This window comes from Pinus tabuliformis, chromosome 8 (genome assembly GCF_031772625.1).
Source record: "Pinus tabuliformis cultivar Carrire ecotype Pingquan chromosome 8, CPIR1, whole genome shotgun sequence".
Lineage (NCBI taxonomy): Eukaryota > Viridiplantae > Streptophyta > Pinopsida > Pinales > Pinaceae > Pinus > Pinus tabuliformis.
The window spans coordinates 383,315,318-383,387,406 of record NC_142294.1 but is presented as its reverse complement, the minus strand read 5'-3'; the positions used below and the strand labels follow the sequence as shown (position 1 = coordinate 383,387,406).

The 72,089-nt window shown below is 39.4% G+C and overlaps 2 pseudogenes; both read right to left on the bottom strand.

Moving 5' to 3' along the window:
- Positions 1 to 30,212: 30,212 nt before the first annotated feature.
- LOC149235705 (uncharacterized) lies at positions 30,213 to 31,451 on the bottom strand (annotated as a pseudogene).
- A 97-nt stretch (positions 31,452 to 31,548) lies between these two features.
- LOC149235704 (5'-adenylylsulfate reductase-like 5 pseudogene) lies at positions 31,549 to 32,206 on the bottom strand (annotated as a pseudogene).
- Between the last annotated feature and the right edge of the window lie 39,883 nt (positions 32,207 to 72,089).

The window sequence follows — 72,089 nt, the reverse complement described above, 5'->3', positions numbered from 1 at the left end:
GTACTCTCAGTTGTATAATTTTCCGAGTTGTACAGATGGTGCATGCAATTAGTTCAAGACCTATTTTTGGATTGTGCAGTTATGGAGTGAGTATTTCCCTTTAAATACGAGCTAATTCTCTTAGGAATCGTGCAAGGAATCAAAAGCTTGAAGGCTAGGAATTTGGCTAAGTATTGGCTAAAGGAAGTCACCATGTAGAGGATAAGAAATAATTGTGCAAGTTGAGCTCAAGGTTGAGTAGAGCATATTGTATTCATGTTGGGTCCCTATAATACTAGTGATTACCCCATTACTATTGTAGTTATACCCCTTATTTATATCGTTGTGCCCCTATTACCCCCATATTGTTATTTATGTGCCCCATAGAATCCCTCTATTGTTATTTTTGTGGCTTTATATTATTATTGTTAGGTCGGCTGGATTATATTGTGACTCCTTAGACTCCTATATATAGAAAGGAGGTTTTGTCATTTGTATCATCCAAGAATTGTTCATTTATGTAATGTAAAGGAGGTTGCCCCCTCGAAGAGGCTGAATTCTAAGGCGTTGATTTATCTTTTCTATCTTTTCTTGAGCTGGTTTCATAACATTTGGTAACAGAGCTTTAGATTCTAGGGTTTCGCTGCTCCAAACAAGTCATCGTGGAATTTTCGCTATAACTTTTTTTCTGTGACGTTTCAGAAGTCGCAAAAAAAACCCATTTGAGAAGAATTGGCACTGAACCTTGGGTCCGAATTTTAGAGCTTTTCGCATGATATTTTCGGAGATATGATCTGAGGAAGTTGGTCCTTTTTCAAACTCCTGAATTAGATTCAAAACAGGTGACCTGGGGAAAATCGTCATAACTTTCTCTCTGAGGATCGGATTGAAATTTCGTAAAAAGGTACAGAAAGAGGACAGACTGTAGTTTGTTGTATGCATGTTTCAGATCCAAAGGTCGAAACAGTGAATCGTGGCACGTCGTACAAGTTCGCTCTACTGAACTAGTCTATAAGCAAGTCACTGTGGGAGATTTCACATAACTCTTCCTTGGAGAATCCAATTTGGGTCCGACTCGTGGCATTGGAAAGAGGACACAGAGGGATACTATAGCTCACAAATTCAGAAGTAGATGATTGGAAAGTACAGAGATACATCAAAGGCAATATCGAGCTCCTACAAAGTGAAAAAAGGTGTGTAGATTTTCTTAAATTTTTGCTTAAGCTTGGTTTGAAAATTTATTTTGAAGGAATTCAAAGGGCATAGTAGAGCATTATTATCGGTAACTGATGCCCCGAGGAAAGAAAATGCAAACACCTAGTAAGGAACCTAAAATCTCTAGCATGACTCATGAAGAAGAGGAAGAAATGCAACATGATATATCAAAATTACAAGACCAAGTGCAACAACTGTCCCTTGCACAAAAAGGAACAGAATCTAAGATGGATGGTTTAAAGAAAGATGTAGAAGCTAAGATGGATGGTTTAAAGAAAGGTGTAGAAGCTAAGATGGACTGTTTAAAGAAAGGCGTAGAAGCTAATATGATTGACGTGGAAGCTATGATGGATGATTTGAAGATAGATTTGAAGACAGACATGGACGAATTGAAGATAAATATGAATAAGTTGCTACAAGAAATAGTCCCTAAGGGTGAAAGGGTACTAAAGGAAACTCATGATGAGAACAAAAGAAATGTTAATCATGATTCCATAGACTCTAATGTTGGATTGAAGACTCACCATGTTCCAAAAATCGATATGAGGAAGTTTGATGGCAAGGATCCCGCCACATGGATATTACAAATGGAGCAATTCTTCGATCTCAATAATGTGCAAAACACACAAAAGGTACGTATGGCAACTTTATATTTGGAACCAAATCAGTTTGTATGGTATCAATGGCTTTGTTCTCGTAAACAATTTATCACTTGGGCAATTTTTACGGAAGAATTGATAGCACATTATGAGGATACAAAAAGCAACACTTTTTTTAGCCAATTGATTAGTCTCAAACAAAAGGGTCCAATAATGGAGCACATTGAGGAGTTCCAAAAATTGAACATAAGGGTAAAAGATATTCCAGAGGAGCATAGGATTGATGTGTTCATAGGATCTTTAAAGGATAATATCCAACATGATGTGCGCCTTTGGGAACCTGATTCATTAGAGAAGGCATTCAGGTTAGCAAGAAAAATGGAAAGCAAAATTATGGCAACTAGGAAGCATACCATTCACAACTATAAAGACGGAAGTGTTGTTGCCCATAGTCTTCCACAACCTACAAGGTTGACACCACAACAATTGGAAGAAAAAAGATCAAAAGGGCTTTGTTACAATTGTGATAGCAAATACACAAAAGGTCATAAGTGTGCTGAGAAGAAATTATTCTACATAGATTGTGTAGAGGAAGAAGAAAAGGAGCAAGAAAGGTCAAAAGAAGAGGATATATTCCAGGAACAAAGCCTAGATGAAGAACAAATAAATCCGACCATATATTTTAATGCATTGGCAGGAATTACCACTCCTCAAACCATCAAGATAGAAGGACAAATCAAGAAGAAAAAGGTAATAGTGTTGATTGATTCAGGAAGCACCCACAATTTTATTCATTGTAGGGTAGCAAAAGAATTGAATTGCTTCCTATATCCAGCACCAGAGTGTCAAGTCATGATTGCAAATGGAGGAACAATAAATTGTTCTGGAAAGTGCCATAATATCAAGCTATCCATGGGAGAATATGTATTAACTAGCCCAATGCTTTCCATTCCAATGGGAGGTGCTAATGTTGTACTAGGAGTCCAATGGCTACAATCCTTGGGTACAATAGCTTTTAATTTTCAAGAACTTTTCATGAAATTTTCTGTGGAAGGAAAGGAAGTTGAATTAAGGGGTATTGCAGGGAAACCAGGAAAGATAATCAGCTCTAATGGCATGACAAAGCTTGTAAAAAAGGAGCAAAGAGGTTTAATTGCACAATTATGCTCGCTAGATGTTTCCACATTGGAATCATCTATTTCTCCAGATCTCCAAAAAGTCCTGGACAATCATTCCAAGGTATTTGAGACTCCTAAAGGTCTCCCACCTATGCATGATCATGATCATGCTATTCATCTGATTCCAGGAAGTGTTCCTCCAAACATCAGGCCGTACAGATATCCATATGTCCAAAAAAGTGAAATTGAACGTATGGTTGCAGAAATGCTAGAGGCTAGTATAATTCAACCGAGTCAAAGTTCTTTCTCAGCTCCAGTAGTATTGGTGCACAAGAAGGATGGATCATGGTGCATGTGTCCAGATTATAGGGAGCTCAACAAGCTCACTATTAAAGATAAGTTCCCCATTCCTGTCATTGATGAATTATTGGATGAATTGCATGGATCAATTTACTTCACCAAGTTGGATCTTCGTTCGGGATATCATCAAATCAGAATGAAGATTGAAGACATTTCGAAAATGGAATTTAGAACCTGTACCTGGAATCTGCTGCTATCCCTGTTTATCACTCGTTCCTCAAAATACGAGTCTTCTTTGAGCTCTTTTCACTGACTCGTAAAAAATGAAAAGTTTGCCGAGTTTTGGCCTTCCAGCTCGTTAAAAGGACCGGAAGAGCTATCCCTCCTCTAGATTTTAATCTTTTTGGACCTGAGGGATTATTGCACAAAAATATCGAGCGCTTGTCTGGTTCGGCTCGATAAAGATATCGAACATTCATCCCTTCTGTATTGTTTTATACTTTTTCAGACTTAAGGGATTAGATGACGAAAAAGGACCCTGGAGTCTACTTTATGTACCCTTTTCAGACTCTCTAAAAATGAAAAGGACCGAGTTGTCTTTGTCGCTGGGCTCGTTAAAAATGTTAGATAGCGACAAACTTGTCTTTAGACAAGAACGAGTTTCCCTATCGCTAGGCTCGTTAAAACATAGCGATGGGCTTGCCCGAAGGGCAGGTTATAGATCAAGCATATGTTATCCTCCTCAAGCTTGAAAAAAATAAAGAGGTACTGGTCAGAAATGACTGGGGAAAAATTGGGAAGAACCTCAAAGCTTAATGGTAGCAAGTCGCTCTTGAACATGACACTTTTGGCCTCCGTAAATATCGGGTTGAGTTATTATCATTCACCGGTCCCTTCACCATGGTCTCGCCATACCATCCATACATGGGGTAATGCTATCGATCCATCACATCAGTGTCGTTATATGTTCAAGAGATGTCATTCAGAAAGTGTCAACCGGGTCCCATCCACTACCATACATCGTCTTTCATCCTTCCATGACCGCCACCCTGAATCATATTTCACAGATCGTTTTCACCATCATCACTAGCTCTGTTCCATGTCACTGATGTGGGATTCATTAAGGCCCTCCTTTGACGGATCACTTCTTGTCGACATCAGCTCATTATCCAAGAAGTTGATCTAGGAACACCCCCTCAGTACTTTGAAGCTTGCTTGCCTCAATGGCAAGTTTCTCACTTCCGGCGATAGGTATACATTAATGACCTTCGACCGGGAGACTTTGCGTGGTGTTCGACGTCAGATCCTATATTCACGCCACGTGAATTGTGCTGCAGTACCTTGAGGGTCATCATCATTATCGGTGATTCCTCTCGCGCTTGTTAACAGTTTACATTATTGACTGGTAATCAAGCGATGTCTTTCCATGTTCGATTTCAAGAAATTCTCACATGGATCGACTTGTACTAGAGTGAAGATCGGACAAGCTTGAAGACCCCGGATCTAGTTTCATCCATCCGGGCTGCGATATATATTCAGGAGATAAAAACATAGACATGTGCAGTAGATGAGCATCCTACTAAAAGGATGATAATTAAAAGCAGAGAATTATCCGTCTCTTATCAGACGATCGTCTGTTTATGTACGGCAAATGTATTTATAAAGCTGATCATGGGAAATGCCCGCATCAGCTAGATCATGAAAAGAAAATATGAAAAGATAATGTATTGTATTGTATTTTGTTACAGGTCACCTCCCGGCGATTGAATGAACTTCGGATCCTCCTAATAAAGCATTTCACCCGATAAACGATCTCATACTTTAGGGGGCAACTGTTATAGACATTTTTGTGCCTTACAGCATAGAGCATGAAATGTCAATAATCTAAGGGATCCAAAGTCCCTAAACATGTTGTTCTTACCCTTAGAGGAACAAGGTCAGCAAACCACAGCACTGCAAATCAGTTCTCCACTGAAAAACACTCAAAAACAGGTCAGTTTTGGATCATTGCAGCTGCTCCACTAGGCATCTGCGCTGCATAGCAGGTACAACAAAGGCTACCTGCATTGCATAGCAAGTAGAACAAAGGCTACTTGCGTTGGGCGTACTTGGACATGTGGAGGAATCTTTTTCTCAAAGTGCCAGTGCCCAGGTAGCTTCTAAAAAGACACTTGATGATAAGATTCTCCTAATGATGAGTTAAGAGCTTCTAAAACTCCAAGTGGAAGACAGAAACTCCGAGTGAAGAACTGAAGAACAACTGGAGTTGAAGAGGACAACAAGTCACACATCAAGCTGACTTATCTTCACTCCAAAACTCTATATAAGGATCTCATCCCATGGGATCTAGAGGCCGAAATTTTGTGCAAAGAATTGCTGTTGGTTTACAGTTGTGAGCATTGGGTGATTGCTTGAGGGAGGTGAAGAAGAGATTTCTCTCAGTCGGGAAGGTGATGCTGGATTGGACCTCTCATGGTTGTATCACCGCCTGAACCTTACTTCCATATATTAATAAAGCATTTGAGGTTCTTCTATTCACATGTGTTTCAATGGTGTATTGTCTTACTTGCGTCTTTGATTTATGCTAATCCTTGAATCGATTATGAATGCATGCCTCTTGTAGTTTCCTTTTCTTGTCTTATTTGCAGGATCTCGTGTAGCTGGGCCCGTGAAAAGACTTGGATCTGGGAGCAAGCGGCAAACGAAGGAGATTGGATCGACCATTTGCGCAAGACATCGGTAAGTGGATCTCTTCCTTCTATCTCTTGCATGTCATAAAGAAGAAACTTTAGATAGCTTTGCTTTCAGCTGTTGCTAAGGAACTGTCACCCTTAGAGTGGGTTAGGGTCATTCCGAGTTGGATACTTTCCCCCACAATAGACTGGCGACTCCACTGGGGAGCGTGTCTTGTTGGTAGCTTGTGTTTCTTGCTATTTATTTCTTAAACAAAAGAGTACCGAATCGAACTGCATGCGAGTCCTTCGAATGCAAAGTAGACGGCAGCTACTCTAGCCCAGTGCTGGGCCTATTTATGATTTGAAGAGCAGATCCACAAGGACTCTTTTTAGCTCTTTTTGATAGTGTTCATCTTCCTTTAATCATCCTCTAGTGTATACTTGACTGACAGCCTCTAATTTGGCCAAAAACCGCTCATTTTTTAGCAAACTGTGACCCGGAATCTGAGAGAGACATGACTTGTCTCATCAGTGCAGCTGCCACAAAGGCTACCTGCACTGCAACGCAGGTCCTGAAGGGGCTACCTGCGCTGCATCTCAGATTGACAGTGCAGCACCTGCGCTGATCCAGTTTTGCCTTGTGCAACTGGGATTCCCCACTGTCTGTTGCCCAGTTTTCAGTATTGTTTTTGCAGCCTGTTGTCAACCTGTATACCCAGCTGAAACCACTTCTCTTTGCCTTCATTCTGCCTCAGTTGTATGAAGAAACCGTGATTGTTCTTATTGTATTTCTTGCTGTCATTCACAGTTTCCCATAGCGAAAGTGAACTAGTCTTGCTATGACCTCTTGAATCTAGACCTGTGAGAAAGTGTCGTTGTGATTCTAAGAGTTAGTTTATTGTTGTTCATAGCTGCTTGAGCATTTGCTTTCGTTATATGGTTCGAATTTCAGTATTTCTTGTGTTGAAACGAGTGAATCTTAAGGTGTTCTTTTGATTGTTGGACAAACACTTGTTGCTTTCGCTTGAAATTGAATTCGAAATTATACAACAGCTTTCTTTTTGTAATACATCAACATTAAGGAAGAAGAAAAGAAATACTTGCATTGTGCATGTGCATTTTGACAGTTTGCATGTCGATTTAGGAAAAAGTGCATCAGTGTGTGCTCTATGATCTGTTTGAAAAGATGATGTCTTTCTTTTCCTTCAGTAGTTAAGATTTTCATAAGTTGAAAGAATCAAAAAAGCTTGCTTATCATTCGTAGACTGCATTTAGGAGTTGTATCATACATCACGTGGTGATCCATAAAGGCAAACTGCTAAGCAAGATCAACCTAAAAAGAACTGAATTTATCTAACAACGCTTTGAAACATAACGAAACACAGTAGAGGTCTAGGTATAGACGTGAACCGGCGTCGTTAAACATAGTGACTGTCGATCTCTACGAAGGTGGGTGATTCCTCCTGAGAGACGATAGCACTAATACGGACTTGTGCCCCCGCGTACCGTCGCGTATATTGGGGGACCCCTATAGGAACAAAGCCTTTATCCATAGGAAGCCGTGTCGGCCGCCCTACTGATCGCGATGCAGTGAACACAGCATTCACGAAGATCGACCACTCGTACCGTAAAACGTATTCTGTGGTTTCGCGAAAGGTTTGGCACACCCTCTGCCTAGAACTCCAGAGTAGTTTCTTTTGGCCTTTTTCAAACTCTATAACTGAAAAAGTCCATCCGAGCATTTGTCACTTCGGGCTCATTAATACATCGAAGGAGACTAGAGTCATCTTTAGCTTTTTCTCGACTCTTAAAAAGTGAAAAAGAAAGTTGTGTCTAAAGCGTCATCATAATAAAATTCATTTTAAACGGAACATAATCACCTCCTATTCCTGCGTTGATCTTCGAAGTTAGTCTTTTGGCATCGTAAGTTCTTGTAGAATCGCTAAAATCTTTTGGATAGACTCAAAATGTCTGAACAACCGTCAACATCTAGGACTGTGTCGTTCGACACAGCAACAGCAGAGCCTCCTGCTGCCACTCCAACGATGTTTGCTGGTATACCATCTGTCCCGGCAAATTGCCAACAACAAGCCGGAGTCCCATCAGGGACAACAATATGGTTAGTTCCTATTTCTTCATCCGGATTATCATCTGGTACTTCTTATGTTGAAACTCAACAAATTGATCCAATGTGTCTTCAAAGGCCAATTTACCCTTTAAGTACTGGATTTCCACCATGTGGAGGGCAGTATGCTCTTTCATTGTTCCCTCCCGGAGAACAACCATGTGGGAGTTTACAACAAAGTTCAGGTCAAACTGGAATCACATCTAGCGGTTGGGTACCAATACTGCCTCAACAATCAGGAGTTGCATATTCAATGCAACCAGTACACCCTGTGTTGAATATTCCCACCACACCAGCTACGGCGAATGCATCGCAAGTACAAGCGCTACCTGTTGTAATACAACAACCTCTTGTCTCAGCGGCTCAATCACAATCTCAGGGTAGTGCCTCCTTATCTGGAGTGACTCAGGCTCGAACAAGTACTGTGACTCCTCATCTTGGTCAATCATCCAGTATTGGTCAACAGCAAATGGTCCAACAACCAGAGCTGGTTCAATCTCAACAACCGCCATTCCAACAATCATATCAAGGACCTGAGCAACAAGTCTTTGTAAGTAATGGGCAACCATGCTATAATGGTTATGCCCATCAACTTTGTCAAAGTTGTCAGCACTATGCTGGTCTGCAAAGACCCATTGCTCAGGCGATACCATCTTATCCTGGATATGCTTCGCCTAACCTGAACCAACAGTTGCCCTTTGTAGCAACTCTAGAATTGCCAGATCTAAACCGGCTGACGAATGATCCAATTGCTTATGCCCCTTGGTGGCCAGCGATTCCGCATAAACTTCCATCGGACATTCCTAAATTCAATGGAAATCCAGGTGAACACCCGTCGAATCACGTCATGACTTTTCATCTGTGGTGTTCATCGAACACTCTAAACGATGATTCGATAAGACTTCGCCTCTTCCAGAGGACATTGACAGGTCCAGCGGCTAAATGGTACATTGAATTGCCAAGAGCCTCTTTCGACAATTTCAGCTCCTTAGCCACGACTTTCTTAACCCATTTTCAATTACCGATAAGGTATGAAACGGGAACAGAACTCCTTACCAACTTCAAACAGACAACGGCCACTCACATATCTGATCATATACATGAGTGGCGACATCGTCGTAGGATGGTGAAAACTTACGTTCCCGATCAGCTGTTAGCTGAATGGTTTATAAAGTCGTTACTTCCGGCTATAACGGAAGATGTGGCCAAGGGGGGAGTCGTAACAGAGGAGCAGGTCATTGCTCGTGCTCAATATCTGGACTTAGTATATACTCAGTCTGGCACGCTCTACGACAAAATACCTGACGCCCCCAGACCTGAATTTTCAATTCCTCCCCCTCCTAAATCGAATACTGACTCTCACGCCAGCAATGGCGTGACTGGCAAACGCAAAATTTCTAGTCAAAATGCAAATGAGGAACTTCTTGCCTCAGAAGTAAATTCCATGTCAACCGACAAGGGCAAACAACTGAAGCAACCAGGGGGCAAGAAGAAAAATAAAAGTAAAGGGAAACCCCCGACAGGGTGTCATATATGCGATGAGGATCATTGGACGAAAGATTGTCCTCATATAGCTGAAGTTAAGAAACTCTTCAAGAGTTCAAAAACCCCAGCAGTATTGACTGATCTATTTCCTAGTCCAAGACAAAATCTAGTTGCTAATCAAAATGCTTCCCGATCCCAAGTGCTTATGTTGTCCACCTCAAAGCAGCAAAATAATGCTTTGACAAGGAATAAAGATCACAGGAATCCAAAGCAATTGAACAACAAGGCAAATAAACAACCTAGTAGTTCAACAACAACTTTGACCAAAGTTGTGCCACCCATCGTTCCTAAACCAATGATAAAGTCGCCAAAGGGAGTAGTACACAAATCGACATTTAATCCTTGTGAAAAAATAACACAGGATTACAATATAATAGAGGACCTGACCCAATCGTCGTCCGCTATGTCGACACTTGAGGTAGCGCAAAAATGCACCTCCCAAGAGCAAGCTTTATTATCAGCCATAGGTGAGATTGGCCCAATGGATTCCAATCTTGCGGCCTTTGATCATAAAGGATATGACCCTCAGATACCAGCTCAACTAGCTTTCCTTATTCAAGTGAAAGCCCTCAACAAAACTATTCATCGAACAATTATTGACGAGGGGGCATCTACATGTCTTATGTCGATGAGTTGCTGGAAAAATTTAGGCTCACCACCCTTGTCGAAATCGTCAACGACATTAAAAGCATTTGATGGACGATCATACACTCCATACGGGATTTTAAGTAACTTGCAAGTTGAACTGGGGGGAAAAACAGTAGAAGTTGATGTTGAAGTAATCGACGGAAACCTCGATTACAACATCCTACTGGGAAGGCCTTGGATATATGCCATGGCTGCAGTTGTGTCGACCTACTTCAGGAGGATTGTATTTCCTTTTCAAGGAAAAATTACAATCGTCGACCAACAAACATTTCTCCCCAACAGTTCCCAAGTTATGGGAAGCAGCACAATGATCCATGAAATTAATCAGTCGCTCCAAAATATTGGAGTAGGTCTCCTAAAAGACCCTGCCTTAATGGGTACTTTTGCCCTACCGCCGGCAGGTAATCTGGCGGAAGTAGCCACAGTGGAAACCTAAAATATGAAATCTTCTATATCTAACGGATTCAGAAGATTCCTAAATATTTTGTCAGCATGGATCATCACCCTAATGGAAATACTGTAAATACAGTGGGCCCCGAGGACGGTTCTTATCTCGTGTCAACCTCGTTAAAAAATGAAACAAGGAGTCATGAGGATAGTTCTTTTACTGTGTCAACCTCATTAAAAAAATGAAACAAATCCCCTTTTCAAAATTCAAAGGTAAACCTTCATTCCAACCACCAAGTTGAATGCAATGAAGCTTGGGGGGCACCCTCCTTTGACATGCGTTATTATGATGCTGGGGGCATGCAAAATAAATGAGCAGTTTTGGCAAAGTTCATGCTCGTTAAAAAATAAACGCAAAACCGAGCAGTTTTCGCAAGAGTTCATGCTCGTTAAAAAATAAACACACATGTGAGCAGGCTTCCCCCCAGTGTTCAAGCTCATTCAGAAAAAATGAACCGGTAAATAACCATTTGAGACCGTAAATTCATTAGCCATAAAAGCCTTGGTCGTGTTTGTGCACCGTCACCTCCACTTTTCCTTTGGCCGATCATTCACATCCACTTGATTGTTTACCTATTTTGAGGAACAGCTGTGAAGAGTGATTTCACCTAGCCATCCTTGTAATACTGCCGTGATTGGAAAATTCCAACCTGTACCTGGAATCTGCTGCTATCCCTGTTTATCACTCGTTCCTCAAAATACGAGTCTTCTTTGAGCTCTTTTCACTGACTCGTAAAAAATGAAAAGTTTGCCGAGTTTTGGCCTTCCAGCTCGTTAAAAGGACCGAAAGAGCTATCCCTCCTCTAGATTTTAATCTTTTTGGACCTGAGGGATTATTGCACAAAAATATCGAGCGCTTGTCTGGTTCGGCTCGATAAAGATATCGAACATTCATCCCTTCTGTATTGTTTTATACTTTTTCGGACTTAAGGGATTAGATGACGGAAAAGGACCCCTGGAGTCTACTTTATGTACCCTTTTCAGACTCTCTAAAAATGAAAAGGACCGAGTTGTCTTTGTCGCTGGGCTCGTTAAAAATGTTAGATAGCGACAAACTTGTCTTTAGACAAGAACGAGTTTCCCTATCGCTAGGCTCGTTAAAACATAGCGATGGGCTTGCCCGAAGGGCAGGTTATAGATCAAGCATATGTTATCCTCCTCAAGCTTGACAAAAATAAAGAGGTACTAGTCAGAAATGACTGGGGAAAAATTGGGAAGAACCTCAAAGCTTAATGGTAGCAATTCGCTCTTGAACATGACACTTTTGGCCTCCGTAAATATCGGGTTGAGTTATTATCATTCACTGGTCCCTTCACCATGGTCTCGCCATACCATCCATACATGGGGTAATGCTACCGATCCATCACATCAGTGTCGTTATATGTTCAAGAGATGTCATTCAGAAAGTGTCAACCGGGTCCCATCCACTACCATACATCATCTTTCATCCTTCCATGACCGCCACCCTGAATCATATTTCACAGATCGTTTTCACCATCATCACTAGCTCCGTTCCGTGTCACTGATGTGGGATTCATTAAGGCCCTCCTTTGACGGATCACTTCTTGTCGACATCAGCTCATTATCCAAGAAGTTGATCTAGGAACACCCCCTCAGTACTTTGAAGCTTGCTTGCCTCAATGGCAAGTTTCTCACTTCCGGCGATAGGTATACATTAATGACCTTCGACCGGGAGACTTTGCGTGGTGTTCGACGTCAGATCCTATATTCACGCCACGTGAATTGTGCTGCAGTACCTTGAGGGTCATCATCATTATCGGTGATTCCTCTCGCGCTTGTTAACAGTTTACATTATTGACTGGTAATCAAGCGATGTCTTTCCATGTTCGACTTCAAGAAATTCTCACATGGATCGACTTGTACTAGAGTGAAGATCGGACAAGCTTGAAGACCCTGGATCTAGTTTCATCCATCCAGGCTGCGATATATATTCAGGAGATAAAAACATAGACATGTGCAGCAGATGAGCATCCTACTAAAAGGATGATAATTAAAAGCAGAGAATTATCCGTCTCTTATCAGACGATCGTCTGTTTATGTACGGCAAATGTATTTATAAAGCTGATCATGGGAAATGCCCGCATCAGCTAGATCATGAAAAGAAAATATGAAAAGATAATGTATTGTATTGTATTTTGTTACAGGTCACCTCCCGGCGATTGAATGAACTTCGGATCCTCCTAATAAAGCATTTCACCCGATAAACGACCTCATACTTTAGGGGGCAACTGTTATAGACATTTTTGTGCCTTACAGCATAGAGCATGAAATGTCAATAATCTAAGGGATCCAAAGTCCCTAAACATGTTGTTCTTACCCTTAGAGGAACAAGGTCAGCAAACCACAGCACTGCAAATCAGTTCTCCACTGAAAAACACTCAAAAACAGGTCAGTTTTGGATCATTGCAGCTGCTCCACTAGGCATCTGCGCTGCATAGCAGGTACAACAAAGGCTACCTGCATTGCATAGCAAGTAGAACAAAGGCTACCTGCATTGGGCGTACTTGGACATGTGGAGGAATCTTTTTCTCAAAGTGCCAGTGCCCAGGAAGCTTCTAAAAAGACACTTGATGATAAGATTCGCCTAATGATGAGTTAAGAGCTTCTAAAACTCCAAGTGGAAGACAGAAACTCCGAGTGAAGAACTGAAGAACAACTGGAGTTGAAGAGGACAACAAGTCACACATCAAGCTGACTTATCTTCACTCCAAAACTCTATATAAGGATCTCATCCCATGGGATCTAGAGGCCGGAATTTTGTGCAAAGAATTGCTGTTGGTTTACAGTTGTGAGCATTGGGTGATTGCTTGAGGGAGGTGAAGAAGATATTTCTCTCCGTCGGGAAGGTGATGCTGGATTGGACCTCTCATGGTTGTATCACCGCCTGAACCTTACTTCCATATATTAATAAAGCATTTGAGGTTCTTCTATTCGCATGTGTTTCAATGGTGTATTGTCTTACTTGCGTCTTTGATTTATGCTAATCCTTGAATCGATTATGAATGCATGCCTCTTGTAGTTTCCTTTTCTTGTCTTATTTGCAGGATCTCGTGTAGCTGGGCCCGTGAAAAGACTTGGATCTGGGAGCAAGCGGCAAACGAAGGAGATTGGATCGACCATTTGCGCAAGACATCGGTAAGTGGATCTCTTCCTTCTATCTCTTGCATGTCATAAAGAAGAAACTTTAGATAGCTTTGCTTTCAGCTGTTGCTAAGGAACTGTCACCCTTAGAGTGTGTTAGGGTCATTCCGAGTTGGATACTTTCCCCCACAACACCTACCTAATGGGAAGACACTTCAAGGTAAAAACGGATCATGATAGCCTTAAATACTTTTTAGAAAAAATATTATCCTCTGACGAGCAACAAAAGTGGGTCACAAAGATGTTTGGTTATGAATTTGAAATCATCTACAAAAAAGGGAAGCAAAATGTGGTGGCAGATGCACTCTCAAGAAAGGATGAGGATATGGAAGCATTGTTGTGTGCCATTTCTATTATCCAACCAGATTGGATAAACGAAGCAAAGGAGGAATGGAAGAATGACGAAGAAGTGTGGGCACTTATTCGAAAGCTACAACAAGATTCCAGTACTTTTGATACATTTAGCTAGAAAAATGATTCGTTATGGTACAAAGATCGCTTATACCTCTGTAAGAATTCCCAGCTAAAACAAAAGATTCTTATGGAATTGCACACTTCTCCCTTAAGAGGGCACTCAGGATTTTTAAAAAATTACCACAGGGTTAAGAAGGAATTTTTTTGGGATGGCCTTAAATCAGATATTCAAAAGTTTGTGGCAGAATGTTTGGTTTGCCAACAAAATAAAGTTGAAACAATTAAGACATCGGGTCTATTACAACCTTTATCCATTCCAAGCCAACGTTGGGAGGAGGTTTCAATGGATTTTATCACAGGTTTACCCAAGTCTGAGGGAAAGAGTGTCATCATGGTGGTAGTTGACATACTTACCAAGTATGCACACTTTTGTGCATTATCACATCCATTTAAAGCCAATACAGTTTCTACTGCATTTATGGAAACAGTTCAAAAGCTACATGGAAACCCAAAGATTATTGTAAGTGACAGAGATCCCATTTTCACTGGAAATTTTTGGACAGAAATATTTTCTTGTCTTGGTACTCAGTTAGCTCATAGCTCATCTTATCATCCTCAATCTGATGGGCAAACTGAGATAGTAAACAAATGTTTGGAAGGATATCTTCGTTGCTTTGTATCTGATAAACAGACACAATGGGTCAAATGGTTGCCTCTGGCTAAATGGTGGTATAACACTTCCTTCCATACAGCAACAAAAATGACCCCATTTATGGCACTTTATGGGTACTAACCACCATCAATCACATCATATTTAAGAGAAAATTCTAAGGTTCAGGCAGTGGAACATCACATCGAACATCAACAACAAGTCCTCCAACTCTTAAAGGATAACCTCATGTTGGCACAAAATAGAATGAAACAACAGGCAGATCAACATCGCAGTGAAAGAAGTTTTGATGTAGGTGATTGGGTATTCCTACGGCTACAACCATATAAGAAAATGTCCCTAAAGCAAGCTAAGAAGGATAATAAATTATCACCAAAGTATTATGGTCCGTACAAGGTGTTGGAAAAGATTGGTACTATGGCATACAAATTGGAGCTTCCTGCAGCTTCTCGATTGCACCCAGTTTTCCATGTTTCATGTTTAAAGAAGGTTATAGGCGACAAGCTACCAGTTCAAACAATATTGCCAGAACTTGACGAGGAAGGAAAAATTATATTGGAACCGAAAGCAGTCACAGAAACAAGAACTCAACAGCTACTAAATCGATCAATTTCAGAGTATCTTATCAAGTGGAAGAACTTATCCGCTGAAGATTCCACATGGGAGGATGAGAATTTTATGCAGAAGTATCCAGAACTGCTCAAGCGTTGAGGACAACACTTTTTTGAAGGAGAGGGGCATTTTGGGTCCCTATAATACTAGTGATTACCCCATTACTATTGTAGTTATACCCCTTATTTATATTGTTGTGCCCCTATTACCCCCATATTGTTATTTTTGTGCCCCATAGAATCCCTCTATTGTTATTTTTGTGGCTTTATATTATTATTGTTAGGTCGGCTGGATTATATTGTGACTCCTTAGACTCCTATATATAGAAAGGAGTTTTGTCATTTGTATCATCCAAGAATTGTTCATTTATGTAATGTAAAGGAGGTTGCCCCCTCGAAGAGGCTGAATTCTAAGGCATTGACTTATCTTTTCTATCTTTTCTTGAGCTGGTTTCATAACAATTCATCCATATTCTTTGACCAGAAACTGCACAAGGAAATAGGGGCTTGGAAAGCAGTGGAAATTGGCTAAGTGTCTCCTAATAACAGACTTGTGAGGTAGAGAGTTGAGCATACTTGTGTAGAATTGTTCTAATGATAACAAGCTTTGTATCTTCACTCATATTTCTGATTTAATGAAATACAGATAGCAGGGAGTTTTCAACTAAGTATTTCCTTAGTTACATCTTGTTTTATGTGCCATTGATTTATCTTCTTCTTTTTCATATTGTTTTCATCAATCTATTGGCTTCCGCTGGTTGAAAGTAGAAGTAGATTCTTGTCATGTGCTTTAGTACATTGCATGAGCTTGTGAATCTACAAGATTTTCTACATACTATTAGAGATGAAGATAATACAGAAGAGAAGAATTCAAATTTGTCCTTGGAGATTGATGAATCTCTAGTTTAGGTCAGATCCAGAAGACCCTATGTGCAGAATTCTTAATGGAGCTAGAAGGTTGCTAGTGGGAAGATTGAGGAGCAGGATTTTTTTTTGGGCGGTGAGTTTGTAGAGAAGATCTGATTTTTTTTTTTTCAAACTTAAAAAAAAAATAACATATCTGGATTCCTTGCAGAAAAATACCCCAATTCAAAAAAGAAATCATCTGAAACAGAGTTCAGATGAGGGAGATATCGCTGATTTAAAATCAGCTCTTTTTCCAGAAAATTTAGTGACAGAATCTGTGAGTCAAGAACCTGTATGCCCTTGAGGTACAAGATTCATGAAAATATTTGAGGAGCAAGGAAAAGGTTAGAAACTTGGTGGTTGAGAGTGAGAGTTAATTACCTCTTAACATGCAACCCAAGAAGCAACCTCAAAAGTAGTCTCAGACAATTGTGGAGCAACCACAATTGGAGAAGCAGAGAGGAGATCGAGTGGAGACATCCACCCATGTAGATACCTCCAATAGGGGGGAATTTTGATCCAAGTGGGAAGAGAGAGCATATGCAACCATACCTCCAGGTGAGAGGTGGGGCGATGTGAAGTGATAGTCCTAAGAGGGCTCAAATTAGGCAGGGTCCATTGAGAGGTTTTATCTCATGGAGTATACCTTGCTATGAGAGACCAAAGTACATAGTAGTAGGAGGTAACAGTAGCAGTGGATGTAGTCAGAGATCAAAGTGAAAAAGGCTAGAGTATTCAGATACTGAAGAGCACAGAGAAGAGTTGACAACAATGCATAAAGGCAGAGTCAGCAGAAGCGTAGAGTTTTCTGTCGATAAAGGCAGAGCTAGTAGCAGTTAGAGACTTTGGTGACAAATGTATCATATTGATTCATGTTGGATGTTTTTTCTGGTTTCAAGAGTTGTTTTAGCAACAACACTAGAGAGAAGTGTTGCATGCAAAACATTCTAAAGGTTTGGGATGGGAATAGAGTTGAATTCTTTTCTTTTTGGGAGGGAGAGTTGATAATAGAAACAATAAATGTTAAAGATAACATCTAGAAATTCCATTTTAATTTGTCTTTTGAATTAAATTGTAATTATTTTCTCATAGCAACTTGTAATAGTTAACTAAGTTAAGCTGACTTATTTAGCTTAGGAAATCTGAGTTGGAAGACTATCGAGATTAATGTAAGTGTGATCCTTAAGTTTTAGGGGTCCAAATTTAGTTTATTGGAGTTGTAATTAGATAACTTAGTTTGACTGAGTTATAGACAGTTAAACTAGTTCTAACTGTTGTAGAGGTCTAGTAGTGAGTTGGTGCACTAGTGCATCCTCAATGCTACTATAGCTAACTAAAGATTCACTCATGAGAAACTTATGCATGTCAGTTCAGAGGAAGACCCAGTTGAGACTAGAGTCCAGGGACGATGTACTCTCAGTTGTATAATTTTACGAGTTGTACAGATGGTGCATGAAATCAGTTGAGGACCTATGTTTGGATTGTGCAGTTATGGAGTGAGGATTTCCCTTTAAATATGAGTTAATTCTCTCAGGGATTGTTCAAGTAATCAAAATCTTGAAGGCTAGGAATTTGGCTAAGTATTAGCCAAAGGAATTCATCAGGTAGAGGATATGAAATACTTGTGTAGGTTTAGCTCAAGGTTGAGTAGAGCATATTATATTCATCCAGATTCTTTGACCTGAAATGGTGCAAAGAAATAAGGGCTTGGTAGGCAGTGGAAATTGGCTAAGTGTTGCCTAATAGTGGGCTTGTGAGGTAGAGAGTTGATCATACTTGTGTGGAATTGTTCTAGTGAGAACAAGATTTATATCTTCACTCATATTTCTGATTTAATGGAATACATATAGTAGGGGGTTTTCAACTAAGGGTTTCCCCAGATACATCTTGTGTTATGTGCCATTGATTTATCTTCTTCTTGTTCATATTTTTTTCATCGATCTATTGGCTTCCGCTAGTTGAAAGTAGAAGTAGATTCTTATCTTGTGCTTTAGTATCTTGCATGAGCTTGTGAATCTACAAGATTTTCTACACTCCTCAAGTATCTTCCACACATATTTCGTTAACGAAATTAGTAATATCAACAAAACCAAGCATGCTTCTCAAATACTCAAACTTCTTATTAGGAAGAGACTTTGTCAACATATCAACTACCTGTTCATTAGTCGGAACATATTGTAGCTTCACAATCCCATCTTGTACCAAAATTCTAATATAGTGGTACTTATTTTTTATATGCTTTGTCCTTGCATGGAACACATGATCTTTAGACATCTTAATGTTTCTTTGATTATCGAAATTTATCACTGTAGGACTTAGAGGTTTTTCGAACAAATCTAACAGAAGCTTCCTTAACCATACAACCTCCTTTCCCACTTCACTTGTAGCCACATACTCAGCTTCAAAACTACTTAAAGAAATAAGATATTGTTTTCTACTCATCCGTGAAATCATCATAGACCCTAAACTAAAACACCCACCAGTAGCGCTTCTTCCATCGGTGTAACTACCACCCTAATTAGAATCTGTAAAACCTGCCAGTTTGACTTCCTTGCTATCATACTTTAGGTAGTGATGAATAGTACCTCGTAGATATCTCAATATATTCTTGACATCTATCCCATGATCATGACGATGCTCCAACTGTAATTGACTAAGAGTGTTCATAGAAAAACATATATCTAGTCTAGTATTTACCAGATACATTAGAGAACCCACCAAAGTTTTATAGGAGGTAGGATCTATGAGACTTGAGTCAGATCTTCTTAACTTCACGAGCTTCATGATCATGGGAGTATTCATGGGCTTGGAATCCATCATACCTAATTTCTGCAACAAATTGATTATATACTATCCTTGCCCAAATATATTTCCCCAGGTTTCTTCCATACTTACAATCCTAGGTAATAATGCATTATTACTAAGGTCCTTCATCTAAAAATTAGCTACTAGCATCTGCTTGCATTGTTCTATTGTTCGCTCTACACCTGTAATAAATAGATCATCCACATATAATAGAATAATGATTGGCTCATTATCCACAACCTTGATATAGAGATTTGGATGAACAGAACATTTGACGAACCTAATTCTTGGAAGGTATGTATCCATTCCTGCATACCATGCCCTAGGAGCTTTCTTCAAACCATATAGGGTCTTCTTGAGTCTACACATATGAGTATCTTTTCCATTTATTTCAAATACTTCAGGTTGTTCAATATATACTTCTTCATCTATGGTACCATTCAAAAATGTTGTTTTCACATTCATTTGATGGATATTCCATCCCATTGTTACAACCAACGAAACCAAAGATCTTATAGTAGTATATCTTGTGGTAAGTGAAAAATTTTCTTTACAATCTATGCCTTCCTTTCGAGAGAAACCCTTAGCAATGACTTTGGCTTTGTACTTATCTATGCTTCGATCATGTTTGATCTTGTAGATCCATTTGGAAGTGGAAATTGATTTGTCACTAGGTCTAGGAAGAATTTCCCAAACCCCATTGTTCATGATGGATTAATATTCTTCCTGCATAGACTTCTTGATGAGAAGCTTACTCAAATCTAGTTGTTTCAACTTCTATTAGCTTTGTCATGTATGCAACACATACATAATATATTTTTGGTCTTTTACTTTCTCTAAAGGTTCCTTTCGCAACTCCATGTCCTTCAACATCTTCAAGAGTATCTTTTAACCAATTTGGCCTTTTCCTTGTGCTAGGTATGATCATACGCTGAATAGGGTCACTTGGTCCTTATTCTTCTTCTTCTTGATTTGTTGTAGGATTGTCATGGTGCTCTTCTTCTTCGTATAGAGGTATTTCTTCATCATTAGAATGAATAGGAATATCTTTAGATCTTTTGTAGGCACAATTTTAGTCAGATATAATGTCCTTGATTACTTCAATGTGTCTTCCTTCTTTGATGTAGAATATATATTCCTTTGAAAAAATATTGTAGCCAATAAATATCCCTTTAATGCTTGTAGAAACCAATTTCTTTCATTTTTCCTTTGGAAGATGGATATAGGTGGGACATCCAAAGGTTCAGAGATGGTCAACGCAAGGCTTCCTTCCTGTGAACTCTTCTTTAGGTGTCATATTACTAAGGATTCTATGAGGAATTTTATTTTGAATAAATACAATAGTCATTGTAACTTCTTGTTGGGAAAAAAACTGAGAGGGGAGGGAGGGGGGTGAATCAATATTTTTTTTCTTAAATTTCTTTTCTTATTCAGGTTTTTGTACGTGACTATAATGAAGTAAACCTGCATCTGTACGTGATTGTTATGAAGACAACTAGTGTATATCTAGTTAACTAATTTCTCTATTAATTCATCATCTGTTTAAATTGAACCAATGTATTGATATTTCATTAGGAATTAATTAAAAAATAACCATGTGCAGTAAGAACGAAATAAACCATCACACATAAGTAACACATCAACACACATGAACACCAATAGTTTTAGATGGGAACCCAATGTGGGAGAAAACCAATGTTGTTGTCGTCTTCATCTTTTATTATAATGAAAAATTTATGACAATCTTGTATTGGCTTAGACTCATACCGGCATGCAGGCACCCACTTGGATAAGGCTACAACCTTCTCTTCCAACACCCACTGGAAGGGAGCTCCAACCCCCTGATCTCATTTACTAGTTCCACTCCAGAAGGGAGCTCCTACCCCCTAATCTTATTTACTAGCTATCAGTGGAAGGAAGCTTCAAATCCCTTACTGAAGGCTCCAACCCTTAGCACTTTCTTGAACCACATTTCATAATGTTTCATACTAGATCCATCTAAAGCAAAACATCAAACCTATAGGCCACTTTTCATCAAATTTTTGGACTGGACCCACTACCATAATTTAATACCAATTCCAAATAACAATACTGAAACCAAAAACAATATCAAATCACTTAATCACTTAGCAAACTGAATCGCCAAATAAACCATTGAACTAACTTATTCTTAAATAACCAAACCAAATTATACCACCATATACCCATTCATCAAAATACTAGAACACATACTTTTCATCACTGAAACTAGATCCTGCCATTGCGAACACTGATCAATCATATGTTAGAATGTATACATGATTGTTGCAAGTCATACCTACGTATGTGCACAATTTTCCTAAAGAATACCTATATACATATCTTAATACACTGAAGACTGAATATTCATCTACATACCAAGGAATCAATCACCCAATAACACTCTGAAAAATATTACTGAGCCAAATACATAATCAGATGCTAGCTGAATCAATCACTGAATTTCAATCAACCAATGCAACCAGTGCAACTAGATCAAACTAAACCAAAACATATCAGAAACTTCAATGCACAACCACTTAACAATATACCAAGCCATACATCGTTACCCATCTCTGAAACCAATTGTTTCCACTATAAACTTTGATCAACAAAAATGTCAGAATATATACACTAATGTTCAAAAGAATATCCACGTATATACGTGCTTTCCCTTAAGAAGTCTCGCGTACAGATCTCAAAATAATGAACCCTGAATCTGAATCATTGTACTAATGAAATAATCACTTAAATATATATTTAACTCTTCATAGATTTTTGAACCACATATAGATCATCACATAGAAACATCATCTTTAGTCAACATTTCACTCCATAAACCACTCAACTCAACTAGAACTGTCACACACAGATTATCATGAAAGAGACACCATTGACAGACATCAACAAACATAACAGAACAAATCATCCATAATCATTATCTCATACTACAAAACCCTAGAATATGTACGCGACCCTTATAACATACTTTCATGTATGTACGCACCTTTCAAGAATAATACTCACATATAGATCTGTCCATACTGCAAAATTGATACGCGACTACCCATAAGAAAATTGTGTATGTAAATGATCTTTTTGAAGAAAACATGAATACAACACTGTAAGTATTGAATCATACCTTCGCTGCACAACAGAACATCAATCAAATCCAAATATCGGCACACACATCATGACATCATCATCACAAAATTATCAACCCATAAGAAGATTATTCAATGTGTAGTCATTTCAGATCTATAAGGTCTGATCCATCATCATAATCGCAGGTGCATACTTATTTCAAATCAAACAATTCATTAATAAACCATATCATGCACATCCTAAAAACACTTTGATCTCCATCTTCCTATATAGGTTAATTATTAGCCAATACCATGGGTCAATCCCTTAGTTATGCCAATGGTATTCTTTGACGGGATCAAATATATGTTGTCATGCTCATTACTATGGGCCCATGCCTTGGTAAAGACCCTTGGTATTTAGAATACCATGGTGTGGGACAAGTTAGGGAATTTGTACCAATCTAAGTCTCTAGTGAATAAATTGTTCTTACGAAAAATGTTGTATAACCTGAGGATGAAAGATGGAGATTCGATGACATAACATATGAATGCATTTAATACTGTGGTAAGCCAGTTATTATCTATTTATATTAAAATTTCATATGAAGATAAGTGCATCAGTTTGTTGTTTTCTTTACCATATTCGTGGGATAGTCTGGTTGTTGCAATATGTATCAATGCAACTGCCTTGTAGTTTGATGAAATAGTCTCATCCTTGCTGTCAGAGGAGATGAGATGGAAAAATATGGAAGGCCAGAATGGTGATTCCTTTTTTGTATGAGGACAGTCCCAGAAATAAAAAAATAAATAAACAAATAAAATAAAAAAAATTGATTTTGGTTATATTTTTTCTCCTATTGCCAAGGTGGCTTCTATTAGATTTATTTTATCTGTTGTTGTTGCTTTTGATTTTGAGGTAGAGCAAATGGATGTAAAGACAACATTTCTTCATGGGGATCTAGAAGAAGAGATCTACATGAAGCAACCTAAAGGTTTTGTGGTGAAGGGTAAGAAAGAACTTGTATGTAAGTTAAAAAAGTCTCTATATGTGTTAAAACAGTCACCAAGGATGTGGTATCAAAAATTTGATACATTTATATAGGGACTTGGCCTCACCAAAAGAAAAGAAGATCATTGTGTGTATTTTAAATTATTTGGTGATCGTGTTATTTATCTGTTCTTGTATGTGGATGATATGTTGTTGGTTGGAAATGACAAAGAATCTATCCAGGATTTGAAGACCCAATTGTCCTCCAAATTCGACATGAAAGATCTTGGTGCTGCAAACTATATTTTGGGCATGGAAATTAAACGATATTGGGCAAAGAGAAAGATCTAGTTAAACTAGTGGGAGTATGTCGAGACAATACTGTAGAGGTTTAATATGCAGGATAGTAAACCAGTGAAGGTTCCTATTCCTGTAGGTGTAAAGTTATTTGTTGAACAATGTCCTAAGACACAAGAAGAAGAAGAGGACATGTCTCATGTTCCATATGCAAGTGTAGTTGGTAGCCTGACGTATGTAATGGTCTGTTTTAGATCAGACATTGCACATGCAGCAGGAGTATTGAGAAGGTTTATGTCAAAAATAGGGAAGGAGCATTGGACAACAATGAAGCGGGTTTTCAGGTATTTGCGTGGCACTAGTGAATATGGTTTGTAATACCAAGGAAGACCAGGATTGGATAGATTTTTGGACATTTGTGGCTTTGTTGATGCAGACTGGGCTGGAGATCTGGATCAAAGAATATCTACAAGTGGGTATGTGTTTAACCTATTTTGAGGTGCAGTCAGTTGCATGACTAAGAGACAATCTGTAGTGGCACTTTCAACTATAGAGGCAGAATACATCGCAACCACTCATGCAAGCAAGGAAGCAGTTTGGTTGAAGAGATTGTGTTCAAGCATGGGGTTAGTACAACAAGCTATAAGGATATATTCTGACAGCCGAAGTGCAATTTTCTTGGCAAAAAACCCTACTTATCATTCAAAGACAAAGCACATTGATGTTCAGTATCACTTTGTGAGGGATATGGTTGAGGACAAAAAGGTTTTGTTGGTGAAGGTGGAAACTTTGAAGAATATTGCAGATGCATTGAAAAAGGTTGTAAGCACTGAGAATTTCTCTTGGCGTAGAGAAACAATGGGCATTACAGGGCTGGATTAATGAGTAAGCTCTCCCGTGGAAAGAAAACAACAAGTGGGAGAATGTTGGGTTGTGTTATATTCTTTCCACGACTACCCCACGCGTAGGGGGGTCACAAGGGGGACACAAGACCCCCCTGTACATTGCATCGAGTGCTGCCGGGGGGTGGCAGCCCCCCTATATGAGGTTCAGGGTAGCGCCCCGAGTAACTTTTTGGAACCTATATTAGGTGGGCAGACCTACCTATGATTTTGTGCATGGATTTTGCACATGGTTTTGGGCATGATGGTTTTTTGTCCATAGTATTTTGTAGACTCGATCAAGGGAACTATGGTTATGTTCTAATCCAGGTTTAATGCATTGGGGTTTATGGACACTTCGACATGTATATATATGTATTGTTATATTGAAAGGAACATAATGAAAAATCAATATGGTAGTCTCGATTTTGGGATCTGGGGGAAAATCTCTGTGTATATCTATTTTATGTTTTATGCTCTTGCCATTGTTTATTTGATGCTTTTAGAATTCGTATGTAGGTAATTTCTATATGGGGTTAAAACCTACATGTCATAATGACAAAAATCTCCCCCTTTGGACTTGATGGCAACCACTTTGGTGTTTTATCACCACCACTTGTAGATACCTGTAAAAGTATCTGTAGATATACCAAGTTTCTCTCCCAAGTCACCAAGAATTCTCCAAAAACCAAGCTTCTCTCCTCCTTCTTTGTCATCAATGGAAAATGGCTAACCAATGTTGAATGAAGTCTTCTCTCCCTTTGTTGACATCAACGCTATAGATATGATCTATTGAGTATGAACACTGAATACTGACCATGCTCCCCCTGAGCACATGCTGAATTTTATGAAGATATACAAATAAGTACATGACTCTATGACTCAACCAGAAATGACATTTCCTATCACCAATGACTCATGCTTACATTGATCACCCAACACAGTGGGGTTACATATTTGGCTCCACATTACATCACATGCCGAAAATGATGGGATTATATGACTTGACCACAATAGTCCATACATGATTGAATTTTACAATGATTTATGACATAAGTCTTTTCATGACCTTTACATCAAGAGACATACATGGAATTTATAACCAAGTCCAAAGACCTCAATAAGTCGATGATCGTCATCAACAATCATCATACACCATATAGGATCTACACCATAAACATCTGTCAAATGTGTGACCCTTTAGGGATAGAGAGGAAAGTGAAAACACCATGGAGGCCATGTACCAGAGTGGTCCCTCAGGGGAAAACCAGGTCTTATCTCCAGCCCATCCTTGTGGGATGGGGTGTTCCCAGCTGAACCTTGAATATGATGTTTTCACTTTCCTCTCTATCCCTAAAGGGTCACACATTTGCCGGGGGACTTTAAAAAAATATTACAAGGTAAATGATTATGATTAAGTACTATTGAAGCCTCGAAAATTGTTGCTTCAACATGGGGGAAAACCGCCCAGTCCGAACCTTGGTTGGTATCTCCTTTTCTGTTTGGTGTAGTGGCTCTGACTGGGGATAATGGGACCAGCTTCCCATTTTAATTTATAATAGTGATGATGGGGTGATATGTGATATTTTGGAGTAATATTTAATCTAAAAGTAATCTAATCTAAACTGATAATCACGTGCATTTATCCTAATTTAAACACTATCTAATTATAACTATGCCTGGAAATAAATTGAAGTATGTGATTTATAATAATGTCCAAAAGCAATTGGTAATAAATATCATTCAATTGCAATGGGAAATGAAATCGTTTAACAATAATCGTTTCGTATAAAAAGTTAGCCGAAACAGTTGTGAAAGATATATCACATAGGAAATTATTCTTGTATTTGGCATAAAATATAGGCCATCATCATATAGAAGTGCAATAATGCTAACCAAGATACAAACTTTCATACATAAACAACTTGAAGAGAAATTATTGCTTAATACATAAGTAAAAGAGAATTATGAGATAAAAGTACCATTTATAATACGTCCTACTCATGTGCTTCAACAATATTGATCTACTTTCAATCCATCCAACACCATCTAAGAGTACAAAAGTGCAATTTTAGTAAAAGATGTCAGATAAGGTAAAAATAAATCTTGTTCCATTAATTGCACCAGAACTTCCTCAAAGGCACAGAAGTGCATGTTTTGAAGATTGTTTCTGATAAAATTTCTGGACCCCTCTCTAAATGCATGAGATGGGCTTAAATACTAAACTATAAAACTAAAAATAAATTATTACAAAAATAGTTGAGGAGGTTTAAACGAACTTCCTCAAATTATGAAAAATAAATCAAAAATAGAAATGAGCATGGTGACTAACTGTTCTACATTTGATCTTTTAGATCGCAAATGTCCGTCATGGGCTTTAGCTGTGTCAGTTGGCTGATTTCAGCTTTCAACTGCCTCGTGAACATGGCGTTGGTCAGTGCTAGCACCATTTTCAATGTAGAAGTGGTTAGGCATTGCAGGGTCATCCACTGGCTATGAGGTTTCACTAAATGTCGCCAATATGCTTCCCAGTTTAACCTGGTCGTTTGCCTAATTGCTTCTACTTTTTCTTCTGTTTCCTGCTTCCATTGTAGTTCACGTTGTTTTACATTAGGAAGAATACCCAGAATGGACTCTGCCACAAGGTTGGTGCTATGTAAATTTTCATTAATATTTTAGATAACACTGTTTATTGCTGCTACCGCGTCTATTGTTGCCTTTTCTACCTCTCTAAGCCAAGAATCCTAGTTTGGAAATAAGATTTCTTTGTGTGACTCTTCCAGTTTAGGTAGGTCGGCCTTTCTCCCATCTTCTGAATACTGTCAAGTGATGAAGTCGGAGACTTTTCCCAATATTTCATCATATTCAAGTCTCATTTCAATGACTTGACTTGACAATTTGTCGCTTGTTTCACAATAAGAATTCCATTACGAAATATTTTGGCATAATAGTTCGTTTTCGTGCATCAACTGGGAGTTAAGGCCAAATGCTTCAGTAATAAACTAATCAACTTTTGGATCATCCTTATGTATATCAGTTATTCCTTGTATATGTGCTTCCTTCTCTGCTAAGTTAGCTTGATGTTTTATTTGCATCTGCTCGAACTCTTGTTGAAGCTTAGCTAATTATGTCTATGCTTGCTGATCAGATTTTGCTTGCTACAATTGTTGTTCAAGCGACAAAAATTTATCTTCTTTTTCCTTAAGCAACATTTTCACCTCTGTTTCTTTGTCGATGGGTGAGTATTTCTATACAACATCCATCGGTTCATTATCAGGGGTAGTAACAGCAGTAGAATCCAACTTCCTTTTCTTCCTTTGTCTTTTAACAACTGCTTTGTGTTGTGGGCTATAAAACACATCTAGAGGGGGAATATCCTCAATTCTCAAAACAATTTCAAAGGTGGGAGTAACAGGGATGTGCTCTACCTCTTGAGTATTTACAGTCTCCTTTGTTGTAATTTCTTGAGTTGTTTTATGTTGTGGAGTTTGCAACTTTGGCGTTTGTTCCTCTGTGTTGAGCCTTTTATTAAAGTTGTCCCATTCTTCCTCTAAATCAATCACTAGGGGTTTTATTGGCTAGGCGGAGGCAGAATGGATTTCAGCCTGTTTGCTAGCTGAAGTTTGCTTAGTTGTCTTTTCTATAGATTGGGTTGTATCTTTTTCTGACTCCGTGCTTCTGCTTTTCCCATTTTGTGATGACTTCTCTGAATCCCTGGTAGATTTCTCTTGGGATTCTGCTCTAGAATTAGTTTTATAATTTTCTTTGGAATCTCCTTCTAGACTTACACTGGGAGTAGGATCCCTTATTGGTTCAATCAATAATTGGTCCAATGGGACTTTTGTTAGCCTCCTTTCTCTGTACTTGTAAAAGGTTTCAAGATCTTTGCAGTCAAAAAGTAATTATGCCATATGCTTCACCTCTGTGAAGGTGTTCTTCTGTAAAAAGATGTCATCAAATGCATCTTCTTCATTACTGAATACTTTTATTTTTACCATGGTGGTAAAGTCTTTGACAGTGCAAAATGGGTCATATTTCCTTCCTGGGAATTTAGCTAACTGCAGAGATAACACAATCTTTGCTTCTTTGAATGCATGCCTTAGGTCATGTAATGCAAATGCTCCACACTGTAAAGGGAATGTAGGCCAAATGGCCTTTCTTGCTTCCTTTAATGTTTTGCTCATCCCCCCCTCACTAGCTGTTTGATAAGCTATCTCTCTAGCCATCAGTTTGTCCGGAACATAGTATGGGAGGACATGGGGGGAGGTAATGCTGCCAAATACCTTGATATACGTAAATGTTTCCTCCCCAAACCATCTAGCCACTGGGAGGATATCTACCTTAGCTTCTTTGGAAAACCTTGGGGCATCTCGGTTATAAAGCCATTTCTGGATAGGGAGCATGACTCCAGGACAAATCTTGTAAAAATGTGGTTGAAATTGAGATTCCCACGTGTCTTTATGGTATATGTGAATGGGAAGTGGAATTTTGACAGTCCACTTCCATCCCATGTGTTATCTCAAAATCAGGCCCTGGAAGGCTGCAGACCAGGAAGACTTCAAGTAACTGTTTCAAACCAATCTTTTGACTAAGGCTTAGCCTCCTTAGCCTAAGAGGGCTCTCTCAAAGGGTTATTGATTTTGACTATTAATAAGATGGCTAACTCTTGTGGAATAACATTAACAAATATGAAGGCTGGACAAACATTAAACTAGTTTCCATTGGGCCTATGGAGTCAATCATACTTCAGTAAATAATGAGACTGCCTTTACATAGAAGTCAGGGCATTTAGCATTTAGATGTTCAGAACACAACTCATATAAAACCACAGTTCATACATGCATACAGGAAGTCAGAGCATGATCAATGAATTCTGAGTGATTACACATATATGCAACTGTAAAAGACATTAAGGAAAGAATAAATCACACATTCTAAACATGGAAATCCCTCATGAATCCTGAGAAGAAAAACAGCCAACTTATATTACTGAATTCTGTCTTTACATAAGCCAAAACAGTACTCTGTTTTATAAAATATCCAACCCTGATTACATTGCTGTTACAGCTATATATAGAACTCTTATTCTAACTGATCGATATTCCTCCTCCAGCATGAGGGGAATTCGATTCTGCCTATGATGACACCTACTAACATTTGAAACTAACTAATAAATACAACTGACTGTTGACTGGAGTTTTAAGAGATCTAAATCAAGTAGGACTCTAACACCGTGTTATGCATGATGGCTTTAATTACAATGGTTCTCGTTCTTTGACATCTGCTCTCCTTCTGGCGGTGGCTGTGATGGATGTTCAACGCTTCATGTTTGATCTTTAATGACACATCCTTTCCAATACCCTGAAATATAGGAAACTGCCTCTGTTTGTCGGTCCTTGGTTTGCCTCAAAATATTCGAATCCAAAAAAGCATGCCTTTATCCTTTAATTACCCAAAATAGATCAGACTGCCACGTCCTTGATGTGCTCTCCATCGCTTCATGTACCTGTGTGATGACAAAAACCTTTCAAAAAGATTTGCTGATTTGTCGACCATAATTGATCAACTGAATTGTAACATGCAGCTACAGCAGTTTCGTAGCGCGCTACGAAACTGCTGTGTAATTTCAAAAGCACAGTCTTCCTTTCATAGCTAAATGATCGCCACTGTTCATGGCTTAAGACTGCTCTTCTCTAATTACAAAATTTGGATGTTTGACCTCACTACAGCTGGCATTTCCATAATGCAGAAACAGCAACCATCTTATTCAAGCTTACTCTGTCCAAATCAGTAATAATCTCTTCACACTTGATAATGTGATGCATAAAGTTATCAGTGTATAGCTTTGAAGACTTTGATTCAACAATATGAACGATATCCTCATCAATATAAAAATCAACATCTGCATTTGATATAATTCCTCCATCATGATCAATTGCATGAGTCTTATGCTTGTATGTCATAACTTCTGATAAGAACAGCTTCAACTGATGCCTATATGCATTCTGGTTATTTTTTACAAGAGCTTCATCATAGTTTGGTACTGAAGGAGTAATAAATTTAGGACAGGCATATGAAAAAAAATTCATCATACACAGCCTCATCACTTCTCTGCATTCTTGCCATCTTCTCCCCATACTTCCCTTTCAGCTGATTGTTCACATTTTCCTCAACAAGCTTCATTTGTGGACAGATAGAGAGGCATATAGCCAATAGAGCATACATCTGTTCATTTTTCTTCAGAATTTGGTCAAACTGTGGAGACTTTTGATGGAACTGTTTGGTCTTTATTATATACAACAGAACTTGATTGAAGGCCCGTATTGCCTCAACATACCTTCTCAACATAAGGTTGGCGAATCTATAATAATAAATAGTTGTGATATGGCTTCCAATCACTGAATTGTAGACACCTGTCTGGTTAACATCTATAGCTGCCAAGCACTTGAGTCCACTGTAATAATCTCCAAGAAGGCAATGTACACGAAGTAGACCAATAATACTAAAGTATCCCAGAACCTTCAGAACATTGCTTCCTCCATTGTAGTCATATCCATCAGTTGCAGTAAATGTTAAATTACCTTCTTTCTCTTCCTCTAGGATCTGGATGATCTCAGACTTCTCAACAAGAGCCTGTAAATAGTTGAGCACACTATAGACATTCCACACCTCATTCAGATTTTTGTGACAGTGGCAACAATTTTCTCCAATTCAGAAGGAAACAATACAGACCACAGTTCTCTAGTTTTGAAGCAATAATCCTTAAACACCATATCTGACATGTCCTGATTGTTGATACCATAACCTTGGATTGATCTTTTTTCTATATCAACAAAATATAAGTAAATATTTGACATCTGTTTAAGAAACATAGTCAGTGCTTCATTGGTTCTAGGAAACAAGTGTGCCCTTGCATTGTTATCAACAAAAAGATGTAGCCGTTGCTCAGTTGAATCTGTCATTGGCAGAGGATTCACTTGAGATATGGGATAGGAAAGCCTATAAGATTCAAGTTCTTTGCCACTGTGAGAATCTACAAATGAAAGAATCCCTGTCTCATCATGTCCTAGACCACATTTCCCTATTTTCAGAACAGCTGGACTCTGGTCTATGTACTGGGCCTTAACCAAGAGAAACAGAGGCCAGAGATGCCCATACTCTTGCATTCTTAGCACCTTCTTGAAAGTTTCTTGTCTTTGAAAACTTTAAACGACACCAAATTCTATTCAAGTTGAGCATGTGCAGTGCATGCTTCAAAATAAGTGGTGTATTTTCACTCAGGAGTGCCAAATTTACATGCCAAATACGCCTTAACCGACACCGTTTGACCTGTAATAAGACCTGTAATCTCCTTATAGAAATGTACAAGTGAATCAAGGTCTTTTAATCCACGATAGCGCACCCTTGATGTCTGGTTCTGTAGAAAGAGAGATGGAAAACTATGAACTCCATTCCTCGAAAGAACACTGGGCATTAGAACAGACTCCTCTACAGCTACATGGTAAATCTTTGGAAACATTGAAGATAGGTCATCATATAAAGATCGACATAACTTTGAAAATGGACACCATGAAGCATGAAACAGCACCGCCATGTGGGCATCATGATAACGTAGCATATCCAAGGCTCTTTCAAATGATACATCATCAAGCTCACTAACTCTGGAAGGGTGAAAGACGGGAGTTTCAGATGACTCAAAGTCAGCAGCCATGCATTTTTCCGGCCATACAAAGGCCACTTCAGGCAAAGAAGGGCTCGGGCAATAGGTCAGTCTGCTTATGAAATGAAGCATTCTTTTCAAGCACAGCGTGGTGACCTTTCCCTTCGATATTTTGGTCTGAACTCACTGGCAAACAGTTTCTTGAATGTGCACATCCCAATTGAAATCCAACATCCTTAGCAGAAAGCCCTCTTTTTTTTTAGTTCTCTTTGTATTTACAGAGTTCATCAACGGAATTCTTTCACTGAGTGAATGATAGTGGATGAGACGACCCTTTGCTGTGGAAGATTCCAATATTGTGTTCTCCAGATCTATACCACCAATAGCCCGATCACATAGTCGAGCCAATAAAAGTCCAACCTCTACCATGCAAAATCCCAGTTGCCTGAAACTATTCCCAAGCTTTTCAAAGTCACCACCGTGAGGTCTTTGTGAAAAAACTACCTCAGCATATTCTCGATCAATTACCTTGGGTTCTGAATTCCCTTCTGGTGGCGAGGCTGGCCTTTTCTTATGATCTATATCACCTTTCAGTGATTCATTTTCACGTGCCAATTTAGAACAAAGATTTCTGAAAGCAACCCCTCAATTTTCGAGCTACTGCAATCTCTGTAATGTGGAGGTGGTACGGCCTCTGTATCTGCTCCAAGCATTGTGCCTTTCCGATCTTTCTGTTCTTCAAGACATTTTGCAAATTAGAAACAAAGGAAAGTGACAAGAGTCCATTCTTCCCAGAAGTCATACTGCTAGATTTATCACAAATCGAAACCAGAATCAGAAGTTTCGGTCTTAGTAGAGAATTTTCAAATTTGGTTTTGGATGGAAATCTCGATTTGAATAGTACAGGCAAGAATCAAATTTGAAGGCTACAGAACACGTGTCAAGACCGACATGTAAGACCTTGCACATGTTATTCCCATAAAATTCTTGCAGAAAATATGACAGCTGGGGTGAGATGTGCTGTGGATCAGCACGAATTCCCCATTTCGTAGCGCAGTTAGTGCAAAATCAGTGTTTTCCACTATGAAAGCACCTAAACCGAGGTTTGTGCGCTATGAACTTTGAAATAGGATTGGCATATGGAACTTAGGTGCGGTGTGAGACCAGTGATGGACTACAACAGAGAATTGACCCCATTTGACATACTAACCAGACTCTTAACAAGACTCTAAAACAAGATGAAAAGACTAGGCCCAAAACTGACACCAACCTTTTGACAAATTTTAAAAAAAATTGATGTTCAGAATTTAAACTATTTTTCTTGAGTGATAACACCATGATAGGAAATTTCGAACGAAAACAAATTGCATCCATTACATAGGCACTCATAAAAAATGGAGGGTAAACCCTCAAAGCCACACTTATTTTCCTTCTATACTCCATTATTGTTCCTTATAAATCATCAAACAAAATTTGTGCCCAATTCATTATAGTTGCGTTTACGACTACATCTATTAATGGCAGCCATTCTAGGGAAAATTTAGTGCTATCAGGTTTGCCAAATAGTATACATAGCATGGCCACTGCAAAACTATGAGGGGGACAAATAGATGTAGTAGAGTACATACCGTTCTTGTCTTTTTTATTTTACCTCATTAGTTGACCATGTCCAGGTGCATTCTGCTGGGTCCTTGTTCTCTTTGGCAAACTTCTCGACAAACTACTTGTTGTAGATGACTTGTGGCTCTGGTAGGTGGTACATAAGCCACAGGTTGTCTAGGGTAAAATATCCCATAGCCTATTGGATTCTTGTCTTGAATTCTCTGTCTGAGATGTTGGATTCATCAATAACCCATTTAACCATGATTGTATAAGGGATTATCTTTGGACTCGCAGCTATGTGATGCAAAAATGAGCATGTTGTCTCAAACATGGTGGCATCTGAGGAATCACGTCCGTCAACTGTGACCTTAATTTCCAAAATCCTTGGTTGCTCTTCTTCCAGTATATTATACATGGCTTCCCACATAGAGGTTCCTCCCTCTCTGCTGTATGTAGTATACATAAATAGAGGAGTCATTTCTGATTTCCCAAAAACAACTTCTTTGCCTTTCTTCACTATTTCTCCCAACGATTTGCTCTGTAGATTTTCCCTGAAAGTAAAGAACAACAGCTATCAGATACACAAAGATGACAATGAACGTGAAATAGAATAATATGGATAACTTGTAAAGGTGACAAGAAAGGAGTTTTATTCGAATGCACGTAAGAAGATATCATATGACATTAAATGGCTTTTCACACATTAATGCAGTTAACTCTTACTAAATGCTCACTAATGCTTCATTATCTCTTAGCTTTAAATCTCATAAATGTCTGCATCGTAAGTCGGGAAGAAAGCTTCTAGGGTGGCGAGCCTTTGAATTGTGATATTGGCGATTTTGTGACTTGCTAAGGAATATCACATTATGCCTTTTCACTTTTCTTACCCTCCCTTATGTTTCTGTGAGATGAGAGATGCGAGCCGCTTGTCTATTGTCTCAAAACATAGCTACTTGTTAGCTTTTTCTATGTAAATACCTTTTTTAATAAGCGACAAACCTAAACATTTGTTCATAATATATCCAAGAAGTGGGTTCGGGTCTTGATCGCATTTTGCAATATTGACTGATGGTAAGTTTGCAGTGTTCTTTTAAACGCTCGAAATGAGATGCGGTAAAGCTTATGATGCCATCGCAGTTTCACATTTCACTTGTTTTGAGATAACCTTTTAAGGTGGGCTCTTCATAAATAGCGATATGCGATGCGAGACTTGGTTTTGACAAGAAAATATTTAGGACCTAGTTTATATCAAAAATATGATAGTTTCAAGGTATAAAGCATGGAGTCCTCTTTTAATCGTTTTTCACTATATTTGGTGGGTTAGCAAGGCTTTTTATGATGCTTAATCATGAGATACGTGGGAAGGAAAGCATTTAGTAGTTCTTTTGAAAAAGGGGTTTGATTGATATCTTGCTTTATTCCAAAATTAAATAAGAAAAATGCCTAAATGCTGAGTTTATTTTTGGAATGATTTTTTAAAGGGTCCCTATTTATTAATGTAGTATTAACTACTACTATTAAAAAATGGGGGGGTTGTTGAATAGCACAAAAATTGGCAATTCACTTGGAAGAACCAGTTATCTTTGAGAGTTTTTCGAAATTTCTAAAAACTTCCAAAATAAAGATAGTTTTGAAAATAAAAATTACATGGAATATAAGGTAAGTAATATTGCTGCCCGGATGCGGGTGCCACCAAGCATAACGTGTTAAGGCCACTTGGCACGGTCGACAGGACACGCGACGGACAGAGAGCATTAAGGCTCCTCGCCGCCACCTCCCATCAACCTGCAAGGCAGCATTCGAGCCTTAATGAAGGCGCAGGGTTCACAGCGAAGGCGGATGGCCGCATTCAATGCGGGGACATTCCGACGGAATGCAGAGGTCGTTAAATTTGCTGATTTGGACGAGGACGAAGCCCACAGTGATGGTGCTCTTGCTCTGTGTCCTGAGAATTCTGGAGTCTTTGTGGAATTGGGGGAGACTGGACGACTGCTGGTCCTCCCTGGTTCATGCCTACAGTCTTTTGTCTGCCATAGTGAGCCGAATTGGGAGAAAGCTTCGTCGGAGGAAGTGGAATTTGGGAAAATGGTGCGTGATAGAATGCCATGCCGTCGGGGCAGAGGCTCAGGGAGAGCCAGATCCGCTCACGGGCCTGCAACTGACCAACACCACCATTGTTGTTGCATTTACTGCCACCGACGAGAAGGTGCACCTCAGGTGCAGGCAAGTCAAGTTGTGGAGGTTGGAGGGTCCAACAATGGCGAGCAAACTCTACCAGCATTCGGCTCTGTCATCTTCTCGCTGTGCAATCCCAGAGAAAATCTGGGCATCAATGCTCATATTTCAGTCTTGTTTACCAGAATACCGGAAGAATTGGAAGAAGGCATGCCTCGGCCTTCTGCAATGGAGCACCCCGCGGTCACGGAAGAGAGACTCCACCCGGAGCGAGAGGAAAATCTGCCTCAGGCAATGGAGGCAGAGTGTAGGCTCGTGGATAAAGGCAAACGGCCTGTGGGGGAAGCCTCAAGCTCAAGGGAGGCAGAATTGCGGGAGAACGAACCTGTGCTGCCGGCTTTCATGGACGGACTACCGGAAGGACATGGCTGGGCGTGGATTCGGGAAGCTAAACCAGGGGAGGGCGAGCCCGGGGATGACGAGAGAGAGGGCTAAGCCCAGATGGCTCTCATGCATGAAGACTGGACGCGTGTTGGGCTCGTGGTTGGTTCTCTCTCCTGCTGTCTTTAGTGGTTCTAGTATGTTTTTTCTGTTATATGTCGGTCATTCTCGGTCATATGAATCATCTGCTGTTTCTGTGTCACTCTTCCGTTATGGAATTGAGTTTTGTTTGGCTTGGGCTATCTCCACAAGCTCTGGTTCTATGTGACAATCTCTGCCCCTGCGAGGGCTTTACAGAGATGGTTTTTGTCTTTTTGTTGAAGGTTTTGGGGAACAATTCAGGTATCTTCAGGTGGGTTTCTCAGAAATGTAATGGGTTGGGGGACTTTGCTACAGCTGCCATAGGGCAGCATGACACACTGCATGTAATTTTCCGCTGTAAATATTAATACATAGTAGATAATGTTGCTTAGAAAAAAAAAAAGGTAAGTAATATTGCTCATTAATAATAAAACAACATATACTTAACTATCATTCTTTTGATTATTATTTTCTCATAAGAAAGTCACTTTGTCTACATTAGTCATTACTTGGTTTTAAGGATAAAAATAGGGAGGCTCTTCTCAGATCAGTTTTTGGTATACGCAGTTATCATAGGTAGAGCCTCTGCTACCAGTAGGCGTTCATAGCTTCAACAGGGTTAACTTTTAACCAGCAATAATTCAATATCCCACCTAGGTCAGAATGCAATTTTAAAGAAAATCTCGTTTGTGTACTTATTGTTTTCTTTATTTGCTGAAGTAATTCATTCTTCCTTCAAATTTTCATCTTATATCTCTTAAAGGACAATGTCTTGGTTTGGTGACCAAAATTGACAATGACATTCACTTTATTTGTAACTTAACTGAACAAGCTGGCTTTTGATGAGACCCCTTGTATTTTAATTAATATAATCTCAAGCCATTACCTTGTTTTGATATGTAGTATTGGTAATGTCAGTTTGTTATAATCTTATAATCATGGTAAGTCGACTCTTGATGAGACCTATTATCCTTTAAGTTTAAGTATATTTTAGAATTACACTCTAAAAATGAAAGCTAATTAGGTGGAGAGAATCATTGGCTCCTTAAGAGCTTCTAGATGACAATTGTAGAGTTTAAAGATGATTTTCTATAGAGAGACTTTGCTTTGTTATTGATACTTTTCTTCACTGATGTAAAGGAAAGATTTCTCTCTAGAGCTAAGTTTCATCAAAGATCAAATAATTTTGGCAGAGAACAGGTAGTTTTGAAGCAATAGAACTTAACCATATATTTCATATTTGAATATTACTTTCATAACAATCTTACTTTTTTTTTTTCTTAAGCAAGAGACGGGCCTTCTATTTCACTAAAACAAGCAAAATTTACATAATTTACACCAAGCTTCCAAATAGATTGGTCTTATGCTTGTCAAGAGTGAGCTCGATAGAAACTGAGCCTTCCCCTCAAAAAAATACTCTCCCAAACCAAAAGAGTACATACAAAAATTATCTCACGGAAAACACATGGTCCAGGAACCCTTCCTGCCAAACACCCGCGCCATCAAAATCCTGACATGCCTTTAAATCACCGCCGTCCAAACTTCTTAAGAAAATCAATGCCTGAGATACATTTCACACCCAGAAGAAGTGTGGAGGATAACCTCTAGTCCCCACCAAACTGCACATTCAATCTCTATCGTTGATTGTCCATCTCCCATTGAACGGTGGAACTGCATATCGCAAGGACGAAGTGAATGAAGAATAGCATGTGATGAGGGTGGTTTTCAGGGCCCACCCTCATCCACGTGTCATGATGTGATTGTGATTGTTGCCCATAAAATAAAACTATCTTCAGCTTGAAGGCGGTGCGATCGCACCAAAACCACTCTGGAAGCAGTTTTGTCTCCCGCCACTGGAAATTGAGGGATGGAGCCGCCACGACAGGAGCTGTCATTTTTTGACTTTTCACTTCCCTTCTGACCAGGATGTCTTTGCGACCAACACTAGAGATATTTAGGGATTTGATTTCCATAGATGCAGAGGCCGACCTTGACTCGTCTCCCACAGGATTCATAACATTTGAGGATTAATAGAACTACCCTCCATGGTTCTGCTTCTAAACAACAGCCAATATTCCTCGGCTTGATCATGGCATTTCGCCTTGAGACTCAGTTTGTTTAGCTCATGCCATTTTGTCGCAAATGTTTCCTCTGTGCAGTTCACTCCTTGATTTGCTAGGAGATCCGCCAGCTTATTGGCCGTTCTTTGAACATGTTTAAAAGTGATAGTACGGAGGCTTTGGAGGTGTTTGTGGATTCGTTGAAAGATCAAAATGAGCCTCCAATTCTTTGAGACCTTTTCCAGTGCCATACCCCAGCTTATTTTCTTGGCCGAGTTGATAATTAATTCAGAATCAGCTTCAACAATCACATTGTGTTGATTATCATGAAGCAAGAATTCTAAACACTATTCCATAGCTAGAATTTCTGCCATATTGTTGGTGGCCTTTCCAAGATGACTGTGGAAAATAAACAGGATGTTCCCTTTTTCATCCCTTAAGACTCCGCCATGACCTGTTGTGCCCAGGTTCCCCTTTGAGGCTCCGTCAATGTTGAACTTCAGAAAACCCTTGGGGGGAGGTTGCCAAAAATCAAGCTCAGAATCTTTAAAGAGATTCTTCCCACTTAGGCTTTGAGGAATAAAACTTTGTAAACCTAGCTGGAAGAGAATCCTCCACTTAGAAGCCGAGGGAGGATCATCGGGGAGCTTTCGAGCAATAGAACCTACAGTCTCTTGTATCTGTCTTAGGATCTGATAATAAAGGAAAAGGGGCGATCTTTTTTTCTCCTTGAAAATCCTGTTGTTCCTTTCTTTCCAAGTGTTCCAGATGATGAAGCCCAGTGTTAGAACCCAGGCAATGCTAAGAACTTCGTTATTCATAAAATTTCTTCTCCACTTGCTTAGGGTGTTGATGATGCTTCCCTGGTCTCTGTCCGACTGCTGGAAAATGGAGGCAAAGGAATCCCACAGCTTGGAGGAAAAGGAGCAATTGTTGAGAAGATGCTCCAAAGTTTCCTCTTGAACTTCACAGAGCTGGCATCTGGAAGGCCCCAGGACACCTCGTTTCCTGATATTGTCCCATGTCAAAATCTTCCTATGTTGTACCAGCCACATAAAGAGTTTAATTTTCATCCAACCTTGTTGTCTCCAAAGTTTTTTCCATGCTTTATCTGGAGCTTGTGAAGCTAAAACAAGGAGAATATTTTTAGCCTCCTTAAGATTAAAGGTGCCTTCACTGTTTTTGCCCCATCTTAGCTGGTCATTCCCTTCTAAACTAGAATTTTCCTTTGAACTAACTCTTGCATTAGTATTTCAGCTTTGTCCTTTAAAGAGTTGTCATCTCTAAGATCTATTTTCCTCCATTTTCTCCACTTTCCTACCTCGTTGTTGCAATCCCAGAAATCCTTAACTTTGACTAATCTATGAGCATATGTCTTGTTAGGTTCCTATACCAATAGGTTTCATTTTTCATGATTGACTATGGAAGTGCCAAATATGATCATCCTTTCTAGGTTGCAAAGGTTCCATATTTTGTATACAGATAAAGAAAATTAAAAAATGTAAATAGGGTATTCCCTAAAAGAAAAATCAAAGGGCAAGAAGAATGAATTGGTCAATAAAAAGAAAAGAAAATGAACCACAAAGAAAGACCAACAAAGTGGCCAGTCAAAATGCCACTATTATCTTATTTGTGCAAAGAAAGTTCAAAAAGTGCAAACACTGTTTCATTACACTTAATGGATGGCCCAACAGTTCAATCTAGACTAGTCCATATTTAAATTTCCTATTGTAGAATAGAGAATGAAGGTCTATCCAAACAGTTTAAGCTTGACAGATCACTAGCTAAGTAGAGAAGCAAAGGGTCTCAACTGCTTAACCTGAGCCCTTGGAGGAAATAAGGGTAGACCTAGATAGGAGGGCAGCCAAAAGAAAAGAGTTAAATCAGGGTTTGCAAGTTCAAATGCACCCAATCAAAATGAAGAAAAATGCCAGGTGTATTAGGTTGAGTAGGTAGTTTGAGGTTGCAGAAACAAGTTTGTGATCTTTTTGGCCTTGTCAGGAAGGACTCATCTCATCAATGACACTAGTACCATGGCAAAGTGACTGTAGAACAGTGGAAGCATGACTAATTTCCCCCATCATTCCCCCAGAAATCTTTTACTAACATCCCCTCAAGGACCTTGGGATCTGCCCAATAGTCCTGTTTCACTTCATTCTACGAGAAATGTTAAGTTGAACTCTGAGTTTACTTAGTGAAAAGAAGCCACATTTCTTGTGTAAAAATCTTACCATTTTACTCCATTTCCCTAAAAACCTAAGCTATTACTTTATAGACTTAGCGTTATCTATTCAAAAAATCATATTAACATTAACTATATTATATAGCTCCTTTGTAATATTTCCTTCCCCATACTATGAAAAACTATATAAAAAACCCAAAAACATTATAAATACCCCGCCCCGGCCTAATATGGCATATTTAAAAATTCTGTCGAGATTATTGGTCCACCCGGGTCCAATAAGAACCCTCCTCATGTTCCACAAGGGTTTATTTAACACCAAGTTGAATAAATAACCTCATTAAACCCCCCCCCCCCCCACTTAACCATGCCATTAAAAGCCCGCGCACACATATATGTTGGAATCGGTTTGACTTCTGGTTGAACCAATAACCTTAGCCACCTGTATATACCACATAAACCCATAACCCAAGGTTTAAACCCCTCGTGCAAACATTAAAATATTAAATATATGGGTGGGTCCCCGCGCCATATCGTACTATCACCTACCCTTCCCATCAACCCTCCGATCCGGCCCTGTAGATCCGACAGCCCACGCTGATATCGGAGCCACCCCGGTGTACACACGTTAGCTCCCAATGGAAAGCGGTTTTGCCATCGTACATGGGGACACGTGTCTTATTCCTATTGCATCGGGCTCGCGCTGACAGAAACCGCTCCCATACCAAAAGCGGTCTGATGGAAACCGTTTACCGCTTGTTCTCCTCGCCGCACACGTCATCCCCATGTCTGCATCTATGTCAGCGCCTGCACTACTGTACAGTCTGCCATGTCCGCCCCGTCACCCATACACATCAGCTGCCACATTACCTTCCGTACCATGCTACAAGACAAGGTGACGTCATGCTGACGTCAGCAAAAAAGTGCCAAAAGTCCAAAAAAAAGCAAATTTGTTTAAAAATTCATAAAACGCGATGTTTCTTGTTTATTTCCTATTCATCGCTTTATGGAGGTTGTGCATGCGAACTACATTCAATCCACCACCCAAGTAAAGTCAACCTGCGAACTGGATCCCTTCAGCTCACTCTGCAACTGTATTCTGTATCAAGAGCGCTTGTAAAACAGGTATTTATTTAATTGTCACCCGTAAACCCTGTTTTATGAATTTTCTCTATTAAAACAATCTCCAAAAGAGCTAAATGTGATTTAAATATGCTTTTACCTCTAGACCTTCCCGTTTCAACTCACTACTCACCATTGCTTCCAAAGAAAACCTATTTACACTATATCCCTCTGCAAATTTCCCATGGAACTTGAAATTGAGCTCATTTCCACCCGTAAAACCATCAAGAGAGCACCTGCGGGCGAAGCAATCTTTTCACTATTTTCTCAGCTTCCTAGCTAAACTCTGAAGACTTTGTTTCTCCTTTGAATCTTGCCCAGAGAGGCCATTTCAATATAAACGAAAATTGCAGCATTCCTGTCAAAAAACCCACTATCAGGACTCTGTTTCCTGTTGAAACATAGACTCAAATCCAACTATAAGCACAGTAAATCATGGAGGCTCCAGTGGCACTGAATATTGCACCATTAAACGCAACTCATAAATAGTTAGAGTGGCTACCTCTTGCTGACAGAGACTTTCAGATCGATGATATGGAGGGAGACAAGCCTCACCTTCAGGCTTTCTGTGAAATAAGGAATAACTTCATAAACAAAGCTGACCTATTTGTAATATGGGAGTCTAATATGCCTATATACTACCTGCCCTCAGTAAATGTCTTCCCTGACTTCATCCATCAATGTTGTGCTAATTATGAGCCTTCTCAAAGGGCAGTGATGGACCCTTCCGGAAAAGTCCTCTTTTACATTACCCCTCAGTCTATAAATGAGATGCTGCAATTCAAGCCAACTCAGCCTTTGGTCCCCCTTTCCATGAAACAATTGCTGGATCAAGCCTCAAAGTTGTCCTCTGCAGAAGTTCACTGAATTGCCAAGATGTTCATGCCTCCAGAATGCTACTCCAGATACACACTTCCCTATCTCCATACCTGGTTTGATGAGACTGGAAGAATGGTCACTGACATGATTTCTTATAGCCTAGGGTTCAAGACAAGTGAAATTGTGGATGAAACAGTCTTGGCCCTAATGTCCATGTTTACTCAAGGATAGCCCCCTGCTGTCAAGTATGATTATACCTCTTATATAGCTAACAAAATTCATGACCAGTTCATGAATTTGGAGAGAGAAAGAGTGTTCAAATACACTTCATATATATATCATTTGTTGTTGTACTATCAGTCTGATAGTTTCCCAATCTTCCTTAAAAAATTCGATGCTAGGGGGGAGCAAAGGTCTGTAATATTTTTCTCCTCAGTGTTCCATCATCTTAATTTCTCCCCATACACATACTGTGAGTTTATTGACCTTTCTATCTATCCAGCCACTTGCTTATTGTCAACAGATCCTCCTGCCAGGCTCACTGCTGAAATGCAGAGAATCCTACATCTCTCAAAGGGATACAGCATTGGTGACTGGTACTACTACCAAAACCACATTGTAATCAGGATTTATGGCTGTGAATTAGCCCCCTACAGACTGCCAAAATATGTCCCCATGAGACTCTTTGCCTTGGAGTACTATTGGCAATTCAACAGTGCAGATTTAACTCACTTCTATGGTGCTAGGAAAAAAACACAGCTTAAAATAAGACATCAATTGGGCCCCTTTATCTTTAATAAAAGGGAAGAAGCATGGAAGGATGTTGACACTATTCTGAGAGAGAAAATTAAGCTCAAACTAAGTTTCCATTGGTCACCATATGACCCTGAACATTTCATAAGCTTTAGAAGAGTTAAAAACAAGCTCACAGGGTATGTGCACCACAAAATCCCTAAAATTGAACAATATGCCAATCAACGGGAATTGGTAGAAGGCACACTAGTGGAAGCGCTTACTGAAGAATAGATAACAGAAAAACCTTGAAAAACCAGTTGACCTGGAATCTTTTGGACAGGTGTTTTGCACATTGCCTCGACACCTTGGAGCGGGCACATCATCTGCCACAACTTCCCAACAGCCTGCCCAAGAAAGTGCTCCACCAGCAGACACATCTAAAGGCAAGGAAGTACAACATTCCGAGCAGCAAAAGACAATGGCAGACCGGCCAGTTTCAACAGATGAACAAAGTCAAGGGCAAGACCCTTCAACACAAGCAAAGGTGACTGAAATCCCTATGTTACATACTCCTCTTAATGAGGAAAGGGCCAAGAAAAGGGATAGGTAGGAAGAGACACCCACAGGGGCATCTACAGATCAACAAGGAGAAAAGAGACAAAGATTAAATCCTTATTCAGAAGAAGAATTGCCAGAGGGGCCAGCTGGACAGCAAGTTCCCCCAAGTATGGAAACATCAGCTAGCTCCTTTCAGCCAGAGCAAGAGAGACAACACAGTGTGGAGGTTACATCCACCAGGCAACAGAGCAAACAGGGCTCTGACATCAAGAAGGCATTCACTGATATCAAGGCCAGAAATGAGCCAGTAAGGTTCCAGCTCTATAACCAATTGCTAAGAATGGCTCCCACTAATCAACAAAGGCTAGTGGCAGCCTATGATATCCAAGAAGGGAAAATGACCCTCAGTCATTTCAGACCTACAACGCAGCAACCACAATCAGTTGCTGACTATATCAGAACCAATCTGGAAGTTCTCTCCAAAGACATCCATCCAATGGACTAGATTGAATTACACAAACAAACCGGCAAAATGGTATATTCTACCTTGGCAGACAAAACATTATTGGCTCACAGATTGCAAAATGCATTGCACAATACTTATGCCCAACTGGAATTAGAGAAGGCCTCCTCAATGGCTAAGGATAATATAATCAAATCCTTGGAGGAAATTATTATGGAGTTGGGACATGATCCCAAGGATCCTAAGGGCATTCAGGCCTTCATAAAAAAGAAAGAAGAAGACATAGCAGCCCTCAGAAAACAACTCAGGCTGCCAGCTACAATACATCCTCAAACTACAGAAGTAGCAAAACAAAAAGAAGAGGAGGATGTAGTAAGCTTTCTCATGAGGATGCATAAAACACTGATAGAAACAGAGAGTGCCTTGGATGCATCACTGCAAGGAAGATAGGGAGAGTTGGCCTCTCAGCCAGTTCAAACAACTCACATTCTTATAGCTACTCCTCCTACGGTCACCACAACAGTCCCTCTTACTGATCCAACATCAATAGCAGGTACCTCAACTCCAGCCTCAACTTCAGCAACAGTTTCAGCAACAACTACAGCAGCAGCAGAGCAAGAGGCCAGCGTGAGTATGGAGGAGATGATGAAAGAAATAAAGGCTCTGGAAGTACAAATTGCAGAATTAAAATAGGCCAAAGAAAAGCTGGCCAAAATTGAGGTAAGATATGACAAATCAAAGATGGATGTAGCAGAGAAGATAAGGGAAGTAAAGGCCTTGGAGAAAAGAATAAAGGCGTTGGAGAAGGACCTTACTTTAGGTAAAACTATAGCTGAAATCAAGAAAATTTTGTGGGCCAAAATTGGCCAATCCATTACTGACCAATGGCAATCAATTGAAACTATACATGAGCAAATGGAATTGATAGGCTTAGCTCAATTCGAAACTCAAAAGGCTAGAGCATCATTAGGAAATATGCCTGAGCAAGCCAATAGAATGATTCAATTTCTGAACACTCATACCAAAGAGCAGTTGGTAGCAATAGGTATCAGGAACAGGACAGATACTATCTTACTAGTGAAAAGGGTGCTAACCCTAAGGAATTTTGTGCAGACTCTGGAAAGAAAATGCCAAGAAATGTAGGCAGAGATAAATGACTTCAAAATAAAGTTTTCAACATTATAGAGCAAAGGGCTACCCAGTTTATTAACCAGAACTGGAAGAATGCTATCACATGAGAAATATGCCAACAAGGTAAATAACTATGCCTCCAATCAAATTACAACATCCTCAAGCACCTCAGAAGAAACAGGGCCTCCCTCTAGACAGAGTCTTTATGACAAATTAGAAAATTTGTTCTACATTGAACATGAGATAAACCACCTTTTTGATGTCCAGCCCAACTTTTATAGATATACTGAAGCTGATGAAACACTGATAAAAATACAAAGACATCAGTTGCCTACAGAGCACTGGTGGCAAGGAATGTTGGAAAAATTACTCAGGTAATTTTGTTTTTATTTCCCTTTCTGGTCAGCTACAGGTCAACAAACTCTAAAGCATGGGTCACCTATCCAAAAGTAAAAACAGCAAAAATAAGAATTCAAATTGTGGCTACAGCTTGTCAATGCAAAAAAAAATCAAGCATTGATGACAAGGCCAAGACAGCGACACAGAAACATAGCAACATCAAGTAGAAAATGCAGAGTAAATACGCAGCAACCAGCTGACTCACCCAGTACAAAAGATCAAATATCTCTGAAAAATTGAACAGCCAACACATACACATTTACTGCAGCATTTATTTCCCTCATTTACTTCTTCCTAAGAGTTGGTAAAGGAAGTTATGACTTCAGAACTTATCTTCATGATATTTTGTATCTCCCTGTTTGTATAAATACCTCCCTATAATATGTATTTGGGGTTGGTGATTTTCTCTCTGGACTGCGCTGTAAATTCTCAAGCTATTTAATACAAAGGCTATTTGAAGTTCACGACTGTTGGACCGTCTAAATGTGGATTTAATGTTCTGGGGACTGCTACAGAATTCTTGTGTCTTTCTATGGATCAATAAGTTGCTCTAACCTATGTTTATGTCTTCTGTATTTGCAAAATATCATATATGTTTCAAAGTCTTAGTAACAGAGAAAAAGAATAGCCGAGGATTTGTTTAAATACACCCTGTGTTCAATCTCTGCTATTAATTATGTTTTCTTCAGAATTAGTCATAAATATGAATTCTTAACTTCTCATGTTTGCACTAATTCCTTCATTTTGAATACTATTTAGGAATTCTTAGTTGCTCCTGGATAATACTCAAGCACCTTCCCTCTGCCAGCATGATCAAGGATTCTTGACTGCCCTTCATCCACTGGCCTACATTCCATCAATTTCCAGATTTGAAAATTGTCCCAAACTGCCTATCTTGCTCTATAGCATTGCCTTTACCAAAGAAACACCTTCAGCAGTACGCCATTATTGACTCCATTTCCCAATAGTATAAACTGTTTTTGACTTGCACCCTAGTCCTATTTGATATCACCAACAAAGAAACTAAAAACCAAACTCTGTGCATCATAACTAGCCTAAAATTCTCCAAGACAAAGCTAAATTACAAAGAGAGAGCCCTCTCTGGTTGCAGATTGGCTAGAATCTGTAGCTACAATATTGGTTAGTGGTTACCTCTTCCGTATTCCCTTCACGAGGCAGGGAACAACCTGAGTGATAACATCATTGGCAACTCCACTGGGGACTCTGAATCACTATTTGTAACTGCTGTCTATTTTCTAAAGCTACAGATGGAGCCTGAAGTTAGCCAAGTAGCCTTTGAAACTGTCTTTGCTCTGCATTTACAGGAGTAAATAAAAGTTGCTTCAGTCAATATCTAGTATAGTTTTAGGCTTTAAACAGTTGTTCCAAATATTTGATCAGTTTCCCTATTTCAACATATTCAAAGGAAAGCCCAAAGCCTCCTATATTTCAAAGAATTTCCTGTAGAATATTGTCAAAACTATGATCCTTAAAACATTTCCAGAAAATACCAAAAAACAAATTTAGAAGATGGCTCCAAAGAAGAAAACTCGTTACACCAGGTAAAACCCTGACCCAAATCCTCCAGCTATTTTTGAAAATCCTAACTTAATTTCTAAGACCCTTAGAAAACATGAAAAACTAGAAAAATCGGTTGATTCAGACCTTGATATACTTCAGCAAAACCCTGCAAAATCTGCGCTTACACCTGGGAGAGCAACAGTCATTTCAACAGCCTCTCCTAGTTCGCCACCCACACCTCAAATTATCCTCTCCGCTCCCCCATCCACTTCACAAATTTCCTCTGTTGTCCCTGCTCTTCTAGCTGTGTTATTTCTTCTGGTTGTCCCATTTATCCCTGTAAATATGGCAAACTGTTATGCTCCTCTACAGTTGCCTGGAAATCCAGGGGCTATGCCTCAGGATTATCATAGCAAAATCACATATTTTGATGGTACTAGATCCTATACAACCTAGCAACACACTAAGAAAATGCAAGATTATTTTGAGAATTATGAAATTGAAGATGATGATGTGAGAATGAAGATCTTTGTCCAGAGTCTAACTGGTGATGTAAGGATTTGGTTTAGAGCACTTGCTGCAAATTCAATAGCTGATTCAGAAGCTCTTTATCAATCCTTCCTAAACAGATGGCAAAAGAAGAAAGACCCTTTACACATCTTGACAGAATATGGCAATTTGAAAAGAGGCCCACAAGAAACTGTCTAAGACTATTGTGCTAGGTTCAACAATGTTTATAATGCTATTCCTCAAAACCTTAGACCTTCACCTGATTTAGCTTTGATCAAATTCCCTGATGGATTTGATTTTAACATCACATACCAACTGAGGGAGAGAGCCCCTCCAAGCTTAGCAGACATGCAGAATATAGTTGTTAGTGTGGAGGCAAACCTGATTGCTAAACGAAATCGGGCAAGAGCTGAAATAAGGACAACTTTTAAAGAAGAACCTTCAGCGTTTGAACAAAAACTTTATGCAATCATCAAAGGTATGGACAGACTTGGGGATAGGGTGGAAATTATTGAAATGAAATCATCATGGGAAGGTCAACCAAGTAACACTACAAGAAACCCACACTTTAGAAAAAATCAAAATCCAAATGTTGGAAGGGTTGGCCCTGACCAAAACATCAGACCTCCATTTCAAAAGAACTATGCCGAAGCCTCAACATCTAGTGAACCAACCGAGGACACCCAAATCAATCTAATGGGATTGAACAGTGAACAACAAATATTTTTAACCCAAGATGACCAAGAAGCTTATAATTGTAACCAATTTCAGACCAAATCCGGAAAGTCATTTGATTTTAGGGAAGGCTATGATGTGGCGGTCTATGAGGTTCATAAACAATACAAATTAAGAAGCAAAACCATAGATGTGCCGGAACCTACCAAGATCAAGGATACCAGGCAGCCAAAGAAAACAAAAGATAAAGCTGTCCTGATAGAACCCTCTACTAAAATAGACTCAGACTCAAAGGAAGTCACTGTGGAAGACATATCAGACTCACAGTCTTCAAAAACCAGTCATCTACATTGCATTCTTCAAAAGAAAATCTAAATTGTTCTCATGAAAATAATTTCAAAACAGATTTACCTCAAAACAACATTCACAATAAAGAGAAGGTCACTGAAAATACAGCAAAGAAGGAAAACTTTGCTGGTTACAACACAAGAATACAAGTGGAAAAACCTTTTAACTTAGAAACAGAAATTGGCAAGCTGAAAATAGCTATTCCTCTATCTGAATTGGCTAAACATGAAGTTTACAGACATCAAATCAATAGGTCACTATAAATACCAGAGAATAGGGATGCGATCAATGTTCTAGATGATCAACCAGAACTGATTTTTGGTCCTGAAGTCAATGGTAAAACAATGGATGGAGGAGTTCCTCCATTCTATGTCAGCTTAAACATTCATGACAAAGTGCTACATAATGTTATGTTTGATTCGGGAGCTTCCCATAACCTAATGCCTAATTCTGTGATGGAAAGACTAGACCTAGATATCACAAGGCCATACAAAGACTTGTTTGTTTGCATTTTGACACAAGTGTGGCGCTATGGTACAGGTGTTGTCCTTGATGGCAACTCTCGTTGGTGACAGATCTCAGTTTAGGTGCTCAGAATGAAGGAAATCTTTTATACGCAGGTACACCTTGAACAAGTCGCGTATACACGCGGGTTATATGTTCCGAAGTCGCGTACGCGTATACACGCACTTTTATGCACATAAAAGTGCGCACATGGTGGGAAACTTATTTTTGGTCCATGGTTGTTAGTCCTTGGAATTTGAACCCATGGTTGTGGACCATTGTATCTCGTCAGAAGAGTTGACCCCAGGTTTTGGGCCCTTGGTATTGTTTATTATGGTTTTGGACCGTGGTATTGTGCAAGGCCTATAACTATAAAAGAGGAAGGAGATCATGTGGCAAGGAATCATCTGAATTATTGAATATCTGATATCGTGCTAGATCTGGAATAGGTGTGATCGGGTTATGGTGCAGATCTAGATCTGAAAAAGGAGGAACCTAAGCGCAAGAAGGATAAGGGCTATTGATGGATCAAAATCTCAAGGCTTGAACATTGGTATCTCTGTATAATTTTGATCTATTTGGCGCTCTCTTGATCTATAAATCTGGGTTAACTAATGTCTGAATGCTTAAAAGAATAAATTATCCTTTATAGATTTGTATGCAGGTTCAATGAATTTAAGCTGCGTATACACGCTTTTTATGTGAATGAAATACGCGTATACGCAGGTTGGTTGTGGTACAGAAGCGTATACTCACAGGTTGATGAACAGTGAAGTAGCATATATATCTTGATTTATGTTCTAGCTGCTTCTGTTTTATTGCTGCAGTGCTCTGGGTTCAGAATTGATGTTTGATTACAGTTACTGTGTTCTGGGTACAGTGATCAGAGAAGTGCTTATTTGTTTCGGTTTTCGATTGGTGAAAAGGAGTTTGGGTTATGCAGAAATTCTTGATGTGTGATTGATGTTACTTGTGGATCCAATCTGAAAATTAATGAAACGAGGTCCCTGAAAGCAAAGAGAAGGTTGCAGCCTTCTGCAGGTAGGAGCCTGCATACTAGTATCTCAAGCTAGTACAAGAACTAAGGGGGTTGGAGCTCCCTTCCAGGAAAGCTGGAAAACGAGAGAGAGTTGTAGCTCTCTGCAGGTTGCAGCCTGTGTACTGGTAAAGTCTGCTCTATTACAAGACATTGTAAAGAGAAGTTTCTAATCAAAAAGAAGATAGAGACGAATTGTAGCAGGGGGTTTTCACCCACATTGGGTTTCCTCCTTATATCTTGTGTTCTTGTGTGTGACTGTCTTCTGCTCTGTTTCACTGTTTCTGGTACTGTTTATGTGCATCTAAATCACAGATTAATAACTGACATCTGAAAGATATTTCAAATTATAAGTCTGCTTTATATACGCAAGTTTCTTTATCTGTAGTTGCGTATATACGTTGTTTTTATTAACTGAAGTAGCGTATATCATCTGGAATTTAAAAAGGAAATATTTGGCTTGATAATACTGATTCACCCCCCCTCTCAGTATTATTTCCAACAATTGGTATCAGAGCCAGGTTCTTCTGAAACAGCTTGATCGCTTGAAGGAAGATCTTTCATCATGAGCAACTACGAGAGGGAAGCATCAATCAGGACACTGGTTTTTGATGGGACAAACTTCGTATATTGGAAGCTAAGAGTTACTACCTATCTTCAATCCTTGGGTACAGAAGTCTGGGATATCATAGATACAGGATATACTTTTCCTGTAGCAACTCCTACAGATTCGGCTGAGAAGAAGAAATATGAAACAAATGCAAAGGCGGTTAATACTCTATTGGGATGTCTGTCGCAATCTGAATTTGTCAAAGTTATGCAGTATAAATCCGCAAAAGAAATATGCGACAAGATTGTTCTGAGCTATGAAGGAGATGATCAGGTAAAAAGAGAAAACTTCAAACCCTCAGGATTCAGTATGAAAATCTCAAGATGTATAATGATGAAAGTGTGTCTAACTATTTTCTTCGTGTGGATGAGATTGTTAATTGCATGAAAAATTTGGGTGAAGAAATAAAAGAGGCTGTTGTGGTTGAAAAAGTTCTAAGATCTTTGTCACCTAGATTTGAATCTAAAGTTTCTGCCATAGAAGAAAAGGAGAATCTACAACATCTTAAAATGTCACAACTACATGGAATTCTAACTGCTTATGAAATGAGGAAAGGAGGTCCATCTGACAGGAGAGAAGTTGCCTTCAAGGCTTCAGGCAAAGGAGAGTACTATGAATCAGGACATGGGTCAGAAGAAGAAGAAGAATCAAATTTTGTCAAAAATCTTCAAAGGGGTGCTGGACGATTCCAAGGTAAGTTACCTTTCAAGTGCTTTGCTTGTGGAAGAGTAGGTCACTATGCTGCCAAGTGTCCTCATAAAGATAAGATTGACAAAAGAAAGGAACCTGTTAGATGGAACAAGAAACAGAATCCAAATAAGAAAAGCTATTACACTCATGAAGATAGTGATGGACTCTCAAATAGTGACGAAGATGAACAAGGTAATGAGTATAAACTTTTAATGGCTTTTGAAGATGATGAGTACATGGATGCTATAGGTGTAGAGGGTTTTTATAATGAAATGTATGATCTCAAAGTTTGCTTAGAAGAGAAAAGTGCAATTATTGATTCTCTACAATGTCAACTGGCTGAAAGGGAAAAACATCTAGAAAAATTGGAATGTGAAATTGTTTGTCTTAGAAAGGAGATTGAGAAAACAAAAGCTATTAATATTAAATTTGTTAAAGGATCTGAAACTCTGGATGAGATTATCAATGTGCAGCGTTCTCCACTAATCAAGACAGGTCTGGGATATAATGGAGAAACATCTCAAGCATCCACATCCAAAAGTTATCTTGATGCAGCAAGGAGGAGCGAGCAAAGGCCTAATAGAAATCATCAGGTAAATCAGGGACAGTTTACCTCAAGAACAAACAAAGATTATCAAGAAAATCGGGGGCAAGCTATCTTAAGGACAAATAGAAGCTACAATCAGCCACAGGTAAAATCTTCTCAATTTGCCTCAAGAATGGATGTCAGTAGAAACTACAATCGGTTGGATGATAGATTTGATAATTGCAGGAGTTTCTTCAATGGCCAATGTTTCTCTTGCCATAATTTTGGTCACAAAGCAGCTCAATGTGTTGCCTATAAAACAATCATGACTAGAGAAGCCCAAAAACAAAAGAATATGACTGGGATCACGAAAAGGACCTATAACAACTTTTCGGCCCTTGAAAATGAAGTTGAATGTTCTATTTGTAATAACTTTGGTCATGAAGATTCTGAATGCAGGAGCAGGTTTTGGAAGACAACTCAGAAGGAACAAACCTCAAGTGCCAGAACATGGAGAATGAAGGAACCACAACCAGAAAGATGTGGGATAGCCTTTTATGCAGAAGGACAGGAAAATCTATGGTATATCGACAGCGGATGTTTGAAGCATATGACAGGGGATAAAGAAAAACTTGAATCATATACTGCATTAGAAAAAGGGAAGAAGGTTTCTTTTGGAAACGATTCCCCTGCAGCCAAAAAAGGAAAAGGTACTGCTCAGTTGAAAGAAAAGGTAAAAGCTGGAAATGTGTTGTATGTTGATGGATTGAAACATAATCTTCTGAGTGTCAGTCAGATGTGCGATCAAGGAACCGAGGTAATATTTAGATCAAATGGATGTCGTGTTCGCGATCTTGATACAAGTGAAACAGTGATCAAAGGTAGAAGAACTCCAAATAATCTATACATATTTGAAGAAGGACAACAAAAATGCTATTTGAGCAAGGATGATGAACACTAGTTATGGCACCGGAGGTTGGGGCATCTAAGCTTTTCATAAATAAGGAAAGCATGCAAATATCAGGCAGTTCGTGGTCTTCCAGATATCAAAATTCCAGACAACACCATATGCAAATCATGTTAGTTTGGTAAGCAAACGAGAACTAACTTTCCTGAGAATGAAGGATCAGCTAGCAGGCCTCTTGAGCTAGTTCATACAGATGTATGTGGTCCATCTAGGAAAAGGTCACCTCGAGGAGAAGAATACTTTATATTATTCATTGATGACTTTTCCAGGATGGTTTGGATAGGACTAATGAAGCACAAAGATGAAGCGTTCGAAAAATTCAAATCTTTCAAAGCATTGGTTGAAAACGAATCAGATCGCAAAATTAAATGCCTCAGGTCTGATAGAGGTGGGGAGTTTACCTCAAATGAGTTTTTCGATTTCTGTGAAGAACATGGAATAAGAAGGGAATTCTCTACAGCTAGGACTCAACAAAATGGAGTAGTGGAAAGAATGAACAGAACGGTTCAACAAATGGCTCGTGCTATGCTTGATGAGTCTGGAACTCCCGCAACCTTCTGGGGTGAAGCGGCTTATGCTGCGGTGGTTATTTGCAACAAAACAAATGTTCGGGTAAATAGCACTCAAACTCCTCATGAGCTTTGGTATGGTGAGACTCCCTCGGTAAAACATTTCAAAATTTTTGGAAGCAAATGCTACATTAAGAATAATGATGAACATCTTGGCAAGTTTGAACCTAGAGCTGATGAAGGCATTCTTCTTCGTTATTCTCCCCACAGAAAAGCATATATATGTTACAATAAAATACTTGGAAGAATTGTTGACAGCATTGATGTTGTGGTTGATGAAAAAGGAAATGTTCCTAGGCAAGTAAATTATGAAAATATAGAAGAAGATGAAGACTACCCTCCAAATCAAACTGATGATGAAGAAGAACCACAAGAGGCACCAGTGGAACATATAAGGATAGAAGAGAAGACTCCATCCAGGTATGTGCAGAAGAATCATCCAGAATCTCAGATTTTGGGGCAAAAAGAAGCAGGTGTACAAACTAGAAGAACAATTGCAGAAGCCTCAAGCTATTTGGCATTGCTCTCCTCCACTGAACCACAAAATGTAAAAGAAGCATGCAAAGATGAATGCTGGGTCAAGGCAATGGATGAAGAACTTGAGCAGATCGAAAAGAACAACACTTGGGAGTTGGTCCCTAGACCAAAAGATAAGAATGTCATAGGAACAAAATGGATCTTCAAGAACAAGTTGAATGAAAATGGGGAAGTTATTAGAAACAAGGCCAGGCTTGTTTGCAAAGGGTATGCTCAACAGGAAGGAATAGACTTTGAAGAAAATTTTTCTCCCGTAGCTAGACTTGAGGCCATCAGAATGTTCCTTGCCCTCTCTAGCTCTCAAAATTCAAAGTATTTCAAATGGACGTAAAATCAGCCTTTTTGAATGGAGACTTAAAAGAAGAAGTGTACATTGAGCAACCAGATGGCTTTATCCTTGGAAATGATCCAAATCTTGTATGCAGACTTAAAAAGGCTCTCTATGGGCTTAAACAAGCTCCAAGGGCTTGGTACTATCGGTTGGACAAATACCTTCATCAACAAGGTTTTTCAAAAGGATCAGCAGATAGCAATCTCTATATAAAAATTGAAAATAACAAATTGCTAATACTTGTTGTGTATGTATATGATATTATCTTTGGAAGCAATGAAGAAGCTATGAGTCAAAGCTTTGCCTTGGTAATGTAGAAATAATTTGAAATGTCCTTGCTTGGAGAACTGACATACTTTCTTGGATTGCAAATCCAACAAAATGAAGGCGGTATCTTCTTGTCTCAAACCAAGTACCTCAAGAATATTCTGAAGAAGTATGGCATGGAAGATTCAAAACTTGTATGTACCCCCAAGATTACAGGATGCAGCCTCAGTACAAATAATGAATCAGCAGCAGTGATCAACCAACCTACAGATCCATGATTGGGAGTTTGCTTTATTTGACAGGTACCCGACCAGATATTATGCATGCAGTGGGAATAGTTGGAAGGTTTCAAGCCAACCCAAAGGAAACTCATCTTCAGGCAGTCAAAAGAATCTTCAAGTACCTTCAAGGAACTCAAAACTATGGCTTATGGTATCCTAGAGATACAAATCTCACTCTTCATGCTTACACAAATGCAGATTTGGCCGGAAGCGTGGATGACAGGAAGAGCACAAGTGGCGATGCATTCTTTATGGGTTCCATATTAGTATCTTGGTTCAGCAAGAAACAGAGTTCGATTGCTTTATCTACAGCTGAAGCAGAATATGTGGCTTCTGCATCTTGTTGCACTCAACTCCTTTGGATGATGCAAACCTTGCAGGATTTTCAAATCACTTGTACTCCACCTGTCTCTATCTTATGTGATAATACAAGTGCTATAAGCATTTCAAAGAACCCAGTCATAAATTAAAAAACCAAGCACATACCGATAAAGTATCACTTTCTTCGGGAACAAGTGTTGGAACAAAAGGTCAAATTGGAGTATGTTCCTTCTAAGGAACAAGTTGCTGATATTCTCACCAAACCACTACCTAGGGAAACTTTTGAATATCTCAGACAGAAGCTGGGAGTCGTTGATGCTTCATCCTGCTGTTGAAGCTTGTCTGTTCCAAAGAAAAGTTGGTATACACGAGTTGGATGAGGGGTATCCACGTACATACGCCGATTTATGCAGGTTCAGTCGCGTATATGGAGTTCTGAAGAAAATCAGCAAGGGCAGACTCTGGTTGGAGAGAGTCTGAGATGGGTCTGTCAAAGACCATCAGGCACAGGTTCAGGGGGAGCAATTAATCTTCTAATAATGCATTGTTGGCATTTCCTTAGAAGTTCTTGGTTCTCGTACTCAAGCTGTTTTGGTTCAGGTGGATCAGCTGCAGAAAGGAGATCAGAAGGAGAACATGATTGCTGATATCTACAGTGATTGTCAGATGCTGCCGATAATTGTTTTTGGTGATCTGCATAGTCTTGATATTTCGTCTCTATGTCATGAATTTTTTTTATCAAGGTCATGTAACGACCTATTTTGGTTTCCCCACTATGCCTGGGATGATTGATGCAATTGGTTGTCATATGTGAATTTCTGATGTATCCCCACTTGGTTGGGTGATGGTTGTATGTATTGAGTCTTTTGGTGATAGGAAGGTCTTTTATGATGTTTAAGTCATGGTTCCTCTTGAAGAACATCTTTTTGCAGATCTTGCCTACAGTTAGGGGGAGCATGTTCAGCACAGCAGAGCAGAGATATCATCATGTACTCAGGGGGAGCACAGCCCTTTGCCCTTGATGACAAAGGGGGAGAATGACTTTGAGGATCTTGGGGTTGCCATCAAGTCCAAAGGGGGAGATTGTTGGCATTTTGACACAGGTGTGGCGCTATGGTACAGGTGTTGTCCTTGATGGCAACTCTCTTTGGTGACAGATCTCAGTTCAGGTGCTCAGAATGAAGGAAATCTTTTATACGCAGGTACACCTTGAAGAAGTCACGTATACACGCAGGTTATATGTTCCGAAGTTGCGTATGCGTATACACAAACTTTTATGCACATAAAAGCGCGTACATGGTGGGAAACTTATTTTTGGTCCGTGGTTGTTAGTCCTTGGAATTTGAACCCATGGTTGTGGACCATTGTATCTCGTCAGAAGAGTTGACCCCAGGTTTTGGGCCCTTGGTATTGTTTATTATGGTTTTGGACCGTGGTATTGTGCAAGGCCTATAACTATAAAAGAGGAAGGAGATCATGTGGCAAGGAATCATCTGAATTATTGAATATCTGATATCGTGCTAGATCTGGAATAGGTGTGATCAGGTTATGGTGCAGATCTAGATCTGAAAAAGGAGGAACCTAAGCGCAAGAAGGATAAGGGCTATTGATGGATCAAAATCTCAAGGCTTGAACATTGGTATCTCTGTATAATTTTGATCTATTTGGTGCTCTCTTGATCTATAAATCTGGGTTAACTAACGTCTGAATGCTTAAAAGAATAAATTATCCTTTATATATCTATACGCAGGTTCAGTGAATTTAAGGTGCGTATACACGCTTTTTATGTGAATGAAATACGCGTATACGCAGGTTGCTTGTGGTGCAGAAGCATATACTCGCAGGTTGATGAACAGTGAAGTAGCATATATATCTTGATTTATGTTCTAGCTGCTTCTTTTTTATTGCTGCAGTGCTCTGGGTTCAGAATTGGTGTTTGATTACAGTTACTGTGTTCTGGGTACAGTGATCAGAGAAGTGCTTATTTGTTTCGGTTTTTGATTGGTGAAAAGGAGTTTGGGTTATGTAGAAATTATTGATGTGTGATTGATGTTACTTGTGGATCCAGTCTGAAAATTAATGAAACGAGGTCCCTGAAAGCAAAGAGAAGGTTGCAGCCTTCTGCAGGTAGGAGCCTGCGTACTAGTATCTCAATCTAGTACAAGAACTAAGGGGGTTGGAGCTCCCTTCCAGGAAAGCTGGAAAACGAGAGAGAGTTGTAGCTCTCTGCAGGTTGCAGCCTGCGTACTGGTAAAGTCTACTCCAGTACAAGACATTGTAAAGAGAAGTTTCTAATCAAAAAGAAGATAGAGACGAATTGCAGCAGGGGGTTTTCACCCACATTGGGTTTCCTCCTTATATCTTGTGTTCTTGTGTGTGACTGTCTTCTGCCCTGTTTCACTGTTTCTGGTACTGTTTATGTGCATCTGAATCACAGATTAATAACTGACATCTGAAAGATATTTCAAATTATAAGTCTGCTTTATGTACGCGAGTTTCTTTATATGTAGTTGCATATATACGCTGTTTTTATAAACTGAAGTAGCGTATACCATCTAGAATTTAAAAAGGAAATATTTGGCTTGATAATACTGATTCACCCCCCCTCTCAGTATTATTTCCAACATTGTTCTCCTTTGATTCCAACCAGGTCAGGTGTCTAGGCCTAATCAAAGACCTTTGTGTATTTTTGGTCCAATATCCAGCCAAGGAAATCTTGATGGATCTGGTGGTAGCTGATATTCCACCTAAGTATGTTATGTTTTTGTCCAGATCTTGGGGTGCAAAACTCCAAGGGTCTCTACAGCTAGACATGTCCTATGCCACTATTTCAATCTTTGGACAGCCAAAGATATTGTACCGGGAAACACTAATGAAATATGTGGTTAGCAGTCAAGAAAAAACCCAAAACTTCCCCATCTATTCTATGCATTCCGATATGGATTCATTCATTTTATATAATGTTGGGATGTGTCCCAAAACTGATGTCAAACTCCTAGAAACAGCACAAACAAAAAGCATGAATGAAAAATCTAGTGCCCAAGATCAAAAAATTGTTGATATGATTGATGCAATAAAGGAAAATGACATATTAGATGACTTACAAGAGCCAAATCTGCCCATTGAACAAGCTTCCAAAGCTCTTAAGGCTAGTCATAACCAAGAAATCTTATGGTACTTGGAGTTTGATGGCTCGGTAAACAAATTAGGAGCAGGGGCAGGGGTTTGGACACACAACATGCAAAATAACCATGCTGAAGGTCATGCATATAGGTTAAATTTCAGATGCACAAACAATATGGCTGAGTATGAAGCCCTTTTGTTAGGTCTCAAGCTCATTAAACGTCTAGGTGCAACCAAGGTTTCAATTCTAGGGGATTCAAATTTGACTATACAACAGATGAAGGGAAACTTTGTTACAAATGATCTTAGGTTGAGGGCTTACAGAGGGGTAGCCATTGAAATACTTAACACCTTTTCAGAATCTCAACTCACCAAAATTCCTAGAAAGCACAATTTACATGCACACAACTTGGCAACTTTTTCTGGCACTTGCAAGCTACCATTTGAGCCCAACCACCACTTCACTACTGAAATCAAACACAGACCTGCTGTTCCAGATAATGTCAAAAATTGGCAAGTATTTGAGAGTGATACACAAATAAATAATTTCCTGACTTTGAAAGAGGAATTCTCTAGCATAAACATTGATACAAGTACCATGGATGATCAACAATAGATAGACAAAATTGAGCAGAGTATATCAACTGAAATAGCAAATCTGATTTTGCACCCAACAACTTTTGATGACAAGAATTTACAAGAACTGAAGCAAACAGACCTTGATGAAATAGTTGAGGTAGAATCTGAAGTAATTGAACTAAAGGATAATTTTCTGCCCACGGGTTTAACTCCTTTGAAGGACATATTTGATTCAAATGATATTCCTAGAAAGCCAAAGATGCAACCTCTCAATGCAGAAATTGAGGACTGCAACATTGGAACCACAGAAAATCCCAAAATGATAAAACTATCCAAAACATTGCCTGCTAATCAAAAGCTAAAGTACGTTGAGTTGTTTAAGGAGTTCCAAGATGTCTTTGCCTAGAGTTATGAGGACCTCAAGTCCTATGATACTTCGGCATCCAACATACTATACCCTTGAAAGAGAATCAGAAACCTTTTAAACCAAATCTTAGAAGGGTCAATCCGGTCCTCCTTCCCTTGATTGAAAAGGAAGTTAAACGAATGTATGAAGCTGGAATCATTGCACCTAAATGGATTTCAAATCTAGTGCCTACTAGGAAGAAAACCGGAGAGATAAGACTATGTGTTGACTTGAGAAATTTGAACAAAGTCTCTCTCAAAGACCACTACCCCTTACCAAAAATGGATCATATCCTACAAAGGGTAGTGGGAGCCTCTAGGATCTCATTGCTAGATGGATTCTCAGGATTTAATCAGATTTTAGTCCACCTGGATGATCAAGATAAAACTGCCTTCACAACACCTTGGGGAACCTTCAAATATGTCAAAATTCCTTTTGGACTCAAAAATGTTGGGGCCACTTTCCAAAGAGAAATGGACATAGCCTTTGCCAAAGAGATCCATGATTTCTTAGTCATATACCTTGATGATCTCACTACCTTTTCAAAATCAGGCCAAGAACATTTAGAGAATTTAAGGCAAGTGTTCCTAATTTGCAGAAAATATGGCATATCATTGAACCCAAAGAAATCATTGTTTGGCCTAGAAGAAGGCAAACTCTTAGGCCACATAATTTCAAAGGATGGCATTAGGATTGACCCGGACAGAATTCAAGCTATTCTCCAAGTGCCTCACCCAAGAAACATCAAGGAACTACAAGCCTTTCTAGGAAAGATCAATTTCCTAAGAAGGTTCATCCCCAATTTAGCCGAGCTAATAAGAATGTTGAATAATATGCTGAAGAAAGATTCTAAATTCAAATGGACCATGGAAGCTAAACAAGCCTTTGAGGACATCAAAATAGCCCTAACAAAAACACCAATCCTCACAAGCCCCAAGTTTGATAGAGATTTCATCATTTTTCCTTTGCATCTGAGCATACTATTGTTGTTGTCCTATTGCAAAAATATGATCAAGGGTGTGAGAAGCCCATTGCTTTCTTCAGAAAATCCCTTAGAGATGCTCCCCTCAAGTATCAGATCATGGAAAAGCAAGCCTATGCCCTTGTAAAAGCCATCAAGGATTTCAGAGTTTATATCTTATACTCTCATGTGATAGCCTATGTTCCAAATGCTGTGGTTAAGGACATTCTAACTCAAGAAGGAATTGAAGGTAAAAGGGGCAAATGGATAGCCAACATCTTAGAGTATGACATTGAAATCAAGTCTACAAAATTCATAAAAGGAGAAGGATTAGCCAAAATGATGACTGAAACCAATTTTCAAGCCCTTGACATCAATGAACTGGATAACGAATAGGAGATGGCGACTCCACAGATCAATCAAGCCTTTTTACAATCACCTTGGTATGCTGACATATGTTTTGTATTGTTGAACCTGCAAACTCCTCCAGGGTTGTCCAGGACTAAAAAGAGATTCTTGAAAATGAAGGCATCAAAGTTTTGTATTATAGACAAGGTTTTATTTTGGAAAATCATGAAGGCATTTTGCTTAATTGCCTAACATTGGATGAAACTGACAAAGTCCTAAAGGAATTTCATGTAGGAGACTGTGGTGGACACTTGTATTGGAAGTCAACAGCTGATAAGATCCCAAGAGCTGGTTTCTATTGGCCCTCCCTGTTTGCTGATGTGAAAAAATTTGTAGTTTCGTGCCATAAATGCCAGATCTTTGAAGGCAAGAGAAAGTTGTTACCTTTGCCCCTCACACCCATTTCAACTAAAAGATCGTTTCAACAGTGGGGTTTAGACTTGATTGGAGAAATTCATCCTTCCTCTTCTGGCCAACACAGGTGGATTTTGACTGCCACAGACTATTTTACCAAATCGATAGAAGCCATCCCTTGTAGGCAGGCCAATGACTCAATCATCAGGCAATTCTTAGAAACCAACATATTTTCTAGATTTGGTTGTGGGACAAGATTATTACTGACAATGTTGTTGCTTTCAAATCCAAAAGAATGATCAATTTTTTCCACAAGTACCATATTACCTTGGGCCACTCCACAACCTATTACCCTCAAGGTAATGGCCTAGCTAAGTCATCCAACAAGAGCTTGATCAACGTCATCACAAAGGTCTTGGAGGACAATAAAAATACTTGGCATAAAAAACTTGTGAATGCACTATGGGCAGACAGATTGACCACCAAAAGATCCATTGGAACAAGTCCACATGAATCAGTATATGGTCTGGAGGTTGTTTTCCACTCCTCCTTAGGAATCCCTGTGATCAAGTTGCTGCAAGAAATACAAGCAGAGCCTAATGATATTCAGAGAAGGATCAATCAAACTATTCACTTGCAGCAGACAAGAGAAGAAGTATATCAGAGAACCCAGGTTCTACAAGATAAACTCAAGAAGATCTTTGAAAAAAGAACAAAAGCTGAAGATTTCTTCATAGGAAACAAAGTGCTGAGGTGGGACTCTAGGAGGGAAGATAAAGGGAAACATGGGAAATTTGATTTTCTTTGGAAAGGACCATTTGTTATTCAGGCTGTACAAGGTAACAACACTTATTTTTTGAAGAGTTTGGATGGCACAGATACTGACGAAGGCCCAGTCAATGGGCGAATGCTCAAGCATTATTTCGATGCCACTATTATCTTATTTGTGCAAAGCAAGTTCAAAAAGTGCAAACACTATTTCATCACACTTAATGGATGGCCCAACAGTTCAATCTGTACCAGTCAATATTTAAATTGCCTGTTGTAGAATAGACAATGAAGGTCTGTCCAAACAGTTTAAGCTTGACAGATCGCTAGCTAAGTAGAGAAGCAAAGGGTCTCAACTGCTTAACCTGAGCCCTTGGAAGAAATAAGGGTAGACCTAGATAGGAGGGCAGCCAAAATAAAAGAGTTGAATCAGGGTTTGCAAGTTCAAATGCACCCAATCAAAATGAAGGAAAAATGTTAGGTGTATTAGGCTGGGTAGGTAGTTTGAGGTTGCAGAAACAAGTTTGTGATCTTTTGGGCCTTGTCAGGAAGGACTCATCTCATCAATGACACTAGTACCATGGCAAAGTGACTACAGAACAGTGGAAGCATGACTAATTTCCCCCCATCATTCCCCCATAAATCTTTTATTAACATCCCCTTAAGGACCTTGGGATCTACCCAATAGTCCTGTTTCACTTCATTCTAGGAGAAATGCTAAGTTGAACTCTGAGTTTACTTAGTGAAAAGAAGCCACGTTTCTTGTGTAAAAATCTTACCATTTTACTCCATTTCCCTAAAAACCTAAGCTATTACTTTATAGACTTAGCGTTATATATTCAAAAAATCATACTAACATTAACTATATTATATAGCTCCTTTGTAATATTTCCTTCCCCATACTATGAAAAACTATATAAAAAACCCAAAAACATTATAAATACCCGGCCCCGGCCTAATATGGCATATTTAAAAATTCTGTCAGGATTATTGGTCCACCCGGGTCCAATAAGAACCCTCCACATGTTCCACAAGGGTTTATTTAACACCAGGTTGAATAAATAACCTCATTAAACCCCCCCCCCACTTAACCATGCCATTAAAAACCCGCGCGCACATATATGTTGGAATTGGTTTGACTTCTGGTTGAACCAATAACCTTAGCCACCCGTATATACCACATAAACCCATAAACCAAGGTTTAAACCCCTCGCGCAAATGTTAAAATATTAAATATATGGGCAGGTCCCCGCGCCATATCGTACTATCACCTACCCTTCCCGTCAACCCTCCGATCCGGCCCTGCAGATCCGACGGCCCACGCTGATATCGGAGCTGCCCTGGTGTACGCATGTTAGCTCCCGATGGAAAGCGGTTTTGTTGTCGTACATGGGGACACGTGTCCTGTTCCTATTGCATCGGGCCCACGCTGACAGAAACCGCTCCCGTACCAAAAGCGGTCCGATGGAAACCGTTTACCGCTTGTTCTCCCCGCCGCACACGTCATCCCCACGTCTCCGTCTATGTCAGCGCCCACGCTATTGTACAGTCTGTCGTGTCCGCCCTGTCACGCATCCACATCAGCTGCCACGTTACCTTCCGTACCATGCTACAGGACAAGGTGACGTCATGCTGACATCAGCACAAAAAGCGCCAAAAGTCCGAAAAAACCCAAATTTTTTTAAAAAGTCATGAAAAGCGATGTTTCTTGTTTATTTCCTATTTTTCGCTTTGTGGAGGCTGTTCATGTGAACTAAGTTCAATCCACCACCCAAGTAAAGTCAACCTGCGAACCGGATCCCTTCAGCTCACTCTGCAACTGTATTCTGTATCAAGCGCCTGTAAAATAGGTATTTATTCAATTGTCACCCGTAAACCCTGTTTTATGAAGTTTCTCTATTAAAACAATCTCCGAAAGAGCTAAATGTGATTGAAATATGCTTTTACCTCTAGACCTCCCCGTTTCAACTCACTACTCACCATTGCTTCCAAAGAAAACCTGTTTACTCTATAGCCCTCTGCAAATTGCCCATGGAACTTGAAATTGAGCTCATTTCCGCCCGTAAAACCATCAAGAAAGCACCTGCGGGCGAAGTGATCTTTTCACTATTTTCTCAGCTTCCTAGCTAAACTCTGAAGACTTTGTTTCTCCTTTGAATCTTGCCCAGAGAGGCCATTTCCATATAAACTCAAATTGCAGCATTCCTGTCAAAAAACCCACTGTCAGGACTCTGTTTCCTGTTGAAACATAGACTCAAATCCAACTATAAGCACAGTAAATCATGGAGGCTCCAGTGGTTCTGAATATTGCACCATTAAATGCACCTCATAAAGAGTTAGAGTGGCTACCTCTTGCTGACAGAGACTTTCAGATCGATGATATGGAGGGAGACAAGCCTCACCTTCAGGCTTTCTGTGAAATAAGGAATAACTTCATAAACAAAGCTGACCTATTTGGAATATGGGAGTCTAATATGCCTATATACTGCCTGCCCTCAGTAAATGTCTTCCCTGACTTCATCCATCAATGTTGTGCTAATTATGAGCCTTCTCAAAGGGCAGTGATGGACCCTTTCGGAAAAGTCCTCTTTTACATTACCCCTCAGTCTATAAATGAGATGCTGCAATTCAAGCCAACTCGGCCTTTGGTCCCCCTTTCCATGAAACAGTTGTTGGATCAAGCATCAAAGTTGTCCTCTGTAGAAGTTCACCAAATTGCCAAGATGTTCATGCCTCCAGAATGCTACTCCAGATACACACTTCCCTATCTTCATGCCTGGTTTGATGAGACTGGAAGACTGGTCAATGACATGATTTCTTATATCCTAGGGTTCAAGACAAGTGAAATTGTGGATGAAACAGTCTTGGCCCTAATGTCCATGTTTACTCCAAGACAGCCCCTTGTTGTCAAGTATGATTATGCCTCCTATATAGCTAACAAAATTCATGAGCAGTTCATGAATTTGGAGAGAGAAAGAGTGTTCAAATACACTTCATATATATATCATTTGATGTTGTACTATTAGTTTGATAGTTTCCCGGTCTTCCTTAAAAAATTGGATGCTAGGGGGGAGAGAAGGTATGTAATATTTTGGTCATCAGTGTTCCATCATGTTAATTTCTCCCCATACACATACTGTGAGTTTATTGACATTTTTATCTATCCAACTACTTTCTTATTTTCAACAGATCCTCCTGCCAGGCTCACTGCTGAAATGCAGAGAATCCTACATCTCTCAAAGGGATACAACATTGGTGACTTGTACTACTACCAAAACCACATTGTAATCAGGATTTATGGCTGTGAATTAGCCCCCTACAGACTACCAAAATATGTCCCCATGAGACTCTTTTCCTTGGAGTACTATCGGCAATTCAATAGTGCAGATTTAACTCACTTCTATGGTGCTAGGAAAAAAGCACAGCTTAAAATAAGACATCAATTGGGCCCCTTTATCTTTAATAAAAGGGAAGAAGCATGGAAGGAAGCTGACACTATTCTGAGAGAGAAAGTTAAGCTCAAACTAAGTTTCCATTGGTCACCATATGACCCTGAACATTTCATAAGCTTTAGAAGAGTTAAAAACAAGCTCACAGGGTATGTGCACCACAAAATCCCTGAAATTGAACAATATGCCAATCAACAGGAATGGGTAGAAGGCACACTAGTGGAAGAGCTTACTGAAGAAGAGATAATAGAAAAAGCAATCAAAGACCTTGAAAAATCAGTTGACCTGGAATCTTTTGGACAGGTGTTTTGCACATTGCCTCAACACCTTGGAGTGGGCACATCATCTGCCGCAACTTCTCAATAGCCTGCCCAAGAAAGTGCTCCACCAGCAGACACATCTAAAGGAAAGGAAGTACAGCATTTCGAGCAGCAAAAGACAATAGCAGACCGGCCAGTTTCAATAGATGAACAAAGTCAAGGGCAAGACCCTTCAACACAAGCAAAGGTGACTGAAATCCCTGTGTTACAGACTCCTCTTAATGAGGAAAGGGCCAAGAAAAGGGATAGGTAGGAAGAGACACCCACAGGGGCATCTACAGATCAGCAAGGAGAAAAGAGACAAAGATTAAATCCTTATTCAGAAGAAGAATTTCTAGAGGGGCCAGCTGGACATCAAGTTCCCCAAGTGTGGAAACATCAGCTAGCTCCTTTCAGCCAGAGCAAGAGAGACAACACGGTGTGGAGGTTACATCCACCAAGCAACAGAGCAAACAGGGCTCTGACATCAAGAAGGCATTCACTGATATCAAGGCCAGAAATGAGCCAGTAAGGTTCCAGCTCTATAACCAATTGCTAAGAATGGCTCCCACTAATCAACAAAGGCTAATGGCAGCCTATGATATCCAAGAAGGGAAAATGACCCTCAGTCATTTCAGACCTACAACGCAGCAACCACAATCAGCTGCTGACTATATCAGAACCAATCTAGAATTTCTCTCCAAAGACATCCATCCAATGGACCAGATTGAATTACACAAACAAACCGGTGAAATGGTATATTCTACCTTGGCAGACAAAACATTATTGGCTCATAGATTGCAAAATTCATTGCACAATACTTCTGCCCAACTGGAATTAGAGAAGGCCTCCTCAATGGCTAAGGATAATAGAATCAAATCCTTGGAGGAAATTATTATGGATTTGGGACATGATCCCAAGGATACTAATGGCATTCAGGCCTTGATCAAAAATAAAGAAGAAGACATAGCAGCCCTCAGAAAACAACTCAGGCTGCTAGCTACAATACATCCTCAAACTACAGAAGTAGCACAACAAAAAGAAGAGGAGGATGTAGTAAGCTTTCTCATGAGGATGCATAAAAGACTGATAGAAACAGAGAGTGCCTTGGAGGCATCACTGCAAGGAAGACAGGGAGAGTTGGCCTCTCAACTAGTTCAAACAACTCACATTCTTATAGCTGCTCCTCCTACGGTCACCACAACAATCCCTCCTACTGATCCAACATCAATAGCAGGTACCTCAACTCCAGCCTCAACTTCAGCGATAGTTTCAGCAACAACTACAGCAGTAGCAGAGCAAGAGGCCAGCCTAAGTATGGAGGAGATGATGAAAGAAATAAAGGCTCTGGAAGTACAGATGGCAGAATTAAAAGAGGCCAAAGAAAATCTGGCCAAAATTGAGGTAAGATATGACAAATCAAAGATGGATGTAGTAGAGAAGATAAGGGAAGTAAAGGCCTTGGAGAAAAGAATAAAGGAGCTGGAGAAGGACCTTACTTTAGGTAAAACTCTAGCTGAAATCAAGAAAATTTTGTGGGCCAAAATTGGCCACTCCATTACTGACCAATGGCAATCAATTGAAATTATACATGAGCAAATGGAATTGATAGGCTTAGCTCAATTTGAAACTCAAAAGGCTAGAGCATCATTAGGAAATATGCCTGAGCAAGCCAATAGAATGATTCAATTTCTGAACAATCATACCAAAGAGCAGTTGGCAGCAATAGGTATCAGGAACGGGACAGATACCATCTTACTAGTGAAAAGGGTGTTGACCCTAAGGAATTTTGTGCAGACTCTGGAAAGAAAATGCCAAGAAATGCAGGCAGAGATAAATGACATCAAAATAAAGTTTGCAACATTACAAAGCAAAGGGCTACCCAGTTTATTAACTAGCACTGGAAGACTGCTATCACATGAGCAATATGCCAAAATGGTAAATAACTATGCCTCCAATCAAATTACAGCATCCTCAAGCACCTCAGAAGAAATAGGGACCCCCTCTGGACAGAGTCTTTATGACAAATTAGAAAATCTGTTCTACATTGAATATGAGATAAACCAACTTTTTGAAGTCCAGCCCAACTTTTATAGATATACTGAAGCTGATGAAACACTGATAAAAATACAAAGACATCAGTTGCCTACATAGGACTGGTGGCAAGGAATGTTGGAAATATTACTCAAGTAATTTTGTTTTTATTTCCCTTTCTGGTCAGCTACAGGTAAGCAAACTCTAAAGCATGGGCCACCTGTCCAAAAGTAAAAAAAGCAGAAATAAGAAGTCAAATTGTGACTACAGCTCGTTAATGCAAAAAATCAAGCACTGATGACAAGGCCAAGACAGCGACACAGCAACATAGCAACATCAAGGCAGCAAACGCAGAGTAAATACGCAGCAACCAACCGACTCACTCAGTCCAAAAGGTCAAATATCTCTGACAAATTGAACAGCCAGCACATACACATTTACTGCAGCATTTATTTCCCTCATTTACTTCTTCTTAAGAGTTGGTAAAGGAAGTTATGACTTCAGAACTTATCTTCATGATATTTTGTATCTCCCTGTTTGTATAAATACCTCCCTATAATATGTATTTGGGGTTGGTGATTTTCTCTCTGGACTGTGCTGTAAATTCTCAATCTATTTAATACAAAGGTTGTTTGAAGTTCACTACTGTTGGACTGTCTAAATGTGGATTTAATGTTCTGGGGACTGCTACAGAATTCTTGTGTCTTTCTATGGATCAATAAGTTGCTCTAACCTGTGTTTATGTCTTCTGTATTTGCAAAATATCATATATGTTTCATAGTCTTAGTAACAGAGAAAAAGAATAGCCCAGGATTTGTTTAAATGCACCCTGTGTTCAATCTCTGCTATTAATTATGTTTTCTTCAGAATTAGTCATAAATATGAATTCTTAACTGCTCATGTTTGCACTAATTCCTTCATTTTGAATACTATTTAGGAATTCTTAGTTGCTCCTGGATAATACTCAAGCACCTTCCCTCTGCCAGCATGATCAAGGATTCTTGACTGCCCTTCATCCACTGGCCTACATTCCATCAATTTCCAGATTTGAAAATTGTTCCAAACTGCCTATCTTGCTCTTTAGCATTGCCTTTACCAAAGAAACACCTTCAGCAGTACACCATTATTGACTCCATTGCCCAATAGTATAAACTCTTTTTTACTTGCACCCTAGTCCTATTTGATATCACCAACAAACAAACTAAAAACCAAACTCTGTGCATCATAACTAGCCTAAAATACTCCAAAACAAAGCTAAATTACAAAGAGAGAGCCCTCTCTGGTTGCGGATTGGCTAGAATCTGTAGCTACAAGATTGGTTAGTGGTTACCTCGGCCGTATTCCCTTCAGGAGGCAGGGAACAACCTGAGTGATAACATCATTGGCGACTCCACTAGGGACTCTGAATCACTATTTGTAACTGTTGTCTATTTTCTAAAGCTACATATGGAGCCTGAAGTTAGCCAGGTAGCCTTTGAAACTGTCTTTGGTCTGCATTTACAGGAGTAAATAAAAGCTGCTTCAGTCAATCTCTAGTATAGTTTTAGGCTTTAAACAGTTTTTCCAAAGATTTGATCAGTTTCCCTATTTCAACATATTCAAAGGAAAGCCCAAAGCCTCCTATATTTCAAAGAATTTCCTGCAGAATATTGTCAAAACTGTGATCCTTAAAACATTTCCAAAAAATACCAAAAAACAAATTTAGAAGCTGGCTCCAAAGAAGAAAACTCGTTACACCAGGTCAAACCCTGACCCAGATCCTCCAGCTATTTTTGAAAATCCTAACTTAATTTCTAAGACCCTTAGAAAACAAGAAAAACTAGAAAAATCGATTGATTCAGACCTTGATATACTTCAGCAAAACCCTGCAAAATCTGAGCTTACACCTGGGAGAGCAACAGCCATTTCAATAGCCTCTCCTAGTTCCCCATCCACACCTCAAAGTATCCTCTCCACTCCCCCATCCACTGCACAAATTTCCACTGTTGTCCCTACTGTTCCAGCTGTCTTATTTCTTCCTGTTGTCCCATTTATCCCTGTAAAAATGGCAAACCGTTATGCTCCTCTACAGTTGCCTAGAAATCCAGGGGCTATGCCTCAAGATTATCAGAGAAAAATCACATATTTTGATGGTACTGGCTCCTATACAGCCCAGAAACACACTAAGAAAATGCAAGATTATTTTGAGAATTATGAAATTGATGATGATGATGTGAGAATGAAGATCTTTGTCCAGAGTCTAACTGGTGATGTAAGGATTTGGTTTAGAGCACTTGCTGCAAATTCAATAGCTGATTCAGAAGCTCTTTATCAATCCTTCCTAAACAGATGGGAAAATAAGAAAGACCCTTTACACATCTTGACAGAATATGACAATTTGAAAAGAGGCCCACAAGAAACTGTCCAAGACTATTGTGCTAGGTTCAACAATGTTTATAATGCTATTCCTCAAAACCTTAGACCTCCACTTGATTTAGCTTTGATCAAATTCCCTGATGGATTTGATTTTGACATGGCATACCAACTGAGGGAGAGAGCCCCTCCAAGCTTAGCAGACATGCAGAATATAGTTGTTAGTGTGGAGGCAAACCTGATTGCTAAACGAAATCGGGCAAGAGCTAAAAGAAGGACAACTTTCAAAGAAGAACCTTCAGCATTTGAACAAAAACTTGATGCAATCATCAAAGGTATGGATAGACTTGGGGATAGGGTGGAAACTATTGAAAGGAAATCATCATGGGAAGGTCAACCAAGTAAAACTGCAAGAAACCCAAACTTTAGAAAAAATCAAAATCAAAATGTTGGAAGGGCTAGCCCTAACCAGAACATCAGACCTCCATTTCAAGATAACTATGCCAAAGCCTCAACATCTAGTGAACCAACCGAGGACACCCAAATAAATCTAATGGGATTGAACAGTGAACAACAAATCTTTTTAACCCAAGATGACCAAGAAGCTTATAATTGTAACCAATTTCAGACCAAATCCGAAGAGTCATTTGATTTTAGGGAAGGCTATGATGCAGCGGTCTATGAGGTTCATAAACATACAAATTAAGAAGCAGAACCATAGATGTTCCGGAACCTTCCAAGCTCAAGGATACCAAGCAGCCAAAGAAAACAAAAGATAAAGCTGTCCTGATAGAACCCTCTACTAAAACAGACTCAGACTCAAAGGAAGTCACTGTGGAAGACATATCAGACTCACAACCTTCAAAAAACCAGTCATCTACATCCCATTCTTCAAAAGAAAATCTAAAAAATTCTCATGAAAATAATTTCAAAATAGATTTACCTCAAAACAACATTCACAATAAAGAGAAGGTCACTGAAAATACAGCAAAGGAGGAAAACTTTGTTGGTTACAACACAAGAATACAAGTGGAAAAACCTTTTAACTTAGAAATAGAAATTGGCAAGCTGAAAATAGCTATTCCTCTGTCTGAATTGGCTAAACATGAAGTTTACAGACATCAAATCAATAGGTCACTACAAATACCAGAGAATAGGGATGCGGTCAATGTTCTAGATGATCAACCAGAACTGATTTTTGGTCCTGAAGTCAATGGTAAAACAGTAGATGGAGGAGTTCCTCCATTCTATGTGAGCATAAACATTCATGACAAAGTGTTGCATAATGCTATGTTTGATTTGGGAGCTTCCCATAACCTAATGCCTAAATCTGTGATGGAGAGACTAGACCTAGATATCACAAGGCCATACAAAGACTTGTTCTCCTTTGATTCCAGCCAGGTCAGGTGTCTATGCCTAATCAAAGACCTTTGTGTATCTTTGGTCCAATATCCAGCCAAGACAATCTTGATGGATGTGGTGGTAGCTGATATTCCACCTAAGTATGGTATGATTTTGTCTAGATCTTGGGGTGAAAAACTCCAAGGGTCTCTGTAGCTAGACATGTCCTATGCCACTATTTCAGTCTTTGGACAGCCAAAGAGATTGTACCGGGAAACACTAATGAAATATGTGGTTAGCAGTCAAGAAAAACCCCAAAACTTCCCCATCTATTCTATGCATTCCGATATGGATTCATTCATTTTATATAATGCTGGGATGTGTCCCAAAACTGATGTCAAACTC